The sequence below is a fragment of the Perissodus microlepis genome, chromosome 10 (assembly GCF_051167445.1).
Source record: "Perissodus microlepis isolate ML-2025 ecotype Zambia chromosome 10, ASM5116744v1, whole genome shotgun sequence".
Taxonomy (NCBI): Eukaryota; Metazoa; Chordata; class Actinopteri; order Cichliformes; family Cichlidae; genus Perissodus; species Perissodus microlepis.
Window position 1 is genome coordinate 6,575,075 of NC_140470.1, and position 65,371 is coordinate 6,640,445.

The following is a 65,371-nucleotide window of genomic DNA, read 5'->3' on the forward strand; positions in this document are numbered from 1 at the left end:
ACATGCGGGGAAAGAGACATACGAGGCGGCGAGGCGGCCGCCGATCGACCGGTGGTGGCTAACGCGGAGCTCAATCGTGGATAAGGGAAACCGAAGGCAGGAGCGTGAGGTGAACTGACTTTCAGGTAAGAAGTTATGAACTGCACTCTATTTGGGTCAGATATAAACCGAGTTTAGGTGTAGTTTATTTTCGTTGTGCTGACAGTTACAATAACTCGTACTGCGTGCTAGCTAGCACGACGGAGTTTCTATACAGCTGTGCGCGCTAAGTTACTGATGTTGAACTTTATGACAGCCTCCCCTGTCATTCTCTCGCCTGTTGAAACTTCAATCATGAAACTGATCAATGATCGGCTTTTCTCTCTTGTTTGTTTATAGCACTAAACAACAGCAGCACGTTTAAGCTTGATCAGCTGTTGTTAGAATTCATTTGATTTTAATTTCTAGTATCAGCTGATGTTTGCTGGAGCCACAGCTGAAAAAAAAGGGCTGGTCCAAACCAGGAGATGTCCTTACTGAATCATCAGAGCTGAACTGGTGATGGAGAAACAGGTTTACCTTTTAGGTGACATGAAAGAGTTGAAGGGAAGTTATGAACTGTTTCTGAGAGACAAATAACACCAGGATCCTTTTCTAAGTACCTGACAGCTGGTAACTGTGCAGGGGCGGATCTAGCAAAGCTTTTGCCAGGGGGCCAGGTAGGGCATTAACAGGGAAAGGGGGACACAAAGATATACTTTTCTTTCTTGCTCTCATATAAAATATTTAGCTTTTATTAAATAGTTATCTGAATCTTACAACCAAAGTTTGTATAATAATACACAAGATTGGCTGTAGACCATTGTTATTCATTCAGAACACTGTGTAAAAATAACAAAAAACAAAAAGTGAATGCAAAAGTGCATAAATAGTTATTTTACGTGTTTGATGTGTGTGGCGGGCGTGGTCTGCAGTGCCGCTGCAGGGGAGGTGGACCCACCTCAGCAGCATCTGCAATCACGCCTCTCAGGCATAAAGTCTGTGCTCTCTCGGCTGTTTTTTTTTTTTTTTTTTTTTGTATGTGTCGGGCTGTGAGATGAAAAGCTACAGCCGGCTGTGTGGGTACAGCAACCATGTGTGAAAAGTGGTCCATAACGTAATGCTTCAAAGCGTGTTCATGCAAACATTGTCGGGTCTGCTTATGAACCTCTGCGCACAGCGTCTGCAAATCGGGGCTGTACGAAGTCACCTCATCTTTACACAAAACTGTAAGCTGTCATCTGTGAGGCGCGAGCGGTGTTTGGTTTTACCATAGTTCATGGAGGAGAATGGCTGCTCTGCTGAGTTTTGCTCTCTGTAGCCGTTTGAATGGCAAACTACACTGATTAGCGGCGGCATAGGCACACTTAAAATTTCTTCTGAAATTTTCGCTTTCTAGTTTGCATTATTCTCCTGAATTAGAAGAAGGTGATAACTATTGCATTTGTTAAGCTGAGTTGCATTACATTAGACTGCTGGTTTATTGTGAATGAATGATATTGTTTTATGATGCATTATACTGCTGAGTTATGAGAAATACTGTTTGCAGGAAGTCATCGCCTTATTTGTCTGATTAGAAGAGAACAGAACATACTGGAGTTTTCTGCCCCATCTCAGCGGGAGCAGATAAACAGGGAGCCAAGGTTGTAGCTTAGGCACTGTGTGAGAGAAAGAATGTGAATGTTTAGGCTTTTATGATTAGGTGGGGGCCACTAGAGGCTATAAGAGTTTGATCAATGCTCCACCATTTTGAGATCTGATGCTGTCTGCGTACGGTGTCCATCTCCCACGCGTGTGATCATTAAAATCATCGTTTGACTCAACCCGGCCGGACCAGTGTTGTTATTGTGGTTTTTCCTCTTGTATCCATCCCCAATATTTGAATCCGTAACAGTATGCTCCGGACACTTGATGAATCTCAGAAGTCAAGATGGAAAGACCATTTGAACAAAGTAGTTCATGCCTACAACTCGACTATGCACGAAGCAACAGGATTTTCTCCATTCTTCCTTCTCTTTGGCCGTGAACCAACCTTGCCTATTGACCTGCTCTTCCCAAAAAGAGAAGAAGAGAAGAGTCAATCGCACCTTGGCTATGCAGAGAAATGGAGAGGAGTTATGCAAGAGGCCTATGCAATTGCGAGGCAGAACATGAGAAAGAGTGCAAGAAGGGGACAGAAAAACTACAATCAACGTGCATGGAGCTCTGTGCTTCAGCCAGGTGACCATGTCTTGGTGAGAAATCTCACACCCAGAGGAGGTCCTGGGAAACTGCGCAGCTATTGGGAGGATATGATTCATGTCATCACCGAAAGGAAAGGTCCTGATAGTCCAGTGTATGTGGTTGAGCCATTGCAGGGGACAGGAAGAAGACGAGTGTTACACCGTAACCTACTGTTGCCTTGTCCTTACCTGGTTGACGAGTCTGGGGTGTGCGAAAGCAGCCTGAAAGAGAAAAGCCGTGGAAACAAACAGAGACAGTCAGCAAGAAGACATCATCAGACCAAGCCCGATACTGACCAAACAGACACAGGCAGTTCTAGTGAAGACTACTGTCACATGTGGACAGCACTCAGATATGCCAATCTACCCGTCAACCCAGAAGCAGAGGATTTCTGCCCCCAGAGTGAAGCACTCGGAGAGAAGTCTGAGCCTGCTTTCAGAGCAGAGGGGCATCCTGAAGAGGAACAGGTGGAGGAGAGACGCAGTTTGGAGGAGGTGGTTGAAGCTCCAGCTGTTGGACCCGAGAGTGAGCAGAGCAATGCTGAGACATGGAGGCACAAGCCAAAGAGAATGAGACAGCCCCGGCGTGTCTACACATATGAAAAACTAGGCCAGCCAACCGTCCAGCAATGGAGCACATGCCCTCTCAGTGTGAACAGCCCTTCAAGTGCCATCCATCATTCCTCTGTCCCACCATCATTCATGTATTCTTTACAGTATGAATAGATAAAACAGAAAACACAGAGTCAATTTCACAAGAGAGTTTAATCTAAGCGTAACATTACAGTTGCAGTTCATGTTGATGTGGTATTGACACATGTTACAGTTAAAAGAAAAACAGGTACTCTGAGCATTATTACTATTATAAATTGAGAAAAGGTTTATCATTCTAGCGTCAAAGAGCTAAGACGTGGGTACAATATGGGTTTAATGAACTCATGGTTTTGAAGTGTGTAATCACATGATGTTGGGGTGTAAATGGTATTTTCCTTGTCCCACTGCGAAGATTCGGCGGGCCCACCAATACTTCGAGGGATAACCCACCCTTCAGTACAAAAGGACTATGAACATTTAGTTTTGTATCGTGACCATGAGAGACTTGTCCTGAGATACTAAGAGATGGTATAGCCTCTCACCCAGTAATGTGTAATATGTGTGGAAATACTTGTATGCTCACTCATCTTCGGTTAAATGTTCTATTTTTGGTAAATTGTCAAAGATTAGAAAGAAAATGTGTGGCAACATTTTTCTTTTGTGGGGGAGGGTGTTGCGCTCTAAAAGTAGTTATAAAACGTACATTTTTCTGAATTGTTGGGAAAATCTTTAAAGACTATTCTTATTTAATTGTGTTTTGTTTTTGGACACATTTCTAGTTAATTTTTGTAGTTTACTGGCTCCAGGAGGTCAGAGTTCAGATGTGTATTGTCATCAGTAAGCGCAGAAAAAAAACAGTGTCTGAGACGTGAGGAAGCGATGTTTTGCTGATGATACGCTATGCTTCCTGTAAACTCCAAACCTGAACTGAGGAGAATAAAGTTGCAAAAAAAGGAGAATGGAGTCATGTCTCTCTGAGGGTGCAACATAAAAGGGAAAAAAACAGCGGCCGACAGCGCTGTAAACAACAGTAGACTTGTGCGTAACAAGCAAGCGAATAATGCACAAAACAGATTTTTAGACGGGAAACTGTTCTTGAAGTAAACAGAGAAAGCGAGAGAGAGAGCTGTGCATGAAGTGTGGTGGAAGCAAAACAGCAAAAGGCAGAGGGAATTCATGACGATGTTTTTGTGAAGCGTAGTTTGGATCTTCTTTTGCTGCTGGTTCGGTCAATAATGTTTGGAGAGAGATAAAACTAACAGCTTTAGAATCACCGCAAAAAGGGCGTAAACACAAAGCGCGGACCCACTGAAACATCGGAATCAGCGAGCTGTCGGCTTTCAGCCCCGACCGTGTCCGTGCCGTCGGGTGAGAAAGGCGACATCTCACTGATTCTGATCCATCGGGGGGTCCGAGCTTTGTGTTTACATCTTTGTGCAGAATCTGTGTACTTGCTCTCATTTACTGTTTTAGCTGTTTGGTGGTTCTTGAAATTTTGTGAGGTTTAACCTGAGATTCTGGCGTTTCGGGCAAAATAAATTAATATTAAAAAAATCGATTCAGGATTTTAATGAATCGATATCACGTTATCCAAGCCAGAATCGATTTTAATCGATAAATCCATTATCAAAACCCACCCCTACTTTGCAGCTCGGCTGGGATGTATGTAAACACAGAGGGGATACAGCTTCAGCATTCCAAGTGTTCGCTGTCGCCCTGCTTAAGACTGTGGGGAATAAACAGTGGAAGGGGGAAATAGGCTACAGTTTGTGCCGGTTAACCATTAGCCGGCTGGTGAGTAGCATTCCAGTCTGTTAGCCTGTCTGGCGTATCGCCCGCAGGTTAACGCGGCCAGCAGGGCTCCACTCGTAGCTTGGCTACATTGAGGAAAGGTGTCAGAGTTCCAAGCATACGCTGTCACCTGTCAGCACTGTGACGCAGAAGCGAATAAACAGTGAAAGGGGAATTCAGGTTGCGGCTGGTGCCGGCCACCTGTTAGCACTTCTTGGTTAGCATGTGGCCCTGCCCCTTTGCTTGGTAGCAGAAGTATGGCAGCCCACACGTCCCAAACATGTCTGTGTATGGCATTTTTGCCTTTTGACGATAGGCAGAAGCAGTGTTGCTGTGCCTGAGTGAAAAGGGAAATAAATAACTAAACTATAACAGCCCCAGGGCTCGCAAAATTTCAAAATCCCTGGTAGCCCTTTGGGCGGGGACTCTTCAGTTTTTGGTAGCCGAAAATAAATTTAAGTAGCCCGAATAAAAAAGAGAGCAATTTTTTGATTGATGTTTTGTTTCCTGTCTTGTTTCCGTTACAATATTATACTTTAATGTATAATATTGTAACGGAAACAAAACAATCAAAAAATTGTTGAAACACAAATTACAACATTGTATAAAAATTACAATCATCAACTCAAATACTTGGTTCTAATTGAACAGAAATTTCTATGAACTTGTAAGAACTGTAGAACATGAATCAGTCTGTGTCAGATCCTGAATTAGAATTTTCCACTGAAGTCACGGGTAAGAGGCAAGTGGAACCAAGATCTAGGCCATTTGCTTTTTGAAGTTTGCAAAGACTGCTAAATTGTGCCAGTGGTAGTTCAATCTTTGCAACATAGTACGCTGTTCTAATCAGATTGTTCAGGTTTATTTTTAGTTATTTGGTGTTTGTTCCGGGAAAGATATTGCAGACTGAGCAATAATGCATTTCTTCCATTTCTCATGGGTTCTAATGGGGGCCTTTCTTAAAATTACTTGTCCCAGTAACAAAGGCGCTTGTCGACTCAGAAATCGAGGGAAAACCAACAACACACCCTGCAGAACATTATGTTATTTACACGGGTGCACATAAGTGGTCCGCATGTGTGCATTCGCTGTCAAAATAAAAGACGCGCACCAGATAAGAAGTTGCAACGCGCGTTTGCGTCCATATAAAAGGCATTGTTTTTGTCCGCTAGAGTGGGATTTTCACGGCACATTCTGCACCACATCTCTGTGTGTTCATCATTTGTTTTAAGCCAGCTCACCTCCTGCAACCACTTTTCTGAGAATACGCGCTTCTTTTGTGGTTCGGACTCCTTCTGACATTTCTTTGGAGGTGGAAGAACACCAAAGTAATTGCTTAAAGGAGCTTGCTTCTTCAACATCTTTAAGAGTTCTAAATAAATGTCTGTCCTCCTCCAGAAAATCCTATGTACGCAAACACGCGTTGCAACTTCTTATTTTGACAGCGAATGCGCACCTGCGGACCACTTATGTGCATCCCTGGTTATTATTTAGCTTGTCATATTGCAGCCACAGAAATTATTTTGTCCATGAAACCATAAAGCTGCGCTTTCTTTTTGCCTTATAGTCTGATTTGTCATAACTTTTCCGTTTTGTGGTAAGCTTTTCTTTGGCTGTCACTTCTTCACCCTGACCTGTCTTATTTGGCTCAGCAGAACTAAAATGTATATCCTGCTGCTTTTACACACGCACTCACATAACGCTCAGCGATTCTCTGCGCGATCAACCTCTCACATGTTTAAGCTTGCTGCGGGAGATTTCACTTGTCATGTTTGCATAGTAAGCTAACGATTGATAAGACGATGTCAGAGGAATTGGTGCGTAAATTATCGTCGCTCTCTACACACAGTTCGCGCGATTGCAAAGTAAAAGCAAAAAATAAGGGCAAATTCAAACGCGATTTCAATATGTCACATATTGACAGTGGCTCACCGATGCCAATGACATAATTACCCAGCTACATTTCCGAAAGAATGCAAAAGCATTGACATACATTTTTCCTTCCTATGATAGCCCGACGGGCAGGGCTGAGATAGATTTTGGTAGCCCGACTGGAAAAATCGCTAGCCCCGGGACGTCGGGCTAGCGATTTTGCGAGCCCAGGGCATGCTGTGCTGGCTAGAGAAGTTGACGCGTGCATGGACTGCTTTGTTGCCAGCACGAACTAGGGAGACCATGCTTGGTTTTCTGAAAGCATTTAAATGGCCCGCCCTCCCCCATCTCATGCCTCCCAAAAAAAGAAAGCAGGATACTATGGGGACAATGGCTGCCACTGCTGTGGACACCAGATAGGCAGGCCATGGGCTGGGTCCCTTCCCACACCTGTTGCTGATTCACTGTTGGCCCCTCCCACAGTGTCCCTCCCATGGCTCCGCCTCTGTGAGGCCTGGGCCAGTGGAGGTTGACGATCAGGTGGCGGATGTTGAAGAAACTTCCATCCTCTCCTCCGGTGTTGCCCACCTGTCCCTGGGCTGCCCCCTGCTGGTCCCCAGGCACAGAGTTGGGCGAGATGGGTCCCTTCAGCTCTTGATTGGAGCATGCCAGGTGTGGGAACTAGCCCTTCCTGAGGTCCTATCTAGTAGAGTGGACCTCGAGGTTGATGTCACGCGGCCTCAGCCCCTCTCAGGTGCCGCTCCTTCCTGATAGGTCTGGTGGCAGGCAGTTGAGTGCCCCGCCTCCCAGCATTTGTGGTCCCCTGTCCACAGATGGTTGCTGCCATGCTGGCGGGAGTAGGTGTCTTTGGCTCCTCCCCCGATAGCCCCACCCCTGATCCCTTGTTGCCCCTTCGGGCCTTCCCCGGGCAGGGCGGCATGCCCTAACAGGGGCGTGAGGGTTACTTCCTGTCTGGCGTTTCCCGCCTCTTGCAGGGTTGCGCGGCCAGTGGGGTCCCCACTCAGCGGCTCGGTGAGCTACGCTTCCTCTCCTCACTCCACTCCTGGGATTCCAGGTTTCCAGGTTTGGGCCCTGGGCTCCCCAGGCTCCAGCTGGGGATCCTTGGTGAGTGTGCACACGGGCTCATCCTAGCCGACCGCCCGTGCTTCTGCCGTTTCCATCGCTCTAACCGCATGCCGTGGGTTTGCGCTTGTCAGACCTCGCTGTGTCTGACACTTTGGCCAGTGAGTGAGAGCTCCCCAGCCTGCTATGCTGGCTCCCTGTCTGGTGCTTTGCCTGTGTGTCATGCTTACATGGCCAGCACGGGAACGCCCAGTGAGCTGGGGATTTGTGTCTGACCTCGAGCGTCTCGTTTGCGAGTTCACCCTTGAGGCTCCTCTGTCTGCCGAAAAGCACGTGGTGACAGTGCTGGGGGGGATCTTCGGGTCATCGCCTTGCTCAGCCCCCCACTTCAGCAGGCTAGGCTGCCAGCCCCCACCCTGTCTGTCAACAGCTTGGGGCGGCTTCGGCTTTGAGGATGGACAGGTCACATCCCTAGCTTGTCCTGCGGATGCTGGCTGTGTTCCCCTGGCGTGTTGCCCGCTTTGCCGGCTTACACGCCAGTTGGACCTCGCTGTGGTGGGTGAGAGTTCTCCAGCCTGTAGCGCCGACTCTCTGTCTGGCATTGCCCGCATGTCGTAGGCCTTCGCATCTGCGAAGCCCTGACCAGGGTGGTGTGTCTATTGGTGTGTTGTCATTGACTCCCGGTACCTTCACTCTCGGCGGTTCGGTTGCACTTTCTCCTCGCGGAGTGTCTTACAGAGTTACCCCGTACATATGGAATATGTAACGGTGTGGAGAGATAGTCTCGATGTGCTAGAGAACGTACGGTTATGGTGTAACCTTGGTTCTCTTAGTGAGTGACTATCTCTCCACCGTCACGCCGCTTGGAGACGCGTTCCGATCAAACTATCATCTGTGTCACGTCTGCACAGCTGTTTTATACGTGAGCTGTGGAGCATGGCCGGGTGAGCCGGAGTGTCTTAAAGAAGTAGCCACACGCCCGACCAAGGGGGGTCATACCCTGTACATATGGAATATGTAACGGTGGGGAGAGATAGTCTCTCACTAAGAGAACCAAGGATTCACCGTAACCGTATGGTCTTTTATAGTGTAATTTGTTTCATAGTTAGATGCCTGACTGACAACTGTATAAAACAAAAACTGCGCACGTCGTAAATTCCCCCTATTTTTGGTATGATCTGAGCTCGGACACTAGGCGACTGAGCACAGCACTTACGCATGTGAGCGAGGGGGGAGAAGCTGCTGCCTGCAAGTTTGTTGGAGAAGTGCAGACAGGCAGACAGAGGAGAGCTTTAGTTTGACCAGGTACCCAAGCAAATCATTCATACTATACAAACAATGTAAATATGACGGTGCATCACAAAAGATTGATATCAAACTGGTCACTTGACCCATATTACGTTACTTGCTCTTCGAGTGAACCAACAAGTGGCGAAATGAAAAGCCGAACAACAATGCTGTTTTTTTTTTTAGAGAGTCTTAGCTTACATGTGTGTTTTATATTTTCAGTTGCTCCCTCCACGGCTAAATAAAGCACTCCAAATCGGTTTCAGTTATGTGCTGATATACACAACAATGGACATAAGGAGCTTATTTCAAAGAGAAAACTCAGGTAAATGTTATTTTATATATTATGCTTTGTATGTTGTTCAATATATTTCTATGCAAAACAAGAGGAATTTCAGTACACAGCAGTATATCCACAGTTGAAACCAGATACTTACATACACTTTAGGGAAAAACAAGAAATTTCTTTTACTGTTAAACATCAATTTAGAGTAAACGTTTTTGTTTTAGATAAATAAATATTGGAATAAATTTAGGAGTATATATACACTAAGTTTATTGTGTCTTTAATTAATAAGAAAAACTTCAATTAATAAGAAAACTCCAGACGATTCCATTCTAAGCTTAAGAAGCTTCTTATAGGTAAGTTGAGTCCATTTGAGTAAATTGGTGGCACACCTGTGGATGCATATAAGGCACCCCAAAAATACAGAGCCTGTTTCTTTGTCATGGGAAAATCAAGAGATATCAACCAAAACACCAGGAAAAGAATTGTGGACCTCCATAAGTGTGGCTTAATTTTGAATACAATTTGGGTGCCATTTGCAATTAAGAAATGCATACAATTTCTCTCTTTATTGTTAAATTTAACAAATACGTTTTTTATATTTATCAATCAAAAAAATAAACATTTAGTCTGATTTGATGTTTTACAATTAAAAAAGTGTTTGTGTTTTTATCTGAAGAGTATGTAAATATCTGGTTTCAATATGATGTCAACTGACATCATATTTGATGATGTTGGTGTTTGGCTTGTTTGTTAGCACAAAGAGGGAGAGAGAGGGAGAGAGAGGAACAGAGAGGGGGATGGAGAGGATAATGAGGACAGAAAAGAGATAGAACAAGAGCCAGGTGAGACAGACATGTTAGTCAAGTGGTTGTTTGCCAAAACTCATCAAAACATGTATCTAGTATCTTTTTAGGTTTGTTATTTTTCAAATTCTATATTTATTAAGTTATGCAGGCTTGTTTGCACAACAAGGCTAAATAGTTATATAAACTTTAGGGCTAATCCCCAGGTGTATAAAATGTCTGGCTCCGCCTCTGGTTGTTACCACTGTCCTGTTTGAAATGGAATGAGAGAAGCCGGTTATTTTGTCATATGTGCATGTGCCGATATTAAACCCAAGGTACTAACTAGCTAACTGACTTATAACCTTATAAGTCCCATTAACCTTATAACTCCTGTTGTGTGTGTGTTTGTGTGGATATAATGGATATAAGGAAGTTTTTTCAAAAAAAGGAGCCACATTCAGGTAAAAGTGTAAGATCAAATGATCCGTCAATCAAGAATAATGTTGGATCAGTGTTTCAATATTCATATCTTTTATTAGATGTACATGTAACCACGGTTATTTGCCTTTTGGTTGAAAGTACACTGAGAGAGGACTTTTTTATTATTGATCTTAATAGTATTTTTTTCATATTAATGTAATTTTTTCATCTAATTGAATACAATCTATTTGTGTATGATTGTCAGTCCAAAGAAGGAGAGAGGAAAGAGGGGAACGTGAGGAGAAAGTACAAGGCCTGGAAGAACCAGGTAAGAAAACAGACAGGGAATAGTGACAGGCAAAACAGAAACTGTTAAACTGACAAAGAAAAAAAAAAAAACAACCTAATTTTACTCATACAATCTGGAAGTTCTGTTCTGCCTTGTTGAAACATTTTTTGAGCCTCTTTAACAACATTCCAACGTAACATTGTCATTGATTGGGGAGATTAAAATGAATATACAGCCAACTTTTGGACCATCTAGTTGTCTGTATGACTGCTGCAGTACATGCACCACATTTGCGCGCACTCAGAAAATGCCAAACAGTGCCCTGGTGGAATGAGGAGCTGTACATTGTACGATAGGCAAAGTTGCCTCCATTTTTTATAATTTTTTAATTAATATTTTGTACATTTGTACATTTCGAAGACTCTTCTATTTTTGGAGTGTATTTTTTATGTATCTTTATTTTAATATACATACACATTAAAAGTGAATCTCTGTCCATAAAAAATGCACTCAGTCATGCACTTTTTACTCACTATGAGCATCATTCATTATCCTCCCCCAGTAATTAAGGTTAGGATATGTATGTTTTTTTATTCCAGGAAGGAACAGCTCTGATCCTAGAATTGCCCCTGGTTTCATTCTGTAATACTGGACTTATTTTTCTACGAAGGTTTGAACTTTGAGAGTGTTTAAACAAGAGAGAAAAATGTGAAAATGTTCATGCCTGTCTGAGAAAAGCGTATAAAGTGTGTAGTGAGGGGTTTTACAGCCTTAAAACATTATAATTATTCAAAGTAATTGTAAAAAATAACGACTTTTAATGGCTTCTTCGCGGATTCATTGTTCATTTTGTATCCTGGTTTTGAACAAAAACAAGGGGTATAGGGCAAGTGATTTGTGGTGCAATGTCAACTTTCAAATCTCCAAAGATGTGGGAAGAAAACTGCAGATTTCAGTTCATCTTCCTGTAGTGTCCTTCCATGTAATGTCAAAGCCAGAAGAAGTCAAGTCAGTCAGTTAAACAAGTTAAAATCCTCCTCCATCAAGAATTAATAGTTTATTGTCATAAACACTGGAAAACAGTGGTTACGCTCAGCAATGAAATTCTTACATGCTAGTTCACTTCAAATGGGAAAATATATATAACTAAATATAAATAACTGAACTAAATGAAAATAAAAATAATTATACACAAAAAAATAAGGAAGTACATGCAAGATGAGTGAGCTGGGTCTAGCCCACACTGCTGAGGCAGTGAAGTCTGAGGCTGCATTTGGCTGTAGTTCTCATCTTTTCCCCCTCCAGTGTTCAGTTGCTGTCCCCACCTTCAGTCCAAATCTGTTCTGATTTGAGCCAAGACCCAGTTGGGTCCAAGTCTGCAAAAAATAGGCTTATTCAAACTAAAAGCATATTTTGGGGTGTCTGTGGAAGTAGGTCATCTCCTAATTGGAAGACTTATGGTTCGATCCCAGGCTGCTACATTTCATTACATGAACTATTTGCTTAACACAGAAAATAAGGACACATTAAACAGTAGGTTTACAATGCCTTCACACAGTAAAAAAATAAATAAATTGGCTAAACAGAATAAAACAAAACTGAATGAAGCAAAACAAAATAAGACTTAAAACCTCTTTATTTACACAGGCCTACAATGATTAAGTCTTATTTTGAATTTACACACAGATGTAACTGATCAGGTGAGCAGGTAGCTTGTTCCAAAGAAGAGGACCCCAGTACCTAAAAGCACCTTAAGCATACTCAGATCTGATTCTGGAAACAGTTAAATGATCTGAACCTGGTGACCTAAGAGGTCTGACTGGGTTAGAGATATACTGGATGCCCAAACCACTGAGAGCTTTGTGAAGTAATAGAATAATTAAGTAATCACATGAATAGTAACCTTATTCATGGCATTATCAAAATTGAGATCACTATCCAAAATTATGCCAAGGTTCCACAACAAATTTGGATCCAGAAAAACCTGAATTTTCTGTTGTTTTTATGCAGCACATTCAGTGTATAATGGCCTTCAGACTGTGGATGTGGTTCTTAGAGTATTTAAAAGTAGAATGAAAGGCAGAGCCTTCAGTTTTCAGGCCCCTCTTCTATGGAACCAGCTTCCAGTTTGGATTCAGGAGACAGATGCTATCTCTACTTTTAAGATTAGGCTTCAAACTTTCCTTTTTGTAAAGCATATAGTTAGGGCTGGATCTGAGGCCTCAGACTGCAATAGGTCTAGGTTGCTGGGGAATTCCCATTATGCACATAGTGTTTCCTATTCAGTCACCTTTTTTATTCACTGTGTGTTAATACACAACTCTGCATTTAATTTTTAGTTATTAGTAATTTCTGACTCTCTTCATAGCATTTATCCTGTCGCCTCCCTTCACCCCCAACCAGTTCTGGCAGATGGTCGCCCCTCCCTGAGCCTGGTTCGGCTGGAGGTTTCTGAATGTTAAAAGGTAGTTTTTCCTTCCCACTGTCACCAGAACGCTTGCTTGCCAGAGTGGAGAGAGCCGTTTATCATATTTAGAAAATGATTTAATTTCATCACACTCATTTACTGAAGGAAATTCAGTTAGCATGGTTTTGGAGGGATAAAATACTTCATCAGTGGATGGAAAAAAAAAAGCAGAATTAGACTGGTTATCGTTGATCACTTGGGAGACATAGGATTTTCTGGTTAATTTAATTATTCTAGCAGTATAGCGCATTTTTGATAGATTTCTAAATTAATTAATTTGTAGTTTATTTTCTCTCAACTCTCCTGCAGTGTTTTTTGCCATCTTTCACTATTTTTCCAGGGTGCTTTTGGTGGACCATATATATCAATAGTTTTTACAGGAGCAATAGTCTCAATAACTTGAGCAATTGTATTACAGAAGTTGTCCATCATTTCATCACAGGATAACAGGAATGGTAATGTACACTTTGAAAATTCCCTGATGAATGTATCAGCTGTGCTGACATGCCGCTTATTGATGAATTAATTTGTGTTTTTGTTTTGACAGATGAACAATTGCAGGGAGTGACAGAAGTATTGGTGGGTTGACACAGGGTGGGTTTTTCCAGGGAGTCCAGCAGCAGTTCATTCTCCCATCTTTGGTGAAGGATGGAAATCCAACTTTCCAGCGTGGCTATTTTCTGGCTGAGCTGAAAAAGATCCAGAGCTAGTCGATTGTAGCGGGTCTCTTTAGTGGAATCCTTCTGAAACCATTTATGGGTAGGTAGCAACCAAAGGAGAAATCCATAGAGCAGAAGGACACCAACAGGTGTTCTGTTGGTGTTGGGCTGGTTGTCAGAATTCAATTGTTCAAACAAAAGTAGGTAGAAACAAATAGTTTTATAGTATAAACAAAGTTTCAAGCTCACAGCAGATGACCAGTTGGTAGTGTCGTGCAGCAATAACCTAAAGTAATGGGAGAAACGTGTCAAGCCAGCCAAAACTGAAATATGATGAACATGTATTTTAGTAATGATGACTGCAAATGATGTAGAGGTACATCAAAATTTATATTTGTCTGCACAGATCCACAAAAAAAAGTAGAAGCTTACACACAGAAGCTTTGTTGACAGAAGAATATCCAACCGATTTACACAGACAACAGTAAGACATCATTTCTTTACTGCAGCTTTCCTGTCACTCTTTTTCTCACTTAGGCACAGGAGGATGCTAATGCTACCAACATTTTTTCCAAACTCACAGTCTTAGAGAGCACAACAGTGAACGGATTTGATTTAAATACCTATCGTGGACAATGACTCACAGACGTAGAGCTATCTAAACCAGAAGTTCCAATATGAGACACAACCAATCATGGCAGACCGCCCCTCCACGAGCCTGGTTCTGCTGGAGATGCCTTCTTGTTAAAAGGGAGTTTTTCCTTCCCACTTTTGCAAAAGTGCTTACTCATCTGAATGTAATATTTTTACAGGGAATATTAAATATCTATTTAATATTATATCAATTTATTTTAGTTAGTACTTAAACTGAATTGAATTTAATATATCACAAGGATGGACTGAGGTCTGATTCAGCAAATCCAGATTTATATAACTATTTTGTTTTGCTGAATCAGATCTAACCTCTGAAAGCAAACAAATATTCAAACGCTTCTGATCGGTTCAGTCTCTTTTTTTTGTAACTACTCAGCAGTGAGAAAAACATTTAGAACCAAGATCTAAACTACAAACATACCAACATAGCAATTCTAAAAATTGTTTCTTGAGAAAAGAAAGTATTTCTATTGGCACACAACAGCAGCATTATTTTAGAAAAAAATTACTAAGGTCAGTATGATTAATCCTTCCTGATTAAAAAAAATGTTTTATTGAGCCATAGCACAAGCCACTGCTGTGATATATGCACTGTGTATTGTTGTGTGACCAAGTTTTCTGCATCTAAAAGAGCTAGATTAGTTATTTTTCAGTATGTATTGTAAATATTGAAACTTTATTTATTTATTTATTTTAAATGAGCCCCCAGTGCAACACGAAGAGGGCACTGCAGACCACAAAGGGAGCAGGCCAGCAACCATGCCCAGGTAGCTGCCTTGGAGCCAGTAAGCACCATGTCCAGCAATAAAAACCTGCAACATTTGTCTCTCCAGACTCCCTAAAGGCAGTGTCAGAGAGGAGCATGTTCAGTGAGAGACTGAGATTACCCAAATCTACTGAGCGGCGACTCCATCTAATTCACAGTACACAGTGCAATAGTTACATGCGTTTTCTTTACAGTGAAAATAAGAAAATAAAATGTCAATCTATATTAATTGACATATATAAATCTTTGTAATTTTCTGGATATTTATAATTGAGCTATTTGTATACATTAGAGCTATTTCTCATAACTTTGTAATATATTGTGTTATTTAATTTAATGCAGTCTAATTTTCTTGAAGACACTGTAACCACATAATGTCCTTAGGGATTAATTGTTTTTGAGGAAGCAGATATTTTCTCCAATGTGTTTCTCCAATCAGAACAGGCAATCAGATTAATTTATTAATCCCTAAGGAAAGACAATAAGAACAGTAACAGACTGAATATTTGACTCTAAACTGTACTCTTAAAGTAGTCTGTAAGTTCATTTGTAAAGTTTGTCTTTTTTTCCCCGTTCACAAGGACAGTTTTCTTAGCGATGCAAAAGACAGTAAGGACTATATATGATGTATTTTATTCCATATCTAATTCACTTATGTTACCTATGACATACACCTTGGGAGGGTGGGATACAGCAACTAACCCGTGTGAATAGGTCTTCACATATAAACCTCTGAAGATGTATACAAGACCACATAGCAAGCACATAGTTCTCAATAGAGTTGGCTGTGCAGTGGATCTGTAATCCTTTGTCCTTGATAAAGTAAACAAAACTGCTAATCTTATCAAGGTGGAAGGAATCATTAGGAATTTTTATTTTATTAGTCCTTTATTTATCTAAGTAAAAAAATCTCATTGAGACTGAAAATCTCATTGAGATTGAAAATCTCATTTTTCAAGAGAGAGGGATATGTTAACATTTTGAAAGAAACCTAAAGCAGTCAGTAGCAAAACTGGGTCCTGGTCATTGGTTTTTTTCTAACACAACAACGACTGAAAACGTACGTCGCTCCTACTGAAGAACTACATCCAGAAGACCAAAGCGAATGTTTCTGTCTAGCCTGCACAAAGCTGCTACTTGAATCCCATTAAAAGTCTGAACCAAGGTCCGCTATGTAAGAACATCAAATGTGGAGGAGCTTGAGAAATTCAAAGCAGAACAGCCTGGGATTGCTCAGGAGACATGTGTGAGACTTGGTGAAAACTACAAATGACTGCACGGTGTTAGCAGTCAGAAAGGACGTAGCTATGAACATAAGGGAGGCTAATAATTTTGACCCTGGTAGTTTCTCGCTTTCATGAAAAGTAAAATATGCAAGCATCCAAAATAAAACTAGGGTGTTTGCAAAAGCATGTTTAAAATTCCTTGCTCAGTTTAGCTTGGGAAATTTTCAAAAGCTATTTGTCCATCATCCACCTCCTAAGATAAAATGATAGGGAAGATGGCCAAACTTAGAGAAACCTAAAGAAATGAGACATGGAATGGAATTGTACTAGGTTTTAATTTAACCATTTACCTTTAAAACTGACTGCACATGTGCTTTCCAAAACCAAATGCTTACCTCTTCAGCTAGTGCCTTTTAAACACAGTCACTGGGCTTTAGTTTCTCGTTTTCATGACATCTATTTATCTCCTCCTTGGTTTTCCAGGTTCCTTGTCTGTGGTGAAAATAGGAATATAAAATTATGATGCACCTACAGAATGACTTTGACCCTGCCCTGTGAGTCACTGCACTGTGGGCAATACCTTGATTTCTTACTGCAGAGCCAGCAGATGAGTCCCACTGTAATACCAACTAGGACGAGCCCTGCCACAACACCCCCTATGAGCTTTGCTTGGTCCTGATCTTCTCGAGATCCTGTAAACACAGCACCAAACAGCTTCAGCTCAAAATTATCATATGCCCACACACACGCTCACATGTACACACAAACAAGTTGAGCTGTGATAAAACTACATAATGTGTCTTCTTTAGCATATTCACAATGATTCTTGAACTGCAGAGATCCTCTTTGCTCAAGCAATGCAATTTTATCAGCTAGGTCTACTGTTTTATGCAATGCTTATAATTCTGAGATTTGTTCACATTTACTTTAGTGACATGAAACAATCTGTTTAGATTGCAAGACGGCAATAATGGCAGTGCACAGTGGAATGTTGCATTTCATAACACCAAAGCACTAAAGCCTAAAGATGCATTATATAATAAGGGAATAATGAATAGAAAAGAATAGGCATTTTATAATATAACCAGCAACACAGTGCAGTAGTTAGCACTGCAGCAATTCAATTCAATTTTATTTATATAGCGCCAAATCACAACAACAGTCGCCTCAAGGCGCTTCATAGATACAGAGAAAAACCCAACAATCATATGACCCCCTATGAGCAAGCACTTTGGCGACAGTGGGAAGGAAAAACTCCCTTTTAACAGGAAGAAACCTCCGGCAGAACCAGGCTCAGGGAGGGGCGGCCATCTGCTGCGACCGGTTGGGGTGAGAGAAGGAAGACAGGATAAAAGACATGCTGTTAGCACTGTTGCCTCACAGCATGTAGGCCCTGAATTCAAATCCTTCTGCCATAGCCAAAAGCGATGGGATAGTTAATTTGCTATTTTAAACTGGCCATAGGCATGAATGGTTGTCTCTCTTTCTGTGATTGACTGGACACCTGTTTACCCTTTGCCCTACAATACATGTGACAAGGACCCCCTTGACCCTAAGTTGGATGAGTTGGAAAAAGTGGATTAATATAGCAGTTTCATAAAGGATTCAGTCACTGCCTCTCTCCACGTCCCCACCAGATAATTTCTGTTGTGTTACAGATGTGTAGCATAGCTGTTTTTTCTGCAGACTGACCTTTTTTTTAATATATTATATTCTATTTATAAGTGTGGAATGTACATTATTAATCAGTATAGGGTAACCTTACCTTTTTTTTAACCTCTGGCAGTTCACCACTTACTTTTGTACCATTTCACACTATTGTTTGGACTTGAACGACTTGAATTGCAATAAGTAACTAGAAAAATGGGGTTGTTCTAAAACTTGTGACCATAGCTTCACAGATAGTGTTACATCTAGTCAGTTTATTTTTAGAGCAGGTCTCAATGGTGTAAATTAGCATTTATAAATTTAGTGTTTCATGTACATGTTTAAAACACATTCCTGATTATGCCTGGGCATGGTTCCCAGGCCCAGGCATAATCACAGAACCCACAATGAGCAGTTAAACTTGCAATTATGTATAATTTCTTATGTATTTTTTGTGAAATAAACATAATTTCAAGAAAGTCAAATTAAGTAATAGCACAGAAAATCAAAACCTCTTACCTCTTCCTTTCTTTTCCTCCTTAAAAACTGAAATGAAAAATGAATATATCAGAACTAAATAAAGAAATTAAATTAAATAAAACAGACCAACACCATTTGTCTAAACACTGTTCTTAAAGCCAAACAAAATTCTGCACTGATGTAAACGGAGACGGGGCTGGCCAAATGTAGTCTCAGAATAGGAAATCAAAGATTTTTCCACTAATTGTAAGTGCAAGTTTTATATAAACACATTCTGTAGTAGTTTAAATCAGCAAATAACTACGGTTGATAACAGATCTAAATAACTTGTAGAAATTTACATTTAAATAAAGGAATTGACCATACTCTCAAAGAAAGGAAAACATTAAAGTTTCACATTGAAGGACATGGGTGGTGCAAATAAAAATACAACTTTAAATATTTAATGCATAAGATAGATAACAAAATCGTAGAATGTTTTGCAGCTGTATTAATATTTTCCAATCAATCATATTTGCTTTTGATTGTTAATCAAATATTTTCTTGAATATATCTATTGACTTTTCAGGTCTTTTATTTCTTGTATATAGATATAGCTTCATAATTAAACAATAAGAACATTAAATCTGATGTCTTGTATTCATTACAAAGGTATAGTTTGAAATACACTACTTTTGATTAAGAAGCACATCACACATCAGTAAGAGATCAGGACCAGCTTGAATTTTAGCTGGTATTGAATCATAAATGCTGCCTAATTAGGCTAGTACAGACTAATAGATTCTCTTCAAGCAGCATTACAGTACTGGAATTTAAAAGATATTGAGAAGATGCCTGTTCAAACCTGTTTGACTTTAGTTATCCACTGCACAGAATTATCACACCTCTCTCACTCCTCACGTCTGTATAAAATAAAGCCAACCTACTAAGTAGTTCACAGCATTAACTTACCAGAGGAAACACTGATTGTCTCGGCATGTTGTCCCAGGCGGTTACTGACGTTGCAAGTGACAGTCAAGTTCTCCTTGGGGACTATGGTGATTTTATGAATCACTTTGCCATTGATGTAGGAGCTCTCCTCCTGAAGGCACACAGGACACACATTGTATTGGCTTAACTATTCTACAGGATATTTTCTATGTTCTTTGTAAGTTGCATAATGGTGTCATGATGTTAGTTCTCTTCCTTTCAATATATAATATCTCAAAATGTCCTAGGATCCTCATGTCCTTATGCTACACACTGGAAGAAGCGCCCAAGGAAACGGGAAAAGCTGGCTAGTACACTCGCCAGAATCAGGGCTCATCTCTGTGCTTCTTATGGAACTAGACCAGATGAGTACACTATTAGATGGATTCTGCCTGTTGCCCCTAGAGATCCCACGCCATTGGATCAGCTGGTCCACACTACGATTTAATAGTGTGTCAATTTTGTGTTGCGTTTTCCTAAGCAGCTTCGGTCCTCTGGACGTAGCATGTAACCCACAAATCTTCGCACCCTTGCACGCGTTTCATACTTTAACGTCTGCACCCTTCCCGGCTCTATTAAATGCTAGCTCACTAGCAAACAAGATGTTTGTATTAAATGACTTAAAGTCGCAGCAGCTGGATTTTCCATTTTTGACAGAAACTTGGCTTCTACGTGACAAGTCTGTTGCTTTTTCTTCCTCCAGCTCATTCTTCAGCCTCCCTCAGACCTAGTGGTGCTGGTTTAGCTACAGTGTTCAACATCCATTTTCGTTGCCATAAAGCAGTGCAGGATTATTCATTCTCAAGTTTCGAACTCCAGCTTTTTGAGCTACACCTGAATAGTCCTGTGCCTTTGCACAATTATAAGCACTTTATAAAAGAGTTTTCAGATTTTATGACCAGAACTTTTCTTAAGTTTGATCAGCACCTAAAAGACGAGCACCTAATGGTTTAATAGTGTGTCAATTTTGTGTCGCATTTCTTGATCCTGGGATAATTAACTTAAGCTGTGAAAGCATCAAGGATTTTCTGATATTTTAAATTAATTTTTAAGTGTACTAAAAATATTTTTGATATTCCTGGCCTTTATATCCAGAGATTAATTAACACAGGGAACAACCTGTAACAAGGCCAATCATGTTTTAAAGAGGCTATAGGTGAGCCCCTTTTTAAAAAACACAGTCTGGGCCCAACTGTTCTGGCTAACTACAGGCCAATTTCAAAGCACCCCTTTCTTTCAAATGTTTTAGAGAAATAGGTCTACTCACAGTTGCAGGCACACCTTCATCTTAATTGGATCTCTGAAATTTTTCAATCTGGTTTTAGATTACTACACGGCACTGAGACAGCACTTTTAGGGGTTTTTAATGATATTCTATTAACTGTGGATTCTGGCAGCCCTGCTGCCCTCTTGTGGTTGGACCTGGCAGCAGCCTTTGACACAGTTGACCATGATATCCTCCTTAAAGGATCTGTTCTTCAGTTGTTTCAGTCATACTTATTTGGAAGGACCTTTTATATGAACATGGCTCAAAAATAGCCCCTCTTAATTATGGGTGAATTAAGGGTCAATTTTGGGTCCAGCCTTGTTTGACTGTGTATGTTGTCACTGGGGTCTATTTTTTCATAGAATAACCTTTTATTTTACTGTTTTGCAGATGACTTGAAGAGACTAATTGCCTTAAAGACGCTAAACAGTGGATGTCCTTAAATCTTTTAAAACTAAATGAAAACCAAACAGAAATGGTTATTTTTGGCATCTCTGTTAGTAAATATTGACAGTACTCTGGGCCCTTTATCTGCTCATTGTAAGACAAATGTTAAAAACCTTGATGTGTACTTTCATGGTTCCTTTAAACTGTGTAGGCAGTTGAGTGCAGTAGTCACTAGTCAGGTAGCTTTACCCATCTCAGACAGCTAGCCAAGGTAAAGCCATACCTTCCAACTAATGTCTCTGAACATGTTTCGACTACATGTTATCCACTTCAAGGTCTAAACTTAAATCTTGTAGCAACAGAGACTTCTCTGTGGCAGGTCCCAGACTCACAAACACTGGAAAATTTTAAATCTCTACTGAAGACACATTTTTTTGGACTGGCTTCTAGCACATGTTACTTGAACAATTTTTTGTTTGCTTTAATAGCCTCGAGTCATTGTTGTTCTTAGTTGTTTTTATTATCTTATTGTATTTTTCTTTCAATCTTATATTTAGTTCCTTTTTAGTTTGTAAAGCACTTTGTGCAGCACAAGCTGTTGGAAATGTGCTATATAAATAAATCTGACAGTAAACCCATCCAGCAAAATCATTCTGGTAGGAGTTCATACAAGCTATTCCTTTTATCTTACAGCTGCATACACTGGAGCAGCCAGGGATCGACCCACCCTCTGATACCCTCTCCATTGTCTAACTGGACATGTGCTTAAGGTACTAAAACACAATGACAACACTTACCTTTATTGGGTTATTGATGCTCCACTGGAACTGGGGTTTTGGTACTCCTTCAGCTTCACAGGTTAGGACTGTGTCTTTGCCATCAGCAGCACGATATTTAGTAAGGCTGGTGATCCAAGGCTTTCCTGATACAAGCACATTATTTTTCTTTTTTACATTATTATCTTTGGCATCAGACCATGCAACATCATTGAATTTACAAAATATTACAACATATAGGTTTTTTTTTTTCAGACAACCAAACTAAACATTGTTGAGTTGTTATGCCCTTGTAAATCTTACAGTGAAGGTGCATCGGGTATAAAGTTCAAGAGAATTTATGAAAGAAGCCTCAAGGCTATAAGTTCAGTGACAATAACATCAACAGCAGACTGGGATCGAACCACCAACCCTCCAGTTAGTAGGTGACCTGCTCTACTACCTGAGCTACAGCGACCCCAGTATTGTGTATTAAAATATGAAGCCAAGTGGTCCTGCCAAGTATCAATGTGTGTGAAGACTGCATTCTTCCTCACCTTCTATGACTAGTTGAAAGCTCTGACTTCGTGTCAGACCAGTCAGTGAAACTTCACAGATGTAGTCTCCAGCATCGGCAAAGGTCAAATTACTAAACTCTGGTCTCTTCACCATCTTTCCATTCTGCAAAGAAGCATCACATACAGTCAATGTTTTAATAATCTGGACCTTTAACTCTAATGTAAGTGAAACAGCAAAATATACATTTGCTTATCACCAAATTTGGTTAAGTTTTACTTATTCAGCTGCCTTTGCATGTGGCCCTACCAAGGACAGGTAATAGATATGTAAATCAGATGATGTCAAATAGTTCTCTACTCTTTAGCCACTGCTCTTGTTCAAGGTCACAGGAATGTTAGCTTAAGTGGAAATTCAATATCATGAAGCTAACATGGAGTTTATACAGCCATATTACACAAAGACGCAGTTAGAAAATGTCTTCTTTTCTTGCAAACAATTTCATTTACTTTAATATTTTAAATGCCTCTTTTCTGAAAAACAATGTATTCACACAGTCCTTACCTTTTTCCATAACTCTTTAGCATCACCTGAGGTACTCTTCTCTATCTTCACAGACAGGGTTTCCCCAACGTTCTTCACAACCTCTCCAGTGGGACTCAGACTTAGGTCCAGGTCTGACAACACATACAACAGAAAAAAAAAAAGAGTCAAGTTCAATTCTGTTAATTTTTAAAATTTTATTTCTTTACTGTTTATTTATTGTTTTATCACGGTAAAGCACTTGTTGTTCTTTAGTGTGATAGCACAGTGTTTCATTCATTTTGGCCCTTTTAGGTCAAAGGAAAAAACTGCCATTGATTCAGTGTGTTGGCTCTCACTGCGGTAAAGTGTCATTTTCTGTTCCTGTTACCTGTTTTCTGAAAACTTATAGATGACGTCTATTTCACAGTGTAATCATCCTGTGCTATCCAAAGCACACTCTCTATTGATTCACCTTCTAATTATATTCACAGTATTCATTCACCGTGTCGCCATTTGCCAACTTTCTCTTAAGCATTCACATGATTGTTATCCTGCTGCACATTTTTGGCACTTAACTACTTCCACATACTTTGTGCTACAAAAAAAGTTCTGATACCAAAATGTTCAGCTTCCTCTGGTGAGGTGTGCTATTACTTTTTTTTGTAACTTTTAAACTTCTTATGATTTTTTTAAAAATCAAATCCTCTTCAAACCCACCCTACATTGAAACTTAACTACTTCAGCATACTTTGAGCTAGAGAAAAACGCAAAACTTTTAATGGGCCCCAAGACCTTTAACTTTTCAGGTATTACTCTGTGTTTTGATATCTTTTACAGTTTTCAAACAGTAACAGTTTAAGTTTATGAAGAATTAGATTTTTCACTGAATGTTCCCACTACTGCATGTTGACATTACCAACTGTAAAGAGTGAGGCTGGAGAATAGTCTGAAAAACTGTTGTCCTCTTTCATCCAGTGTCATCCTCACTGAGATAAGATTTATGGTTCTCTCTAAGAAATGTCACCGAAGCGCAGCCTCCCCCATCCACCTTGCCCATAGAGGACAATGTTAAAACGGCACCTAAACTTCAGCTGTGGCTGTTTTTACACCTCAGTATAATAAACTCTATAAACATGAAAATTGAGAAAATTGTGTAGATTGGAAGTTGCTGCTGCTCAAGACACATCACATCACAAATCACTGCTCAGATGCCCAGAAACAGATGGTTGCCACATGAAAACTGTAGGTCCCAGTGACAAACTTTGATATCACAATGTCTGACAATCCTCTGCTGGGTGCTCAGCTTTTATCTCTTCTATGAGCACTATCATTGTTGTCAAAGATGTCTGATAAATCATTGACTAACAAATATAAATCGATCTGGCCACACCGTAGACAAATTGCTTATTACTGAACAGCAGATATACTGATCATAGCATTCTGTCTACTGACAGGTGACATGCATAACAGTGGCACCTGTTAGTGGGCGGGATATATTAGGGGGAAAGTGAACACCTCAAATTTGTGTTAGAAGCAGGAAAAATGGGCAAGCATAAAGATTTGAGTGAGTTTGACAAAGGCCACAGTGTGATGTTAGACAACTAGGTCAAAGCATCTCCACAACAGTGTTCTTGATCTGCAAGGGTCTGTATCTATCAAAAGTGTTCCAAGAAAGGAATCGTGGTGAGCCAGCAACAGGGTCAAATGTGGCCAAGGAGTACTGATGCACGTGGGGAGCGAAGACTAATCCATGTAGCTTGTCCAGCAGACAAGCTGAATGCTATGATTGTCCAGCAGACAAGCTACTATAGCCCAAACTGCTGAAAAACTTAATTCTGGTTCTAAACCAGTTAGGGTTATGTCCACCGCCTAAAGCACCAACAATGGGCACGTGAGCATCAGAAATGGACAATGGAGCAAAGGAAGAAGGTGGCCAGATCTGATGATTCATATTTTCTTTTGCATCACATGGATGGCTGGGTGTGTGGGGTAATAATAGGATAATAATAATGATACAATAATAACACTAGAATAACATATTCATACTCATTCAGTGTAATTAATCAGTGATGATTAAGTATGTCTGTAGATTAAGCTAATTTGTACCTCTGAATATTTTAAATTTATGGATATTATTTTAGCTGGAAACATATTTAAAAAAAAAACACAACCCAAAAGCATCAGTAAATGCTCCTTGGTGCCTGCCAACTAGCTAGCCAGGCCAACATGAATTTTGCTCATGTATAGAAGGATGTTGTTTTATTCATGTCTGAGGTCCTTGCCCTTTGCCACTTTTGCTTACTCATTGTCAGAAATGTCCAGTTAGTTCTCCTGCTCTCTGCCTGATACTACACACTGTCTCCCTGCCATGCTGAGTTCTAAAAATTTAAATCTGATTACCATTATTCTGCTCGTATGACTTCATTTACCGTGAATAAAAGTGCCTTGTTATAAACAGGAATTAAAAAATGTTCACTCCAGGTGGGAAACATTATATTTTGTTTGTTCTGCCACAGTCATTTGTCCTTGGTCCTTTGTTATGTTATAGTATGCTTTAGCTCTGGTTATGTCATAAGTACTCACAACTAACAACAATGTTCTGGGAGGCCTCCACTTTCTCGTTGTCAACCAGTGAGCATTTGTATTCACCCGTATCCTTTCTGTTGATGGCAGTTACAGTGTAGTTGTCCGAATTTTCAACCAGCACTTTCGTGCCCTGGTGAAGAGCAGGAGTTAAGAGAAATACCATTAGTAAAAAAAAAAAAAAAACAGACAAAAAGACAAGAATAACTAGAAGTACCACATACACTCACGGGGCACTTCATTAGTTGGACCTTGACAGTATCAGGTTGGACCACAGAAAAGCCTTAATCATCATAAAGGAATGGCCATAGTGTGCAAAAATACTCAACTAGGCTGTGGCATTTGAAAGATGCTCAATTTGCTATTGAGGGGCCAAAAGTGTACCAAGACAATATCCCCTTATTATGCCACCACAACTAGCCTGAACAGTTGATACTGTTCTGTTTCAAGGTTTGTAGTGTTGCACTTTCAGAAATGCTCTTTTGCATTGCACATTGGTTACAATAAGTGGTTATTTGAGTTTCTGTTGCTTTCTATCAGCTTGAAGCATTCTGGCCATCCTCTAACCTGTGGTATCAACACAGAATCTTCACACAGACATTTGCTGCTATTTGTTGCTCACTGTATACTTTCTCTTTTTTAGACCATCCTCTGTAAATTCTAGAGATGGCTTTGTGGGAAAATTACAGTGCCGCTGAACTACTTAGACCAGCCTTTTTGGCACCATCAAACGCCACATTCAAGGACACTTTTTAACCATCCTTCTTCCCCATGTTGACGCTCGCTTTAAACATGAGCAAGTCGTCTTGATCATAACTACATGCTTAAATACATTAGGTTGCTGCTGTAAAATTAGCTGATTAGTTATTAGTCTTAATAAGTAGCTGAACAGATGTGATAAAGTGGTCAGTGACTGCATATTAAGCATGCATTAAGTACAATATATGTCAACCAGTCAAGCTGCAGTTTACATTTATGTCTGTCAAGATTTTTATAACACCAGTAAAAACTCTAAATTTGAATTTATCAGGTGGGTAAATAATGTGGCATCATCAGTTATTACATGTGGTCAAAAAATGATCTAACCAAAACTCCACCTGAGATCATCACGTTTTGGGAGGTCCTCTGACCACCAAAACCTGAAAATCTTGTGTTCTACGTGAACATAAGTGCCAAGTCTCTTTTGACCGTTTGGTGGATCAAGAAACATTTTTACTCATCTGCAAGATAAACAATGGGATCTGGCTCACCTTAATGTGAAAAAAGAAGGATCTAGGTGGAGGGTTGCCATCAGCAGTACACTTTAGTGTCACATTATCTCCTTCTATAATGGGCGGCTGTGACATAATCTGGAGAGTAACCTGCTCCGATGGATCTGTAAATATGAAATATTATTCAAAGACACCTCCAACTGACGAATAGATAACTCTCAAACTGGCTCAACTCATTTAATTGGTATAAAATAAAATTATTATTATTATTATTATTATTATTATATGACTGATCAGTACTTTATCTACTGAGCGATAGGTATGAATTGAAAGCAATTCACAAATATAAAATTCTCCCATGATGTAGTCCCAGCAAGGACTTAATTATCCAACAGCCCCCTTCCATCTAATCTAAAATTCCAGTAACAGAAAAGACAGGAGAGGTGAGAAATGCAGTAATTAGGATTAATCTGTGGCTAAACTGAAAGTAACTTGAACATGGCAGCTATACACTGGTCAAAAGTTTTAGAAAACCCCATTTTTTCAATTTTTTTAATTTTTATTATGCAGTTTAATGTCTCATTGCACGCTGAAATGAAAGCATAGTAAAACTAAACAATTTCAGTGGAAAAAGAAATCATGGAATCAATTTATAGACCAAAATATATTCTAACTTTGGAGTCATAAAAGTAGCCACCTTTGGCACATATAACAGCTGAACAGACCAGTGGCATTCTTTCTACAATAGAATCAAATATTCTTCAGAAAGTTCTTTCCATATCTGTTGCAGACATTCCCATAAATGTGTGGCACTTGTAGGTTGCTGTGCTTTCACCCGTCTGTCCAGTTCATCCCAAACTAGCTTGATGGGGTTTAAGTCTGTAGACTGTGCTGGTCACTCCATGTTTTCAAGCTTACCATCTGGTTCGTTTTCCTGAGGTAGTTCTGGCATAGCTTGGACTTAAGTTTTGGGTCATTATCTTGCTGTAGGATGAACCGCTGACCAACTAGGTGCATACCAGAGGGTATTTCATGGCACTGCATAATGCTGTGGTAGCTGTTTTGGTTCAGGGTGCCTCTCACTCTGTACAAGTCACTGAACCTGGATCCAGGAAAACAGCCCCAGACCATCACACTTCCTTCTCCATGTTTGACAGTTTGACAGTCCTTTCACCTATTCGAAGGCGTACAAAGATCCTGCACGATGAACCGAAGATTTTAAATTTTGATTCATCGGTCCATAATACCTTCTTCCAGTCTTCAGTAGTCCAATGGTGGTGTTTCATGGCCCAGGCAAGTCTCTTTGTCTTATTCTGATGTCTTAGCAATGGCTTTCTTGCTGTAACTCGTCCAGTCAAACCTGCAGCTCGAAGTCTTCTCTTCACAGTTGAAACTGAGACTTACTTACTACGACCACTATTACATTATATTATACTATTATATAACTATTATTTTAAATAATAAATAATGTGTTTTTTTATCCTCTGGCAGTTCTCTACTTACTTTTTTTTACCATTTTAAGCTATTCATTGGACTTAATCGCATTGCATTGTGATAAATAACTGGAAAGAATAGGTGTTCTAAAACTTTTGACTGGTAGTGTACATAATAAAAAAAATATATTAAGACAGAAAACGTCCCTGAAATGCAAAGAATTTTACATTTCCTCTTGTCAGATTTTGAAATTCACAGTTTGGTCTGCTGCAGTGAGAGAGCCCCTGTTCCACACCTTTGAAGGGAATCTCTTAAAAAACATGGTGCATGAGTTGAAGCATGCAGTTTTACACACTACGGAATTTCTTCCAAAATTTTCATTGGATCTTATCTAACAGCAATGAAAGCATTTTAGCCATTTATTTCCTAAAAACCTTAAGCATACAAGTATTAAAATTACTTTGTGGCAATGTAGCTCTATATGAGAAGATGGAAAAAACAGATTTCATATAGTTGTAGTACATTGATACAGACAGATGTCAGCACTGCCTTCCACTCACAGTGAATGGGAAAAGGTTCCAGCTCAGTCTCCTGATTAATCAGTGTGTGTGTGGCTTCACAGGCAAAGATTGCATCAGCATCCTCTTTGGTGGCTGCATATTGGAGGGTGGAGAGCATGGTGGATAGGCCTGTGTCAGGATCCAGCTTCAAGTGGTTAGTGATCACAACAGCTGGAAAGGCAAGATGACAACCACACCAGACACATGTACATACCCAGACAGACAGACAGACAGACAGTCAAAGACACACAGATTTCGTCAGCTGTTACTATTCCAACATTGCTTTGATTTAGACAATGAAAGTCAAGGACTTTCCTATTAATCATAATCAGAATACTTTATTAATCCCTAAGGAAATTATGTAACATTTATGTAATAATTATAATGTATTACTGTGTTCCTTCTGACAAGTAAGCAATGAATTTTATCATATATCGTTTTAGCTATTCTCTTGAATAAATATGATGCCCTCTAGAGGGATCTCTATGACAGCAACTTCCCCAGTGTAACTGGATAGTTTACAGGTGACCGTAAGGGAAGAAATGCATTACATTTTTGATCATCTTTCAAAAGTTGTCCATTTTTTCTCCACTTGATAGTGGCTGGAGGATTTGCTTCTGCCACAACACATGTTCCAACCTAAAAATGAAAGAAAACAAAACATAAACAATTATACACCAACTTGCATTTTTGTCACACTTAAAGGTTTTAGATCATTAACATCCCACAGATATGTCATATGTCAAGTACAGCAATTTTAACAACTGCTGACATTTACTTGGACTCTGATTGATCTCTCTGACTTCTTAGGAGTGGATGTGATTCATCACACAGCCACTCCTGGGAAGATTCACCAGTGTTCTAGGTTTCCCCATTGTAAATAATAATTTCTGTGGTTTACTGGAGTCGCAAAGCCTTAGAAATGGCTTTGTAACCCTTTCCAAACTGATAAATGTTAATAACTTTGTTATCAGAGGTTTCTTTAGATTGAGATTGATCTTTTAATTTACTTAAATTTGTCAGAAAAGTTGTAAGTTGCTACTTAAGAGCTTTCTTGATGCGACTGGTATGAAAAAAAAAATCAGGCCTGGGTATGACTAGTACAACTGAACTCAGCTTTTAAAAAACAAAACAAAAAAAAACTGTGGTTAATCGTAGTTTATTCACGATTTAATGAGGGCCGAGTGGCAGTTAGGTTTGGGTAGTGTTTCTCCCTTAGTAAATCATCATTTAATTATTTACTTGGTTCTTTAGAACACTACTTAAAGCATAAAAGACATTATTCCAAAATATATTTCCTTCCTACTGCTGTAATCATGGTGGTCGGAGCCAAAAGTAGAACATGGTTAAGTTCAAGAAAACATCTAACTTTTAACTACATAATTTCTAGAAGTTATCTAGATAAACAAAAATATCTGAGCTGCAGTGCCCCTTCCTCTTCAAGGACAAGTGGACCAAAGCTATACCAGCAAAATGCAGCATACATATCCAACAGAAAGTGTGATTGTAGGGGCCAAGTTTTCCATCTTTCTTATTTTTTATTATTTTTCCATCAGTTTATTTTCCTTTCATTAGTCACATCTTATGTAACGTACACATTCAATACTGCTTGGAATTTCTTTTTTTCCCCTACTTCAGTTGTTTATACTATCTGCTATGAAAGTTTCCTCATCTCGGCTTAAAAACAATTACTACTTAATGCCTGCAGAACGGGGTGTTCATTGCAGGGTAGGTGCAGATGGTAGCATGAAACTTTGCACACCGATTTTGGTGTCTCATGTGTCGCACAACACAATCTTTGTGGTGTGTTGGCTAATTGTGCACATCTCGATTTTTTTAACCTCGCATGTTGTGCTGCGGCCTCCGCAGCTGGGCTGAAGACAGGAGTAGGGCTTCCACGATTAGTCGACTAGTCACGATTACGTCGACTATCAAAATCGTCGACGACTGATTTAATAGTCGACGCATCGTTTGAAGCTTTGTTTTGATCCTGAAAGACGCAGGAATAAGTAGTAGGATTTAAGAGTGTAATAACGGACTGAAACAGAAGATGGCAGCACTGCATGTACAAGGATGCCAGCTGCCGTTAAACCCCGAAGAAGAAGAAGCTGTGTCCCAGAATTCACAGCGCGGCTCAGCGCAGTTGTCAACAATGGCGGCAGCTAGTTAGTTTTAATATTACTCTTATTATTCTTTCTGGGTCACAAAATAAACGTTTAACATATTTTCAGGCGAGAATGTAGCTGTGTAAACCTCAAATATCTGCTCAGTTTATCAAGACACCACATATTTTCAAAAGCGCTCCAACGTTTTCGGAGACGTCTGTTACCCACTAGCTCGATAGCTAGCCAGGGGCGAGGCTCACTAGAGCCCGTGAGAACACCGGACTCCCAGCAAATCGTTTTCAAACCCACCGCCGTCTTTCGCTACTCAGGTTAAACATACATAAGTCACTTAGATAACTTAAAAATGTTATTGTTTGGCTTTTTTTAGTATTTTATTTGTTCCTGAGTAAATCGGTTTGGCTGAGATTAAAGTTATAGTTTTTACACAGCTGAATAAACGTCAAGCAGACAGCTGATTATCAGAAGTGTGAGATGCTCGAGAATATACTCCGGTGTCCTGTTATATTTTAGATAGCAAGGAGTTTATTAAACTTCACGGAAGCAATCTGCAAATTTCATTAAAATTCAATAAACTATCATCTTGTCTTTATTTTTAGTTAGCACATACCTTAAACACTTAAAGCTGTAAGCTAATGATAGTTATATAAGAGCAGATGCTGCTGGTGCAATAAACTGTACGTTTTACGTCTAATGGATGCATGATCTGATTAGTCGACTAATCGCAAAAATAATCGGTGACTAGTCGACTATCAAAATAATCGTTTGTGGCAGCCCTAGACAGGAGTATACAATTGTTTCGGTTTTTACTACCATTTTAATGATAATACAGCACAGGAGCTCAGGAATATACAGATATGCAGAGGGAGATGTTAAAACTGTTAAAACTTGCAAAAAAAACCAAACAAACAAACAAAAAAAAAACACTCTACAAAGTCTTCGCTTCTAGTTTTGACTATAGTCCTCTTATACTAGCCCTTATGTAGCTGTATTGTCTAAGTCACAACAGCTATTGTTCAGGAGAATACGGCAGCTGCTTCCTGTGCAGTAACAGCGTGTATAAATACAAGTTTCTGTGAAACATGGTTTTGCAGAGGTGAGCGGAGCAGGCACATTCTGGCCTAGAGATAACCAAAGAAGCAAGTCGCTTCAAATTGAAAAAAGAAATCTTATGAAAGGTCTCTGTTGTAAAGACAGACAATGTAATTTTACAGTCACCTTCATGGCAAAACAGACATTGACTGACTTTTGTGATCTAATGAAAATGCTATAAGAACAAGGTCATGCTTTCTGCATTCTCCACCACTAAATCTCTCTCTCTCTCTCTCACCTAATACTGCATAACTAGATTTTGCAAACATTTCTGTATACACAATTCACGTTGCATCATGGAACAACCTGACACATCTGATGGACAAACACTGAGACTTACCGCTGTTAATTTGTCTTTCTGTAATAATTCACTTTTGTCCATAATCCGCACTGGTGATGGCTTCTCTGCAAACACAAAAGGACAAAATCAAGGTTTGGAATTAAATTCAATTTTTAGATTGCACCAAATTACAACAAAAGTTGCCGTAATATTGTAAAGTAAAGACCCTAAAATAATACAAAGAAACCCCAACAATCAGATGACCACTAATGAGCAAACACTTTGGTGACAACGGGAGGTAGTTTTTAAATGCACCTTAGAACACACATGCATCAACACTACATATGAGCGGGCAGAGGGAGGTTTGGAGTCTTCACACACCCCCGTTCTCTGTTGCCTGGTGGGGCGGGGGGGCTGGGAGGAGGAGTTGGCCGTCCAATTGGGGTCTGGAATGTGGGGCCTCCCTGCTGCTGCAGAGTTGTGGCGGTCTGTTTCTCTCCAGCCTAGGGAAGATGGTAACACTACCTGGGTCTGGGTGCAGTTTCCCCATATAGGGGCAAGGGTACCTAGACCTAGGGTATACAGTATGCTTGGGGAGTGTGATTGTGTGTACAGTGTCTATTTATGTCTGTCTTCATGTTGGGTGAGTGCTGAGTACTTGCATGTGAGAGCATGAGGGTGGGAATGGATGTTTGTATCTGTGTGTGCCTGTTTGTCTGTGTCTACATGTCAGGTTGGGTATCAGACGCCACCTCTCTAGGGACATCTCAGGCCCTCCGAGGTATGGAGGCCTATCTCCCCCCACCACTCCCCCTGCCAGTGGCAGACGCCCTCAGACATCGGTACATTGGTGGTTCTTGGTGTCTGGGGATGGGCGCCCAGGTATGCACCGGCTCACTCCTGGTGGCTGCTTGTCAGGGCCTGGAGCCTGGGGCTCGCAAGGGCCCCTTCGGGGGGGTGGGGTGCCCTTGGCCTCTGGGCCTGGGGCTCGGGCACTCTGGTACGTCACTGCAACCCCCCCTGGCTTCTGCTCCGCGGCTGCTGAGTGACCCCTCATCTGGGGCTCTCCTCAGCTCTTTTTGAGAGAGTGGCACGGTTGCCCTTCCGTTGGTCTTCCTTGGTCTCTTGTGCTCTGAGGGTCTCTGGATGTCTGGAGCCCGGATCTCCTCCATACCTGCTTCAGGAGGACAGGGCTATGGCTCCCCACACCCTCTAGCAGATCATTACATGAAGGAACCTTTTGAATACAAGCGCGCTCATGCTCACAGGTGTACACACGGGTGCTCAAAGACACAAACTACACCCTTTTTGGCTCCTACCTCAAAGCACACTGTGCGCTGTCAATCTTACGTGCTGCACAATAATATTCAATATTTAGTATTTACTGTTATATTCACATAGATTATTGCGATGATGTTGTTTATTATATTGCTCTTTTTTGTTTTTTGCTTGTTTTCTCTTTTTTCTTTCTCAACAGGTGATCCAGGTGATTGACATATGTATTTTTTGTCTGTTTGTTTTGTTGTTTTTTGCCCTTTATCACCATTCCTCTTCCCCACTGTTTTTCTTTCCCTACCTCTCTTTCTTTCTCCCTTTCCTTTCCCCCAGTCATGTCTGTCCCGTGTGTAGCAGGTGAAAATAAAATAAAATAAACAATAGAAACAAAGGTGAATCAAATAGACCAATACGGCAAGGCTGGGATGGTCCATTTGGTAAAGTAAATCCGTTGGGCATCTTTCTTGGCCTTTAGACAATTCTGATGGCAAAAAACCAAATGGGACAGGCGGGAAAAGACAACGGGAGGTAAAAACTCCCTTTTAACAGGAAGAAACCTCTGGCAGAACCAGGCTCAGGGAGGGACGGCCATCTCCCATGATTGGTTGGGAGTGAGGGGAGGCGGACAGGACAAAAGACATGCTGTGGAAGAGGGCAAGAGAATAATGAAAACTCCTTAATTAAATGCAGAGTGGTGTTTAAACACATGATGCGTCCAAAGGGGTGAGAGGACAAAAAAAGCCCAGTTTATCATGGGAAGCCCCGAGAAGCCAGGTCTATTGCAGCATTACTAAAGGAGGACCTGTTCCAGCCTAACTATGTGCTTTATCGCTGAATCAGGCCACTTATCCAGGAATTTTAAGCCTGATTTAAAAAGTAGAGAGGGTGTCTGTCTCATAAATCCAAGCTGGGAGCTGATTCCCCAAAGAGGAGCCTGAAAGCTGAAGGCTCTGTCTCCCATTTCAGAACCACAAGTCTGACATTAATGGCCTGTATTTGTATAGCGCTTTTACTAGTCCCTAAGGACCCCAAAGCGCTTTACACAACCAGTCATCCACCCATTCACACACTGGTGATGGGGAAGCTACATTGTAGCCACAGCCACCCTGGGGTGCACTGACAGAGGCGAGGCTGCCGGACACTGGCGCCACCGGGCCCTCTGACCAAATTAGCAGTACAACAAGGCCCTGCAGATCTTGATTCAGTCTGTAGGTAATGTTTTGATCAGACGTAGGTAGCTAGGAGTATTTCAAAGGTGCAGAGCCTGGTCTCCAATTCAATTATCCTGGCCTCCAGAGATGTAAACAAGCTACATTTATTACAAGTATTATTATTACTAAAGGAGGCCGAGGAGTAGCTAAACATCTGACACATTGAGCAGGTGAACAGGCCATGCTACTAGCGAGTCGCTAAGCTAAGCTAGCGAATCTCTAAGTGCACACTGAATGAATACTGTGAATATAACTAGCGAGTGAGTCAGCAGAAAATGTACTTTGGATAAAGCATGTGAAGATTACACTATGAAATAACATGCTACATACAAGTCTACATTTAAATTGGCTACACAAAAATACTACTGTGCATTGTAACAGGGACAGGAAGTGATACAATAACGCAGAGAGCCAACACCCACATATATTTGATATTATATCACATATAATAGAAAATATTATATAATTCAATTGCAATTTGCCTCCTGTTCCATCTTTATGCCCTGTTTCACAGTTGAATTTGCAAAACCCATAAGCTGGTGATACATCAGGACTTTTGGGAAGAGAAATCTTGATTCCAAACTGTATTTCCTTAAGCACATAAGCCACAAAAGTGCCAAATCCACAGTGGATAACACATTTTAAACAGCTAATTTATAGCTGCTATATATTGAGTAAGCTTGACAAATATAATTGGTTTGGGTTAATTATTGAGTGCTAAAAATTAAATTAATTTCAGTTTTATTTATATAGTGCCAAATCACAACAGAAGTTGTGGTGCTTTTTATTGTAAGGTAAGCCCCTACAATAATGCAGAGAAAACAAGAACACCTGAAGAGTCACATGATCCCCCATGAATAAGCACATCGGCGAAGTGGGAAGGGAAAACTCCCTTTTAACAGCCAAACTTAATGCACACTTTACAATGACCTGTTCACTTTTGTAAAGGCAGACTACCTGGCTAGGTGTGTTTGTGTTGTCTGGGAGTGTAAACATAAAAAGACAAGACTTTCAGTTAGACTCTTGTTGCATAAATGACATTTGAAAGGATGACATGAATTACCATGGATTTGACATGAATTAAAGTTGCAAAAAGATTAGAAATATTATTATGTCACACTTTTACAAAAAGCTCGCTTTGTTTTTTTGTTTTTTTTGTTTTTTTACAAAAATAAAGTTTAGACAGCCTTGGTGAATAATTAAGGGGGGGAGCAAATTCAAGATTGTAGTTAAGCTTACTGTAAACAACAACAGAGACGGGATACTCCATGAGGTTGGCGTCTGACACCACCATGCAGGTGAAAGTCCTCTGGTCTTTGAGTGAGGCCTGGGTAATGAGCAGGCTGAAGTGCCTATCGATGCTGACCCGTTGAGCATAACCATCTGTGGCCTGAACTGTGGCCTGGTCACTGTGAGCCTGTTTGATTAACAGATCACCAGGTGTGCCATCATCTTTTTCCTAAAGTGTAAGGCAACAGAAGAATAAGACAAAGAAGACAGGGTTTGTCAAATCTGTACAAATCTTCATTCTTCAAGCGTATTTATATAGACATGCACAAAAATAGAACAATTTTAAACAATGCATTTAAGCTTTCATTCAAGCATTTTCCAAGTAGAACGTACAAATGTATCACATATGCGCTAATTAGAATAGGTGTACACTGCTAACTCATAATGCAAAATTCAACAGGTCATCTTTGCCAGGTAATCTCTTTAATTACAGTGTGGATTAAGTGGAGCCATATTTATCTGACTTCTTTAAATAAGTCTTGAAGACACTAGCTGTAGATTTATGATGGACATAAGCCTAAAGTTTTGCCCTAGACAGGACACTCTCTCATAGTTTTATTTTATTCATTCCCTTAAGCTGGGCATACACTGTGCAATTTGTGACACAACAACCGTGAAAAGAGTTGGATGGACATTGCTGCTCCATTGCAGCTGGCTAGTCAATGTTTTTCATTAGCAATTTAGCAAAGTTGATGGTGGTGGTGTGTGTCTGTGTGAGTGAAAGACAGAGAGGGAGAGAGAGAGAGAGACAGATTTTGTGTTATAAGCTTCATGTTATGGACGCACAGTGTGAGCACTCAGGTCTTGTTATGAAGGAAGGAAGGCTCAGAGTTTAGTGAGTGGGTGTGCTGGGATGTGCTAAAAGGTGGGCCTTCACAACAGGTCGCATCAGAGCACCGGGCTGTATAGTGTGAGACCATGCATTGTGACCTACGAACTTCTAATCCCTGTGATTCAATCCTACAGTTTGAGCAGAAGCTGCATAATGCGACTGAAAAAAATTGCACAGTGTATCCCCAGCTTTAGACTGCATGGTGATATTCACACAGCTGGCTGCTTACTTCACAAGTAACTCAATGTCAGTGTGTACTTACATATTTCCACTTGATGAACATCAGATCTTCCGGTGGTGGAGCTCCACCATTGCATGGCATAACAATGGTTTCTCCATACAAAGTAGGCAAGTTTGCTGTTCCCTTTACTGCATAACAAAAGACCACAAATTGTTAGAATAAATATACATATAAAGTGCTACCATCTACCATTTAACTGAAAAAAAAAAAAAAAAACGTACACAGGTATTTTTGAAAACTGAGATTTTCCGTTTTCGTTTTAAAAAATAATCCCGTCCACACGTAAACGCAGAAATGGTGGCGATATATTTCTAACCGTGTAGAAATGTTGGCCAATCAGAAGTCTAGAAGCCTCAGTGGGAAATAGTAAACAAGGATGGGGCATAGAAGCAGAACCGAGTCGTATGTGTGGAGGGACAGTAACTGTGTGTGTATATGTAAGCATTTAAACACTGCAGAGAGTACAATTAACAGTAACAGTATTGTAGAAATTTCACCGAAACAATAACGTGGCGCACAGTGTGACGTCAAAAAAGGTGCACACCTTTGACGCTGCGTTTCCTGCGTTTTCTCCGTTTTTCTTGTCCACACGGAAATGCAAAAACTGAGTTTTCAAAAATATCCACCCTGGCCGGAGTTTTTAAAAATCTCAGTTTTCAGTGACTGAAAACGCCGTTTACGTGTGGACGAAAGGTGCAAACGCGTAGAAAAATCTGCGTTTTCAAAAATACCCGGGTACGTATGGACGTAGCCTCAGTGACATGTGTACAGCAACAGCTGGCATTTTGAGTACTGCTTGTTTGCACCCTGATTAGCCAAACCTGGGTACATGAACACATCCATGTAGCTCTTCTCCCCTGACTCAATCAATCCTTGTGTACATCAAACCCACTTTCAAGATGTTAAAAACTGCTGAGATCATAAGAAACCCAGCAACGAAAATAATCATTAATGTACCAGTGGGTCAGTGAGCAGCTCCTCCCAACTATAACTGTCTTAAAATGCCTGGGTGTTAATAAGTGAGTCAAACTATACCACAATATCCTGTCACTCCAAATGTGATGTGTGATACCATGTATCACAACGATCATGTGTAATGTCAAAGAAGTAAGAAAATTGGTGGAAAAAGATGGATGGACAGTTAAAACAATATTGCTTGTTTCCCTGTCCAGTTTCTTGTCACTGAATTCTGCATTTCTACAAAAAATATATATTAACTGTTAAAAACAAAGCATGTTGAAAAACTGTGAGTACAAACACTCGAATATTACTGAGTGAAATTAGCCAAAAATATAGAAAGTGAGAATGGTAAGAGAAAGGCTAACAACAACATACAATGACATTTTTTATTTTTTATTATGATGAAAATGTTAATGTAGCCTTGGCTATTTGTTAAGGTTTGAAGTGACTTTGTGGAGTTATTGTTCAGAATTTCACCCTGCTCAGTAGCGAGTAAAAAAAAAAACCCAACAACTTTGTTTAGTATAGTTTCTGTGTAACTGTATAAGTTTGTTCTATAGATGTTGAATGTAGCTTTGTTTAAAGTTATACTATATGTGTAAAATTTATTTTGGCTCTAAGCAAGTTGCTGTTTGAGTTCTTTATAAAGTGCAGATGTTGCCGATCCGTGGAACCAGCACCTCAATACAGAGATGTGAGATATAACGAAATATATCAGATGATGATATCAAAACATCTATTGTTTTTTATATTATACTCTATTGTTTATTTTGTGCTGTCGCAAAAGACACGGTTTACTGTAATATGTTTTCATTGCCTTAGATGACAGTTTTCAATAATCACCACGGTACAGCAGAAGGACCAGGCAAAACAAATTGAGGAGCTCGTTCCTAAACGAGGGCCTACCTCTGTGGCGTGGACGTGATTCAGTTATGAAAAGTGTGACATGGAGGAGAAAACTGCACAAATTATACAAGAAAATGGTCCCCACCACAGACACAAACACAACAAACCTTCTTTGCAAGAATCACATTAAAGAGTACAGAGAGAGTTTATGAATCAGAGCCAGGTCCTCATAATAAACCTCAGACTCAAACATTAGAACAGGCTTTTCCCTGTGGTACGCCATGTAATAAAGACTCAGAAAAATAATCATGTCTATTACAAGTTACATCTATAAATATATTTCATGCAATGACAAAAAAATTGCCATTGCATTTTTTGCCATTGTATCCAATCACTGGATGATTGTGTGAGTCATCCAGTGTGTGTCACTACTGGATAACACCATGTAAGGTCCATATTTGTTAATCTAATCTAAATGTAAAAAAAGAAACTTTTGATGTGGTAATGATATAAACTATTCACTAAATTTGTAGGAATTGCACTATATAATTTTGGTCATATCGTGTAGTCCTACAAAACAGGAAGTGTAGATGGTCTCTCTGTTTAAAATGCCCAGTCCAATCCAGTCCAGGGGACTTGCCTTGTTTGTTGCCTCGATCCTCTGGTTGTCTACATTGATTTAAAAAAATAGGAGCCCCAAGTAGTCTTGCACTTCAGGTATTTACAGCTCCAGTCACTACTGACACACTCCAGAGAATGTATGCAATACACTGAATACCAGATAAAGTTGTCACTGACAATGGGCCCAAGTTCTCAAATTAGGTTTTCCGATTAGACTCCGGCACATCTGCAATGAACAAAGCATTTGCTAGAAACTCTGACTACATCTTACACAACCACAGCAGAGTTGGTGATAGGAAGACATTGAAGGCATTGAAAATTTCTCTGATGCAAACTTGAGATATAAGTGACTATGTTCAATCTAACTCTTGCAACTTCCAAATCTCAACACTCTTTAAGGTCTTGGACTTGGGGGTGAGCAATATATCGAATATACTGTATCATGAGTTTTTCCATATATGATGGCTAAAATGGCTTTACCGTAACCATTGAGTATAAATTGCCATGGCAATATTAAGCTGTCTGCATGCAATTCACTGTGAGTGTCTTTTCTCCCAAACTCTGCGAATGCATCATTAATTTCCCCCTCCCAAATGGAACATTTTCTACCTGGTACACCGTGGTGAATTCTTGCTTCATGTCCTTTTTTGTTGCTGTGATCGTTTGCTGGTAAAGGTCTAGTGTTGACCACAGGAAGAAACATACTGTTGACAGTACAGTCGTTTGTAAAAAACAAAACAAAACACTGAGGGATCGATTTGAATGACTGATTGGCTAAAAATAACATTTGTTTTTGGAGGTTATTTAAACATATTGTGATATATATCATGTATTGTGATGTAGGCAAAAAATATTGTGATATTAGATTTTCCTCATGTCGCCAACTTGGAATGTGAATACCACAGGCTGCAGTGTTCAGAGCAGCGCGAATCCAAGCCCAAGCCTTTGATTTCAAAATTAAAAACAAACAAAACACATTTCTATTCATCTGGAAGAAAAAAAAATACCATCCGTTTTATAAAAGAACTAATTTCCTTGCTTTTAAAAACCTAAAATGTGACATATCCCTCTGTCTTTCGGAAGACCATATATAAAATCAAAGTTAAAATTATATAAACTTCTCGATCAACTTCATGCTGGCCCATGGTTAATCCTAGATGTGATGCCCTAGAGAAGCACAGAAGGATGGAAAGGCAAGTGCCCTTGGGAATTAAGGCTAATTAATTCTATATGGGAAAATGGCCTTGTGTAGACTCAGCAGACTGTTGAGGCACCAGCATGTCTGGAGAGAAACAGAATATCCTCTTGTTCAAAATGCCTTTCATTATTTACAATTCATGTAATTAGACAAAAAATAATGCCCAGTACAAGAACTTGTTTTCTGAGGTCCGAAACATGTCCAACAGGCAAGTAAACCAATTAAAAACTAAGACAATGTGACCTGCAGATGTCCTTCCTCCTTATACATGTTAGTGTGCTTATCACAAGGCACCAGTGGTGGACCTGGCAATTCTAGTTTTCTAAGCAATGCTGAGCAATGCTGGGCAGTGAACACAGGGCCCACTAGAGGACTTTGGGTCTTCGGGCCACCATGATGAAGTCTGTGACTATTTGGTCAGTGACATTCACAACTGCTGCCTTGTTCTTCCCATGTCGACACTCATCACCAGAGTTAGCTTCTAGTCAATGTTAATCGGTTTTCGGTGTTTTTTTTTTTTTTTTAATTGATTTTAACATGGGATTTGGGGGGGGGGGGTTGCAATAGGTGTCTGAAAGGTGCAGCCTGAGATGTGGTCTAAAGGCTTCCCTCCAATGTTTTACCAATCGTGTTAACATTCTGTTTTTACCACATGCAATAAAAGTGTTTCCTGCCTGGGCCCAGCAGCCTTTGCCTCTGAGCCAGAGAGACAGAGGTCCACATAAAACAAGTGGAAATTCTAACCGTCTGATAATAAATTGTGAAAACTTATAATTTGAGCATATTTGCCTTTTCTTGTGAAGACAAAACAAAACAACAACAATAGCAACTTTTAAGGTAAACATCACATAGTACTTCACAACAAAATACACCAAAGTTAACCAAACACAAGGCCAAAAAGATTCATTTTTAGCCGTATTTTAAAAGAGACCACTGAGACCACATATTTCAGAGGTAGACCCTTCCAGAGTTGCACAAGCACTGTCTACTTTAGTTTTCAGCTTTGTATGATGCACAACCAGCAGGCCTCAACTACATGGCCTCAGGGGCATGTTAGGGACATAAAGATTTCAAAGTTTATTGATGTAAGTTTGTGCTTGTCCATGAAGAACTCTAAAAGCCAGAATGTTGAAATGGACTCTAAATTTAATGGGGATCCAATGCAGGTGGGTCAGTAACAGCGTGACCTCTGTACTTGGAAGACTTTGTCAGCACCCTTGCAGCATCATTCTAAACAACTTACAGATGTTCCAAGGAGTTTTTACTTAGACAAGCAACCAGTGATTTAAGGTAATCTAAACATAATGAAATAAATGCATGCAGGGGTAGGTAACCTTTCTGATGAGTGGCATCTAAAATTTCCTCAGAAGTGAATGTGCCATATAATTGCATTAGCAATAAATTGAATAATGCTCTATATTAACAGTTACACACTACATAGAACAACTTTACAGAATTATATTTGTTCACAGATGTTGGCAGCTATCAGCAAATAGTTATCAGCTATTTTGAAACAAAAAAAGGACACTTTTTATCCATAACAAGAACTTGATAACAGCAAATGAACTGTACAACAGAAAATACAGATGCTATTTATGGTCTCCTCACAACAAGGATCAGAAAAATAAACTGGGCCAATATGGCATGTTTGTTAATATACACATGTTAATCTGATCTCTGGTCTCCCACTCGCAGAGACACAGGTCTCCGAGTGTCCAGCATTCAGACAGCTACCTGAGGACACTCATGTGAGAGAAAATCTGCTCACACAGATATGTAGAGCCAATGTTCTGTTCTGAAGACAGTTAAACTTGTCAGGTAGTGATGTCCAGCAGGTGAAAATGCAAGCTCCATGAACATGCACAGCTATGGATTCCAGCTGCATCTGTAGTTCTGCAAAATTTGACCCCCACAGACTAGAGCTTTTCAGTTCAATCAGCTGCATTTCGATGTCCTCTGTGTCCAGGCAGTTAATGCGAGACAAATCCAGCTGCTCATTAAAGCTTTCTGGTTTGATCAGAAAAGAAGACATTGGTCCATACACCTGAAAGTCCCGAAAACGCATTGTGAATTCTGTCTCGCGTCTACGGATGTATCCGTGTATTTCCACAGTGCTGATGCTGCGCTGAGCGGACAGCTCCTGAAGCATTTGAAGTGTCGGAATGTGGAAAATTCAACATCGCTTGAAAAACCTGCCAGCTGGCAATGTCCCTCTCACTGGTAGGCTAAGTGATTTTTAGCCAATTACAAGTTGAATCTGGTAGTTGGGGTTGTTAGCTAAGATACTGTCATTAAGAAGCGGCACAGCTAATAGCTGTGTCCCAAAACGTTGGCTGCATCCTTCGGAGGACCTGGCCTTCGCGGTCTACGTGGGCCGGGTCCTTCGAAGACCGAGAAGGCTGGAAGTGCGAGGCTGTGAAATGGGACGGTCTAGCCTTCAGATTTGCGTCACCGCTGTGTCAGTGGAGTTTAATAAACTCGGCCGTCTGCTCCTTGCTATCTAAAATATAACAGGACACTGGCGTAAATTCTCGACCGTCTCACACTTCTGTTTAATCAGTTTTCTGTTTGACGTTTATTCAGCTGTGTGAAAATCCCGGAGGAAACCACCTGATGGATATTCTAATAATCTAACAACTTTGATCTCAGCCAAACCGATTTACTCCGGAACAAATAAAACACAGAAAAAGGGTAAAAATTTTTTACATTTTTAAGTTATCCGAGTGACTTATATATCATGTTTAACCTGAGTAGCGAAAGAGCGGGGGTCTGAAAACGATGAAGCTGGGAGTCCGCTGCTCTCGCCGGTTGGAGTGACCATTGAACCCCCCGGCTTGCTATCGAGCGGGTCGGTAACAGACGTCTCCGAAAACGTCGGCACACTTTTGCAAATATGCGATGTCTTGATAAACCAAGCAGATATTTGTGATTTACACAGCTACTTTCTCGCCTGAAAATATGTTAAAAGTTTATTTTGTGACCCAGAAAGATTAATAAGACTAATTTTAAAATTCAGTAGCGGCCGCCAACGTTTTTCTATGCAAGCTAATTTGCGATGTGCACCACTGGCCCGGTCATTTATTTTTTAATGCACCTTCGCAGATTAATTCACTGCGTGTCATGCCCTGGGACAAAAAAAAAAATCGTTCCGGGCATTTTGACTAGAGACCGACCCACCAGGTATTATAGGAAAAGCCATAAAGGCAAGGCAAGGCAAGTTTATTTATATAGCACAATTCAACAGACAGGTGATTCAAAGTGCTTTACAGAGACATTAAAAAACAAAAACAAATAAAAAGCATGATTTAAAATGGGAAAAAAAGAGTAAGTTTTGAAATTTAAGCTTAAAAGTAAAACAGTGTGGATTTGGTGCTTTATTCAAATGTAGCTGAGAAAAGGGGGGTCTTCAACCTGGATTTAAATAAACTGAGTGTTTCAGCTGATCTGAGGCTTTCTGGGAGTTTGTTCCAGATATATGGAGCATAAAAGCTGAATGCAGCTTCTCCATGTCTGGTTCTGACTCTGGGATTGATAAAAAACGGATCCAGATGACCTGAGGGATGTGGAAGGTTCATACTGGGTCAGGAGGTCACTGATGTATTTTGGTCCTAAACCATTCAGAGCTTTATAGACCAGCATCAGAACTTTAAAGTCTATCCTCTGGTGGACAGGCAGCCAGTGTAAAGACCTCAGAGCTGGACTGATGTGGTCCACTTTTTTGGTCTTAGTGAGGACTCGAGCAGCAGAGTTCTGAATGAGCTGTAGTTGTCTGACTGATTTTTTAGGTAGACCTGTAAAGATGCTGTTACAGTAATCAAGCCTAAAGATGAATGCATGGACTAGTTTTTCCAGGTCCTGTTGAGACATCAGATCTTTTATTCTTGAAATATTCTTGAGGTGATAGTAAGCTGACTTTGTTATTGTCCTAATGTGTTTTTTTTGTTTAAAGTTTAGGTCTGCGTCCATCACTACACCCAAATTTTTTCGCCTGGTTGGTGGTCATTAGGTGTATAGATTGAAGTTCTCTGGTGACCTGTAATCGTTTTTCTTTGGCTCCAAAGACTATTACTTCAGTTTCATTTTTGTTTAGCTGGAAAAAATTGTGACACAACCAGTCATTAATTTCCTCAATGTAATTACCAAGAGCCTGTAAAGGCCCTGGTCTCCTGGTGACATTGTGATATATATTTGTGTGTCATCTGCATAGCTGTGATAGTTTATTTTGTTGTTCTTTATAATCTGTGCCAGTGGGAGCATGTAGATGTTAAACAGAAGAGGTCCCAAGATGGAACCTTGGGGAACTCCACATGTGATACTTGTCTGCTCAGATGTGAAGTTACCTATTGATACAAAGTATTTCCTGTTTTCCAAGTATGTTATGAACCAGTTTAGTACAGTTCCTGAAAGACCTGCCCAGTTCTCCAGTCGTTTGAGTAATATGTTGTGGTCAACTGTATCAAATGCTGCACTGAGATCCAGTAAAACTAAAACTGACATTTTTCCACTGTCTGTATTCAGACATATGTCATTAAACACTTTTGTCAGAGCAGTTTCAGTGCTGTGGTTGAATGAAAACAGACGCTGTTGTGACAGTGATGTACACTGTCTTGTTGGTATATGTATGATTTCTATACATTTTACGTCAGATAAAAACTTTGGTTGTAAGATTCAGATAATTATTTGTTAAATGCTAGACATTTTAAATGAGAATAAGAAAGAAAGAGTATTTCTGTGTGCCCCCTTTCCCTGTTAACGCCCTACCTGGCCCCCTGGCAAAACTTTGCTAGACCCGCCCCTGCACAGTTACCAGCTGTCAGCTACTTAGAAAAGAATCCTGGTGTTGTTTCTCAGAAACAGTTTATAACTTCCCTTCAACTCATTCATGTCACCTAAAAGGTAAACCTGTTTCTCCATCACCTGTTCAGCTCTGATGATTCAGTGAAGACATCTCCTGGTTTCATCTTCATGTTTCCCTCTCACCAGATAACCAAACCGATATAATGACCAGCAGCTTTTACTGCTGTGGCTCCAGCAAACATCAGCTGATACTAGAAATTAATATTAAATAAATTCTAACAAAAGCTGATCAAGCTTACATCCACTGGTTTCCTCTTTCTGGCGCAAAGTGGGAGATAAACAAACAAGAGAGATGGGACTTGCGACAGAAAAGCTGATCAGCTGATCATTGATCAGTTTCATGATTGAAGTAGCAACAGGAGAGGGAGGGGGAGAGAATAAGAGAAGAAAAGGCAGCTGACAGCATAAAGACGCAGAATAACTCCAGCTTTGTGTCTTTTTCCATTCTAGATGAAGTACGGGACAAACTGCGTTCCTTCTCAGCTCAATACGAAATGCGTAATATTTTCTCTAAATGACGGATGTTTCTATCCCAAAGTTCCTAATGGAAGATTTAGCAAATGAGGCAACGTAACCAAGTATTTTGATTGTGTTAGGTGCAAATTTGCCAGAGGCACAAACAAGGGTTCAGTTTTTTATACTTGTTGGTTTTGGAAAAAGATACCAGCCATCTAACTTTTAGAGTCTAATCACCTATTCAGGATAATTTCCTTTTTCAGCTTAGTAACATCCTAGGACTCAAAACAGATATAAACTGAAAGTCATCTGCATAGCAGTGATAAGAAATGTCCTTAAAGATGCTCAAAATTTGCTGAAGAGGGAACAGATAACAGAAACAGATACCCCAAACAGAACCTTGTGGCACACCATATATAAGAGAACTGGAAGAAGACCTGGACTTAGAAATAGCCTAAGCAGACCCAGATACACTCATCTAATATCTCAGCCTATTGAACAAAACATGATGGTCAACAGTATTAAAAGCAGAGGTAGCTTCTAAACTCAGCAAAACGGAACATTCTCCATTATCAGTTCACATCAAATGTCACTTAAGAGCTGTTTCAGTGGAATAAGCTCTACAAAGGCCAGATTGAAACTAATCAAGAATACTGTACTTGTCCAAGACAGCTATTAGCTGGTTAGCCACAACTTTTTCTAAGATCTTCACAATAAATGGTAACATTTAACTCTTATTTACTCACCGAAAGGCGCAAAGCCATCATTTAACAAAGAAAGAGGCCTTTTCCACACAGCATGCAAAATGTGACACCATGCTGGTTGAAAGCAAAACAAAATCTGCGTAGCAGAAATGTAGTCACACATGTTTTTCAGGTTTGTCAGCCTGTGACCTAAGCATCAAATGACAGCCCCTGTAGAATTAAAAACATCCTGTCTCATTCTCAATGGTGCTGAAAAACTAGTTCACACATTTATTACTTGTAGGCTGGACTACTGCAATTCATTATTATCAGGATGCCCTAAAAATTCCCTGAAAAGCCTTAAGTTGATCCAAAATGTGGTAGGAAGGCTCTTGGCAGGAGCTAGTTATCCAAAGCTTCCGGTTCGAAAAAACACGGATGATTTTGGTAGCTCCACTGAGGCATCGGGGATTTGCAAATGGAGCCAGGATTCAGTTACAATTAGTAGACAATAACCCACAGAGCACCCAGTGGTTTCACAATCGCAGGTGGGATACTTTGGGTCCTATCCAATATAAAGTTCAGGCTGAGGCCAATTTCTCTCAGTTCCTGCTGACTGAAAGTGATCAGTGTGTTGCACTAAAAAAGCATAAAAAATGCAAAAGCACAAAAGTGTGCATAGCAGCTGGGAGTGCTGTGCTGCAGATGCTGCTTATGTTTGGAGAAAAAAGGGAGAGGTGTGCAACTGAAAGAACACCATCCAGCAGTGAAACTTGGAGATACTTCAGTGCATCCAGAACTGGGAATTTCATCAAAGTGAAGGAATTATGAAGAAAAAAATATACTTGTGCAAAACTGGGTCTGGGTTGTCACTTTGTCTTCCAACACAACAATGACCCAAAACATATTTTGCTCCTAGTAAATAACTCCAGAAGACCAAAGTGAACAAAGTACTGTGTGTTCTGCACAAAGCTCTCACTTGAATCTGATTTAAAATCTGTGGTCTGACCTGAACACCAAGGTCCGCACAACAAGACCATCAAATCTGGAGGAGATTGAGAGATTTGCCAATAAAAAAAGGGCTGGAACTGCCCAGGAGACGTGTGTGAGACTTGCTGAAAACAATAATCAATGATTACCTAGCAAAAATGAGACACAAATCCTTAATTATGTTAAAATTTGTAATAAACATCCATCCATCTTCATCCGCTTATTCGGGGCCGGGTTGCAGGGGCAGCAGCCTAAACAGCCACTTCTTCTAGCTTGTCCGAGGGAACACCAAGGCCAGCCGAGAGACATAATCCCTCCAGCGTGTCCTGGGTCTGCCCCAGACCCTTCTCCTGGTGGGACATGCCCGGAACACCTCACCAAAAGAAGCACCCAGGAGGCATCCTTATCAGATGCCCAAACCACCTCAACTGGCTCCTGTAATAAACATGATTCTGATAAAGCAAATAAATATTAGCAAGCTCCACATAGAAGAATTATCTACTCTACTCTCTAAGGATCTGTGTGCCATCACAGATAGGACAAAGTCTCTTTCTCCAAATCATGTCTTTAGTTCTAAGGGCTAAAAGATCTTAATATTCTGTGACATGGGACTAAAATTCACTGGTAATATGCCTAAAATATATACATGTGAAACACTAGAAGATTGTGTAAACACGTGGATGAGCATAGGGAGCATTTCTGTTTCACAACACTGAAATTCTGAGCAGCTTGACAGCGTTAGAGTCATCATATATCACATGTGAAGCCTCATAGTGTACCACAGATGGTTTTACAAGCACAGAGGTGGCTTTTAGCTTTAAAAAGAAAGAGGTTCATGCTGCATGAGGCTTAGGATTACCGCCAGGAAGTAATGGTATATTACCATCCCTCGCTGGTATGGAGTATGGACCAAGATGTTATTTTAAAAAAAAAAACAACAAAACCCCCCACACATATAAGGGCCCCAAAGGGCAACATTGATCTCTCTGTTCAACTATAGTAAGTGTAGGTTGTCAGTCTGCTGTCAGTACAACTGCGTTATCAATATCCTGGATGTCCAAGTCCATTCAGTTTGGATTTCTCCAGTTTCCTCTTTTCAGTGTGGGAGGAACTGGTTTTTTTTTTTTGTATATTAAAAGCTGCTACTCCCCCACTGGGATTTGGCCAAAAACAGTGTTTAACTTCTTGTTTAGTCACACTCACCTGTAATTGTCAAATGACTTTAAGCTAACGTCATTTCAAGATGGAAACTACCTAACACACCACAGGGCAGAAGTGATACCAGTGTATTACAACGCATCATATGAATAGTGTTCATGTTTGTGTGTTTAGCAGTGATCTCATTTATTTTCAGTTTCAGTTTCACCGATTCTAATTTCAGCTACTGTTCATGCTCTAGTGGTATACATATATATATATATATATATTCTTATATAGTACAAAAATTCAAGACCTCCCTGACTTACATGCCAAAAGACATAAATGTAAAAGTATTTCTGGCTTCTTCTTAACCTACTCGGGCATATCAAACAATACACAAACACACACAAAATAGGTTCCTTTGCTTTACCCACTTAACATAAAATAGTTCCCTTTTATTTTTTAAAAAAAAAGGTAAAGTGGGAAGCCCAACGCTGAAAATCAGTCACGAGCATGTCTCGGTTTCCTCACCCAGCTGGTGAGTTATTTGTATTTTACGCTAACTGGCATTTAGTTATAAGAAATATTAGTACTGCATTAGTCTGTATTGTATTTTTGTGCCAAATCAACATCAGCACTCTAACCTGTCTAACCATGCTAGGAGGTATTCCTACTACGTTATTAGCGAAGCTTACCTTGAACCAGCGTCCCAGCGTTGACCACAAACAGCAAAAGTAAAGCGACAGTATCCATCGTTTTGAAAAAAGAGAAAAAGATATGTAGCTTGTGGGGTTGGTGGATGACCAGCAAGACAAGTAATGACCAGTGGAAATCAAACCAAGGTTTACAAATATGGTCGGCAGATTTCTCACTGCTGTTCACGACAGTTTAAGAGTGAAAAGTCCAGCGAAATGCGTTTTGAACTGGGAGGCCGGGCAGGTGGAATACGGAAAAGCTGACGAAAGGACAGGGGGAGGAGGAGGAGGAGAGTCTTAGGGGATTTTGCTTCATTGTTGACTGTAACACGATCTGATATCCTCATGTCGGTGTTGTTCCCACGTCATCATAATAAATGTTGTTCCAGGTTCAACATTGCAAGTGAGCAATCACTTTGTTGTGACGTTATACTTTTTGCGACTTCGGAAAAAAACGCCTTAAAAAATCTACTTAACTTGCGAGAAAGCGTCTCTGTCCGCCGATCCAGCAATTTGAATTTTTTGCATTTCAGGATAGTGTTCTTTATTAAACGGTAAGCATTATACATATTGTCCTTGCAACATTGGAATTTCATAAATGAATGAATCGCTTGGCTTGCAAAAGTATGACATTAAGCAGATAAAGGTCGCTATGGATTAAAATACCGTTCAACGAGACAGCATTTGCACCTGGCTCCTTACAAGTCACGAAATATTTAACCGCGGTAAAGTGAGCCGTCATTTGTGAGCCGCGGTCAAGCCAGCCGCTTCTTCTCCGCCGCATAAATTTCCTTGCGCTTTTACACCAGTCTTTACGGTAGCGCCTTTTCGCTTTATATCCCGATTGAAAGCCTAGACCCGCGCACACATGCACGCGCGTGAACAGTCACACGCGCACGCGCGCACACAAATTACAATGGAACAGCCCAATACAGTCAATACAATTATGGAAATTTCAGAAATTCATTAAAAATCATCCTTAGTAGTTGAGGTCCAACTTTCAACACATCCCTCCTCTGGGACACCTACTGTACCTGTGTGCCAAGTTTAATCCAGATTTACTGTAAAATTCCTCAAAAATTAAAGGACATTTATATGCAATTCAATACAGCCAATACACTACAATTATGGAAATTTCAGAAATTCATTAAAAATCATCCTTAATAGTTGAGGTCCAACTTTCAACACATCCCTCCTCTGGGACACCTACTGTACCTCTGTACCAAATATCATCCAGATTTACTGTAATATTACTCAAAAATTAAAGGACATGTATATTGAATTCAATACACTTACTTAAATATTGCATCATATTCAAAAATTCATTAGAAATCATCCATAATAGTTGATGTCCAACTTTCAACACCGTCTTACTCTGGGCGACCTACTGTACCTCTGGGCCAAGTTACATCTCAATTCACTGTAATCTTTATCAAAAATTGAAAGAACAATTATATGTCAATGCTGGCTGTGTGCCTTTCAAAGTGACACTAAATAACAGAACTCAGGCACATCAGGGAATAATCCAAAAGGCGGATTTATTAAACAAAAACAACATACAAAATATCTCTAACCCATACTACATAACCTAAAAAGAAACAAAGGGACACTTAGAAGCACAAGAAAACAATACTGAAAGGGCAAGAGACACAGCCCAAACATAATCCACAACTAAAACACCAAAAGAACAAGTCATCCCACATAGCAGACGGGTCTTGCCTGGATCTGGTGTCAAGCCGGCACTGCTGGCTGACTTCTGGCATGGTAAGATGGCACTGTTTATGTGATGGCATGCCACATCTGGCCTGATTGGGTGAATGTGACATCGTTGTATAGAGCACTTTGAGTAATATGGGTGAGTAAAAAAGCGCTATATAAGAATCAGTCCATTCACTGTCTGAACAGAGTTTCGTGATGTTACTTTTGCACTATTATGTTCCAGCACATGTTGTTATTACATGGCTTACATGGCTAAGGTACACATTAGGCTGACATCTGGGGCCAGAGCTGAAACTGTTCTGGGCCAGCACAGGGCCAGCAGTGTGTCTGCAACTTGCCTTGTGCTGGCTCATGTGTGGGCCACCTCTGGTAAACTAGATCTGGGCCACCATAGGGCCGTCATTCTTTGCGGTACGCAGGCCATGTGTAAGCACATTGTGTGGGACAGATCCGGGCCATACAAATTTTGCTATGTGGGAGGAATTATGTAAAAATAGAAACATCATAAAAATGAAAATGAACATCAGTATGGCCATCATTATTTGCTTGGAAAGTCTAAAGTTCCATGGCTTTGAACAGCCAGAGAACGTAATGCCCAGCTTAGAGTGACTAAAAGTAACTTCTTTTAACATTCTGTCATTCTGCTTCTATATCAAAAATCCACTAAAAATAGTCATTTGAAAAAAAAATATTCACCACTTTTCATCAGTTTGGCTTCCTCTGTTTATAGCAATTTTTAGAAAAGAATTGAATACCTTTGTCACTATACAGTTGTACAGTGAGATACAGAGCATCTCCTACTCATTGCAAACATGCTGGGGGGGTGGCTCTATCCGCCTTAGTGCAGCTGCCGTGCCATACTGTGATGCAGTAAGTTAGTAGGCTCTCAATGGGCGAGTGGTGGAAGGTCAGCAGAGGATATCTGGGATGATTGCATTAAAGGCTGAGCTGTAGTCCACGAAGCATTCTGGCGTAGCTCTGCCGCTGTTCTAGGTGACTCAGCACCGAGTGGAGGGTGATGGCATCTTCTGTGAATCTGTTTGCGCGGTATGCAAACTGGTGGGGGTCGAATTCTGGGGGGAGGTAATCCTTGGTGTGCTGAAGGACTAGTCTCTCAAAGCATTTCATGATTACCGGTGTGAGGGCCACAGGGCAATAATAGTTCAGGCTGGTGATGGGAGACTTCTTTGGCACTGGGATGATTGTGGCTGATTTTAGACAGGATGGGATGGCTGCTTCATCCAGTGAGAGGTTGAAGATTCTGGTGAAGATGAGGGTGAGCTGGTGGGCACATGGTCTTAGCACTTTACCACATATTCCGTCTGGACCGGCCGCCTTCCTGGGGTTCACTGCTAGGAACACACATCTGACATCGTGCTCCGTTACAGTGAATGGAGCGGTGCAGGAACCAGGTGAGGATGAGGATGGGAGCAGGGCTGAGGCAGATGAATGCTGCTGTTGTGGTGTTTCAAAGCGGGCGAAGAAGCTGTTTATTTCCTCTGCTAGCTGCACACTCAGGTTTTCTGTTTTCACAGTTCTGCCTCTGTGGTTTATGATGTCTATTATTCCCTGCCACACCTCTTGTGTGTTGTTGCTGGACCGGTGGGACCCCTTTTCGGGTCAGCTCGAGCAGACCTGTACAGAGCTCTGTCAACAGACCTAAAGTCGGCATTGTGGTCTTTGCGGAGTGTGCAGACCTCGCTGGTCATCCAGGGTTTTTGGTTTGGGAAAACCCGAATGCTTTTGTCCACAGTCACATTTACAATACAGAACTTGATATAGTCCAGTACTGATCCTGTGAAAGTTTCTAATGCAATATATTATACTTTACCAATGTAACACTGCATGCCAAATCAATTTTGAAAATATCTGTGAATTTTGTATTGAAAAATGCAGGTATCTTTCAGATTTATTTTTATGTTATCAAAAAATGTATTAAAAGTTAAAAGAATGCAATAAAAAATATAACCAAACAAGCTTAATTTACGGTTTGAAATACAGAACATAATGAAAATATATAAATAACTACCTATTAATCCCCATATCCAAGTATCAAGATGTGTAAAAACAAATTACATTCTTTCCTCAGTTTCTATTAATAAGACTTAAATTTACATGAAATTATTCAAAATTATATACATTATTCATAAGGAGACAAAGAATTCAGAAACAACATGGAGAATGTCTTGATGCATGCTCAATCATCCAGGTAATTAAATCCCTAAAGGTTGATTCTGTTCATCTGGACGCAGCGTTTTCAATGGGAGAAAAGTTTCGTCACTCATCCAAGTGACTTCTGCAGTCTCAGCTGACTGCAGGTTTCCCTAATCTTATTATTAAAAGTTAAAAGAATGCAATAAAAAATATAACCAAACAAGCTTAATTTACGGTTTGAAATACAGAACATAATGAAAATATATAAATAACTACCTATTAATCCCCATATCCAAGTATCAAGATGTGTAAAAACAAATTACATTCTTTCCTCAGTTTCTATTAATAAGACTTAAATTCAGAAACAACATGGAGAATGTCTTGATGCATGCTCAATCATCCAGGTAATTACATCCCTAAAGGTTGATTCTGTTCATCTGGACGTAGCGTTTTCAATGGGAGAAAAGTTTCGTCACTCATCCAAGTGACTTCTGCAGTCTCAGCTGACTGCAGGTTTCCCTAATCTTATAATAATAATAATAATAATAATAATAATAATAATAATAATGGATTCCATTTATATAGCGCTTTTTGAGGCCCTCAAAGCGCTTTACAATTCCACTATTCATTCACACACGGGTGGAGGCAAACTACAGTTGTAGCCACAGCTGCCCCGGGGCAGACTGACAGAAGCAAGGCTGCCATATCGCGCCATCGGCCCCTGTGGCCAACACCAGTAGGCAGTAGGTGAAGTGTCTTGCCCAAGGACACAACGACCGAGACTGTGGGAGCCGGGGCTCAAACCGGCAACCTTCCAATTACAAGATGAACTGCCAACTCTCATTATGCAATGTACTGTTTAAAAGAAAAAACTTTTTTTTTGCCTTGACAACATACATTCATCTTCATTTCAAATAAGTAGTTATTTTTCACACAGAGAGCAATACCATTCTCCAGCCTCTGCTGTCCAAAACTACTCTGTATTCATCTGGAGGCACTGTGTGTGAAACCACTTTAAATAGCTCTCACGCAGGAACAAAGCAATTGTATACAATGAAGTGAGGGAATGGAGCTATAAATAGATTAATATAGAGATATGAAAATAAACTTATATATAGACATAGGAACACAAGTTTTAACATTAATGTTTCTGGGATATAATAAACAATATAAGCATACAGGTGTCTAAGCAAACATTGTGGCATACAAAGTGAGAGTGTGCAGTGAGTCATGTTTATTCCTGTTCAATATGTGTCTGACACAAGTGGATTAATTAAAAAGTCTGACAGCAGCAGCAACAACAGGCAATGCCTTCCTGATGACTTTCTATCTGTTTAAACCTTTTTCTTTGATGCCTGTATCCCAGCTTGAAGAGTCCTGGACCCTTTTTCTAGTCAGTGGGTGTGTAGGCAAACAACTCTGGCTTGTCACACAGTTGGATTTCCTGGTATTTGTAAGATGGCACTATCTACAAATCAGGACACATTAACTATGATATTAAAAAATGACATGATGACATAGTTCTTGGTCAGTTTACCACGCATTTCTCAGTTTTGTTCTTTATAGTTCTGTTCATCATATCATTGTTTGTGAGTCCTGGATTATTTGATGATATGTTTACATTATGTATTCTTTTGTTTTCAGTTCCATATTGCTTTTAAGTGTAGTTCTTCTTCAGCGTTCCACAAGTGGATGGAACACTTGTGAAAACACTCTAGTGTTAAAGCCAGTCTTGTCCTCATGTCTGTTTATGGTTTTGTCTGTGTCAAGCTCGTGTGTCTTAGTCTGTGTTTTAGTTTGGTTGCCTCTTGTCTCTTTCTTGTGTTGAGTCTTACTTCCACTGTCTTCTTATTCCCAATGTATCCCTGCTGTGTTACACAGCTGTCTCCAATTCCCCTAATCGCCATCCTATTTATACATTTTTGCCATCTCCCGGTCTGAAGTACATTATTCAATTCGATTCTATTCTATTCTATTTATACAGCACCAAATCGCAACAACAGTCACCTAAAGACACTTTATGTTGTTGGGTAAAAACACAACAATAATACAAAGAAAACCCCAACAATTTAAGTACCCCATATGAGCTAACATTTAGTGTGAGTGGGAAGGAAAAACTCAATTTGAAGAGGTAGAAACATCTGGCAGAAACAGGCTCAAGGAGAGACAGCCATCTACTGTGACTGGCTGAGGTTGATGAAAAGGAGACAGGACAACATATACACTGTGCAAGAGACACATACTAACTAATGATTAAATGCAGAGAGGTGTATAAACACAGAACGAGCAAAGAAGGAAAAAATTCATGATGGGAAGCCCGCAAGAGCCTAGGCTTATTGCAGCACAAATAAGGGAAGATTCAGGGTCACCTGATCCACTATAACTGTATTATTAGTCAAAACTGAGGGTTTTAATGCTAATCTCAAAAGCAGAGACGGGTGTTTGTCTTCTGAATTAATATAGAATAGATTCGAATAGAATTCAACTTTATTGTCATTGCACATGTCACAGGTACAAGGCAATGAAATGCAGTTTGCATCTATCAAGAAGTGCTTTAGCCATGATATAGATATATTACAATATATATTAGCAATAATATAGGTATGTAAGTATATTACAGAAATGGGTCTATTATGGTATGTTACAATGTACACGGTATGAAGTATGTTATGAATATGCTATAACTATAAGTATGTACAGGCTGTAGTGAGTACAAGCTATGTACAGGCTATGAAAAGGATATAAATATGAAAAACTATACAGAATATGAAATAAAAAAAACTATACAGAAATATGAGATATACAGCTATACAGAAATGTGAACTATGCAGGTTATAAACAGTTGTAGAATTAAAAATTATCGTATTGTACAGAATGATGTGAGCTGCATCCACAGAAGAGAGGCCTGAGAGATGAAGACTCTGATTCCCGTTGAACCTTAAAATTCTATAGGAACCACAAGTACACCTAATATTCCAAAATTAAAATCTGGATTTCAAAGCGACTCAGTGAAGACAAGCAAATATGTTGTCTCTTTATAGTCCCTGTCATGACTCTCTCCGCAGCACTTTTGATCCATCAATATTAAACAATTATTGATGCAGTGGATTGAGATGAAACCTGGCCCACAGGTACAGTAGGTGTCCCAGAGGAGGAATGTGTTGAAAGTTGAACCTCAACTATTCAGGATGATTTTTAATGATTTTTTTAAATAGACATAATTCTATTGTATTGGCTGTATTGAACTGAACACAAGTTTCCTTGAATTTCTGAAGAATATTACAGTAAATCTGGCTGAAAATTGGCACTTTTTGATTTTGATAAAGATTACAGTGAATTGAGATGTAACTTGGCCCAGAGGTACAGTAGGTCGCCCAGAGTAAGACGGTGTTGAAAGTTGGACATCAACTATTATGGATGATTTCTAATGAATTTTTGAATATGATGCAATATTTAAGTAAGTGTATTGAATTCAATATACATGTCCTTTAATTTTTGAGTAATATTACAGTAAATCTGGATGATATTTGGTACAGAGGTACAGTAGGTGTCCCAGAGGAGGGATGTGTTGAAAGTTGGACCTCAACTATTAAGGATGATTTTTAATGAATTTCTGAAATTTCCATAATTGTAGTGTATTGGCTGTATTGAATTGCATATAAATGTCCTTTAATTTTTGAGGAATTTTACAGTAAATCTGGATGAAACTTGGTACAGAGGTACAGTAGGTGTCCCAGAAGAGAAATGTGTTGAACGTTGGACCTCAACTATTCAGGATGATTTTTAATGATTTTTTTAAATAGACATAATTCTATTGTATTGGCTGTATTGAACTGAACACAAGTTTCCTTGAATTTCTGAAGAATATTACAGTAAATCTGGCTGAAAATTGGCACACAGGACCATGCAGGAGGTTCATCCCCAGGAAGACGATGACGTGCTGGACATCGGCCTGGACATCCATGGTTTGTCGGAGGACGAGCAGGAGAGCTCATTGTTGGCCCAATGTGCCGCCACTGTGGCGCCAGTCGGCCACAATGACACCTCTCTTTTCTCCCTGTTTCGCCATGCTGCTGAGAAGCTGCAGGTGGACTGGCCCTCTCCTCCGCCAGCTCAGAAGCCGTCACGGTTCGTGGGTTTTTCCTCCCACTGCAGCCCGCAACGGCTAAAAACTGCCTTCCCATGTTCCCAGACTTTGACCCGACGCCTAGGAGGAAGTTACCGGTTGCAGTTCCGGGTCAAGCCACCTCGTTTCCAGAGAGTCGTAAACACGACTGTCGGCCCCGAGGCAGCCATGATAATCAGAGAGGAAATAAAGGCGCTATTGCAGAAAAGAGCAATAGTGGAGTGGTCCCTGCTTCGGAGACAGACAAAGGTTGGTACAACCGTTATTTTGTTTTTCCGAAAAAAGGGGGAGGGCTTCGTCCTATCCTAGACCTGCGAGTCTTGAACACGTATCTAAGAACGTACAAGTTCAAGATGCTAACCCTCGACAGCTCTTGAATGCAGTTGGCCCGGGAGATTGGTTTGCAACAATCGATCTAACAGATGCTTATTTTCATGTGGCTACACACCTGAAACACAGGCAGTTTCTGAGGTTTGCATTCAAGGGCGTAGCCTACAAATACCTGGTGCTGCCGTTCGGGCTATCGCTCGCTCCTCGCACCTTTGCGAAATGTGCCGAAGCAGCGCTAGCGCCCCTCAGAGAGAGACGCATCCGCATCTTAGCCTACCTAGACGACTGGGCTCTCATTGCTTGCTCCAGAGAGCAGGCAGAGACACAGCTGTCACTGGTTCTGTCACACATTCAGACACTGGGGTTCTCTGTGAACTTTCGAAAGAGCTCGCTAATCCCGAGTCGGCAGATTTCTTTCCTCGGTTTGGAAATATGCTCGCTTTCCAGCCGCGCATATTTGTCGGAGCACAGAGTGGCCGCATTTCATCACTGCCTCGCTCAGTTTCAGCTGGGACGCAGACTACGTTTCCAGACGATATTACGGTTGTTGGGCATGATTGCATCTATGATAGTCGTATTGCCACTTGGACTGTTAAAAATGAGACCGTTTCAACGCTGGACTCTCTCTCACCACCTGTGTGCATTGCGTCACCTCCAGAGGAGGCTGAGGGTAACCGCGTCTTGCGTGCTAGCATTGGAGGGAGCCCGGGCTGCTGCATCAGGGCTCTCGGATTTGGAGGGTGTTTTTTCGTAAGGTGGTGTCCACAGATGCTTCCCTAAGAAGGTGGGGAGCACTGTGCGAGAGTGCATCAGTGAGAGGGATCTGGTCCGCAGCCCAGCGCGAGCTGCACATAAACCACTTAGAGCTGTTAGCAGTGTTCTTAGCTCTAAAACATTTCCGTCCAGTCCTGGAGGGCTAGTATGTCTTAGTCAGGACGGACAATTCAACAGTGGTGTCTTAGATAAACAGGCAGGGAGGAACACGCTCTCTTCCTCTGTTGAAGCTGTCTCGCTCTCTGCTGTTATGGTGCAGTGTTCTTTTTCTGACTCTATGAGCCAACCATGTCCAGGGCCACCTGAACCTGGGGCTGGACCTTCTTTCCTGGGGGGGTCCTCCGGTGAGAGAATGGAGGTTACACCCTTTAATAGTGGCTCAGATTTTCAGGGTAATCAGGGTAAGCTTCCAGGGTAAATACTCACTGCCCCCTGTTCTTCTCCATAATCGACCACGATGCACGCTTGGGCATGGATGCGCTAGCGCACCAATGGCCAGACGTGCTCCTGTATGCATTTCCCCCAGTGGAAATGATATCTCCAGTTCTAGAGAGAGTGCGTCGGCAGTCTCTCTCTCTGATTCTAGTGGCCCCTTGGTGGCCCACAAGATTGTGGTATGCCGAGATAATCAGCCTGCTAGCAGCCAGTCCTTGGCAGCTTCCTCTCCACAGGGACCTCCTCTCTCAGGCAGGAGGAGAAGTGGTTCATACGCACCCGGATCTGTGGCGCCTTCATGCTGACCTACTGAGAGGTTAAACTTGATTGCTAAGGGTTTGCCACCTAGTGTGATAGTGACAATTCAGAGCACTAGGGCCTCATCTACTAGAGGCTTGTACGCTTGCAAATGGCAAGCCTTCGAGCAATGGTGCCAGGACTGCCACACTTTCCCATTTCAGTGCTCTATTGTGGATGTTTTGACATTCCTGCAGGAGCTGCTGGATAAGGGCCTTTCATTTTCGACAATTAAGGTTTCTTTAGCAGCTAGATCTGCTTGTCATATTGGCTTTGACGGGGTGACACCAGGTGCACATCCCCTTGCCATACGTTTTCTGAAAGGTGTTCGCTGGCAGAGACCCGTGCTTAAGTCGATTGTCCCTGCTTGGTGCTTGTCTTTGGTGCTGGAGGCCCTTTGTAGCCACCCGTATGAACCCATTGAGTCTGTGGATATGAAATTTATTTCATATAAGACTGCATTACATCTTGCTTTGGCTTCGGCAAAGCGAGTGGGTGACCTTCATGTGCTGTCTGTGCATCCCTCCTGCACGCAGTTCTCTCCTCATGGCCACAAGGTCGTATTGCGTCCAAATGCTGCCTATTTTCATGCCTGCATCTTATAGCTCAATGGAGTTTGACTTGCTGAGCTTTTGCTCCCCTCCTTTTGCATCTGAGGAGCAGAGGAGGATGCATTCTCTTTGTCCAGTGCGTGTACTACGCACCTACATTGAGTGCACTCAGAATGTGCATTTATGTGACCATCTGTTTGTCTGCTTCACTAATCCAAATAGAGGTAGAGCTCTGTCTAAACAGAGGCTGTCCCACTGGATTATGGAAGCTATCTCACTGGCATACGGCACCAGAGGTCATGCTTTGCCCCACGGGGTGAGAGCTCATTCCACCAGGGGGATGGAAACCTCATGGGCTCTTTTTAAAGGGGTGCCTGTAGCTGATATTTGTGCGGCAGCTAGTTGGGCATCACCGCACACTTTTGTGCGGTTTTATCCGTTGGACGTTACAGCCCCTTCGGTGGCTCATACTGTACTTTCTGCTGGATCTACCGCTCACTAAGGTGGTGGTGGTCCGATTCCGGTTTGGTGGCTGCTCTGCTGGGCTGCATATATGTCCCATACTCATGTGTTGTACTGAGTGAATCGACTGAAAGGGAACAAATAGTTATGTCTATAATAGTTATGTCTGTTCCCCGAAGGAGAGGAACGAGGTACAACACAAGGCGGCCTCACTGAGCAGTTTGGCTCGGTGAAGAGGGGCTATCAAACTGAGGGATGACTGTGATGACAGCGGCTATGTGTGCAGGCGGGGCTGTGCGCGTGTCATCACACGTCATCTGCCTTAAAGGCGTGAATAAAGGTTTCTTCAGCCAGGACACGCGAGGGCGTGATATCCCATACTTATGTGTTGTACCTCATTCCTCTCCTTCAGGGAACAGAAGTTATAAAAATAACTGTTCGTTTGACCAGGTACCAAAGCAATAGTGATGGGAATTCTGGCTCTTTTTAGAGAACTGGTTCTTTCGGCTCGACTCACTAAAAAGAGCCGGCTCTTTCAGCTCCCAAGTGGCTCTTCAGGTTGTTTTGTTGCTTTAATTAATTTATTATCAACAACAATATAAAATTATGCACAAAATGAACTACTGATGTAAAAAATGTATTTTTATTTATATATGTTTATTATATAACTATTCTTTTATTTATTCAAACCACACAAAATGTAAAAAGACACAGCTGAGACACCCACATCTACATTATTCTGCATTATTCTGTCTGAGATTAGCCAGAAATCGATACGAGATTTAGCCGAGCCATTAGGCTTGAACCATGAAAAGGACTGAACAAGTGGGTTAGCTAATCTCCAAGGATCTATTAGGCTTAACTCTAAACAGAAGTTGTGTAAAAATGAACTTACATGATGGGATTGGAATTTAGAGGGTGATCTATCAAGCCATTCGTCATAAACCATATTGAAATCTCCTCCTAATATAAGATTGTTTGTGGAGTATTTGTGAGATAGTTCTTTTAGGTGATTGGCTATTTCAGTTAATAAAAGTTTGTTCTGAGCAACATTGTTGTAACCATAAGCATTACATAAAATCAGAAAGCTATTATCCACTTTGAGTACAAAAATTAGCCAATGTCCAGATTGCCTTTCCTATGAGTATCAATTTTATTATGAACGTTTTTAAATAGTAAGGCTACCCCAGCTGATTTGTTAGTACTGTGACAAATATAAATAGTAGTACTCTATAAAACTGGGAACACTGAATCCCTTAAAATTGAATTCACAAAGTGCAAACGACCTCTAATAAAAATCATTATAGTAACGTACCAAATAGGTAATATAAACAGTAAGTACTGAGCCTGCCTTTTTAAAACTTTTGGCATTCTTAAAGTTTGGTTGAAGAAAGTAACTTATTTAGTATTGTTAGCAAAACACATTGTACTCATAGGGTAATGTGTGAATAGCTGGACAGTCACCCAGGGAATACCCGAACTCCGCTGATGTAACCGGCGTGCCCTTGGTAGTAGACTTTCTTCCCTTCAGCTCTGGCTTGCTCCATTTTGGGCCAAACTGCAGCTCTTTCCTCCCAGTCTAGTTTGGAGAAATCTTCCTGGGTGTGCAAGGAGCTAGATGCCTAGCTCCTAGATGACTAGATGCCTAGTCAGATTTCCAGAAAGTGTCTCTGTAGTGCCTCATGGTGAACTGAACTATTATTTGTCGAGGATTGCCCGCTTCTTTTTTCACAAGGCGATGGTGGGTGTCCACAGCGTTGCCGAGTGAAGAAGTGAAGAAGCCCAATGTGGTGCGATCTTAGCTAAGATGTCGATAACTTCTTTGCTTCTTCGTCGTTTTTTTCTTTCCAGCGCTGAATTTTCAAGTTCCAGCGACGCATGTATTGCTCTAGTTCCAACATTCTCTCCTTCAGCTCCGTGTTTTCTTTGTTGAAAGCAGACATGCCTTTTTCCAAACCAGATAGTTTAGCTTTACAGTCTTTTATATCAGCTGCGTTCATCTAGCTTGACAGTGTTAGCCACCATTATCATGTTGTTACTTAGCTGCACACTGAAGTCATCAATCTTGTTTTTTTAGCTTGTTAATGGCTTGTATTATAGAGTTGTTGGTTTTCACACTTTGGGACACAATTCCCTTGCTAGGTGGTGTCGGTGGTTTGGTGGGCGTAGGTGGAGTTTTTCTTTTGGCTGACGGTGTCGAAGTCTCCATTGAATATTCGTGGTCAGTGGCTGTGGAGCTCTTGGAGGCTACCGCTGACTTAGCTGAAGCTTCTGCTTTTTCCCGTGTCATCTTCTTCTCTTTTAAATGGCAGATTTGGTCCGTTCAAAAAAGTCTCAGTCCTTGTGTCCTTGGGCAAGACACTTCACCCGTTGCCTACTGGTGGTGGTCAGAAGTCCCGGTGGCGCCAGTGTCCGGCAGCCTTGCCTCTGTCAGTGCGCCCCAGGGCGGCTGTGGCTACAAGGTAGCTTGCTATCACCAGTGTGTGAATGTGTGTGTGAATGGGTGGATGACTGAACGCGCTTTGGGGTCCTTAGGGACTAAGTAAAGCGCTATACAAATACAGGCCATTTACCATTTACCATTAATTGGATCAATAATTTCTTCTGAGTAGCTGGAGATTCAAAATGTTATTCCCCAAGGAAGTAGTATTAGTCCTGCTTTGTTCAACATTCGTGTGCATGGCATGGTTAGTAGGGTGGGAAAAGAGTTTGATGTTACTCTGTTTGGAGATGATGGGGCCATCTAGAAATGAGGAAGAAACTTTCTGTCTATTTTCTCTCAAATTCAGAAAGCTTTTGGAAAAAGTGTTTGTGTTTAGATACCTGGCAGTATCTGAATGTTGATGATATATAGAGCCAGCATAAGATCTGTCATTAATGGAAATAGGTGAAATGCCTTTAAAAATGATGAGATATAAACTTGGGCTTACGTATTTGATGAAAATGAAAGGACAAAATGAAGTTGTTCCAAACAAAACACCAACTAAAGCCAAAGTTGGCTCTGGTGCAATGTTTTAATTAATAGTGTTAATTAAAACTCTTCCTGAGCTAAAGTAGCTCATGTTTCAGGTAGTCGTCAGCAACTTTGCAGTTTGAGACAAGCATGGCATTTTCACTGGAAGTTCCTGTCACTGATGTCCAGAATGAAAATTTTAAAGAGCTTTGGCCTGCTGTGGTCGTGGCTATTAAAATGGCATCCTTTGTTGCACTGAACATGGTAAGTACAAGTTCTCCATGTTGAAATAATTTGGTTTCTACGAGGTTTCAAATAAAATCAAATCACTTTTATCGTCACTGTTACTGTTTCTCATCACTTTAGATGCACAGTTTGTAATGTGGGGGTTTGCAGAAAATTTGGGAACAGGAAATCCTTGCTGACTGAGTGAATAAAAGTCTTTGTGAGCTGAAGTAGTGTATTAGTAGGTTGTGCAAGAAGCCTTGGGAAATAGATGCTTGTCGTTTTCGCTGACTCTTGTAATATTTCAGATCCACTGAGGACAGATACAAAGCTATATATCATGCAACCCGGTCCCGCTCCATCCTCTCGTTGGGAATCGGATGCTACAAGAAACTGGATCAAAATGTGCAAAAATGATAGAGTAGCTTAAATGTTGTCACATACTGCACATTAAACCAGTTATTACACAGTACTCATAAGTGTAACATGCTGGTACAGTTAGACTGTTGATACACAGAGTTAAATAACGCGATTAGATCTTTGTGTATTACATTACAGAAACTGCCACTGCAGACTTCACAAATGCAACAGGTGATCAAACGCATCCTCATTCTCTTCCCCCAGCCTGCAGACTTGTACCTAGTCCAGGTGTATAACCTCACCGTTCTGTGTTCAGAGGAGTACATCATAGAGCACCAGTCAGTGCATTTCCTGGTGCAGCACGGATTTGACATCAGCAAGCAGTATGGCCACAGAATCCCGTACTGCAAGGGCAACAATAAGGTAACGACTCCTGCATGCTGCTTTGAGTTGTGTTGTGCATTCTGAGTGTTGTGTACCCACTGTGTTCACTCTGCTGCTTTTCTCTGTTATTTACCACCACTATACTTGAACCTAGAACCTTCAGCGTTTCATAGATGAAAGATTTCTATCCACCAAGCCCCATAAGATACACAACACCTAGGTAAGATACACAACACTTAGCTGACAAAATAGACATGAGCCAGTGGTAATTGTGAACCAGAGGGCAGGGATCGCACTAAGGTGAAACACAGACAACCAATTCACAAATGATAATGAAATAGGAAGGCGTGACATGCCATAAAAGCCCATTTTCTCTCTGTCAAACCTGTAAGAGAAGCACTTTGCGCTCCAATCACAAAATGGCATATAAAATGGGAACGGAAAGCGATATTGATGTGCTTGAAAAACTGAGCATTCCAACGAGTTGCTCTACATACCTGTGGGTTTTTGTGTGTGTAGATCTTAAGTTGAGGTCAATAGAGTTAAAAACAGGTATTTTTCTTTCTCTCCAAACTGACTGAAGAAATTAAATAGGGAGTGAATGGGAGCTCAGGATGGCATTCCTCTGAAACAAATGGCACCAGTTCATAAAGCATCAGATATGTAGAAAAAAACAAAAAAAAACCCCAAATATATATATCTATCTATCTATATGTCTGTGAAGGTTCTCAGTCATCCAGGTCATCGTAGGGGGGTCCATTCAGGGGGTCCTTTTGTCCCTCTGTCCCTCTGTGGGGGGATACTCCCACTAGGTTTATATCTGGGACTCTCCACCATTTGACCTTAGAACTGAAGAAGCTTCTCGGATGAGAGGTGAAACGTCTTCAAGTAAACTTAAAGAAGTCCAGACGCTTTTCTTTGCATATCTATCTATCTATCTATATATATATATATATATATATATATATATATAGATAGATAGATAGATAGATAGATAGATATATCTCTATCTATCTATCTATCTATCTTTATATCTTTCAGGTCAGTTCCGGATC

The 65,371-nt window shown here is 40.6% G+C and overlaps 1 protein-coding gene and 1 pseudogene across 1 annotated transcript; one reads left to right on the forward strand and one right to left on the reverse strand.

Moving 5' to 3' along the window:
- Positions 1-11,139: 11,139 nt before the first annotated feature.
- alcama (activated leukocyte cell adhesion molecule a) lies at positions 11,140-49,810 on the reverse strand. The gene is made up of 16 exons (XM_084941610.1): positions 49,547-49,810; positions 37,122-37,228; positions 35,977-36,196; positions 32,312-32,376; positions 29,308-29,395; positions 28,757-28,927; positions 26,802-26,926; positions 25,552-25,684; positions 23,008-23,120; positions 22,485-22,608; positions 21,970-22,094; positions 19,501-19,630; positions 18,589-18,615; positions 17,003-17,114; positions 16,818-16,914; positions 11,140-14,062 (listed from the first exon to the last, which is right to left on the reverse strand). The coding sequence occupies exons 1-15, from the start codon at positions 49,602-49,604 to the stop codon at positions 16,836-16,838; spliced, it is 1,677 nt and encodes a 558-aa protein (XP_084797736.1). The 5' UTR covers positions 49,605-49,810; the 3' UTR covers positions 11,140-14,062; positions 16,818-16,835.
- A 7,513-nt stretch (positions 49,811-57,323) lies between these two features.
- Positions 57,324-59,405, forward strand: LOC146378693 (uncharacterized; annotated as a pseudogene).
- Positions 59,406-65,371: the final 5,966 nt, after the last annotated feature.

Excerpts from the sequence above, each read along its gene's own strand:
- alcama (XM_084941610.1), bottom strand. The coding sequence starts at position 49,604 with ATGGATACTGTCGCTTTACTTTTGCTGTTTGTGGTCAACGCTGGGACG. Across the intron at positions 36,197-37,121 it reads TGTTCATCAAGTGGAAATAT|GAAAAAGATGATGGCACACC; the intron begins GTAAGTACACAC and ends CTTACACTTTAG. Across the intron at positions 28,928-29,307 it reads TTTGAAAGATGATCAAAAAT|CTGTTGTGATCACTAACCAC; the intron begins GTAATGCATTTC and ends TTGCCTTTCCAG.